Below are 72,089 nucleotides of genomic sequence, written 5' to 3'. Positions count from 1 at the left end.
TACAGCACTCAACATTGCAGCTGCAAGCACAGAAGCAGCTTTAACACACCAGCATTGATTGTTAGTGTGTGAGCTGCCCTCCCACATCATTCTTGAAAGGTCCCCATTAGCCACAGAACAGCATTAGTGCATTCAGAAGGTTGGATCTCACTTCTTGAGTTGTCGGTGGTCAAGTGGCCTCTATCTGAGAGTTCCCTGATAACAGCATTTGATGTTGTTTGGTTAAGTAGAAAGCAAACACTGGTGGGGTCAAAAACATTTGCAGTAATGCCATTAGCCCACTCAGCTGGGTCACAAGTACATGAACTAATAGGGTGATTGCAGTGGAGCTTCAAACAGGTGTTGGCACACCATTATGCAGTGAATAAATGCTTTTTAATTACACCATAATTGAGTAGAGTAAAGCTGTTTTTCATGGTAAACATTTCACCAAGTGGGGGGGTTAAGATAAGATAAGATAGATTGTATTGGTCACACACTGGGGATATTCACTACCATACATCTGGCAAAAAATAGCTGGTTTAAGGTGACATGCTTTGTCAGAAAAGAAAAGGAAATCAAAATGTCTGATTTTCATGAGCAAATTGTGCCATGTGATGTTCGGTTCTCTAAAGGTTGGATGGGAAAATGATAAGAACCTGTTCAGCAATGTTTCCCAAATGGTTTCAGTTTTGTTTGTTAGTGCTGAAATAATTAGTCCATTGACAGAAACCTAAGAAACAATTAATCATTTAAGTAACAAAACTCAGAGTCTAGCCAACATGAGGTGGCAATATGCTCAAAATGACAAAGTACATCTGAGGCTGAGAGAATAACATTAGCTTTGATATATGGTTATAAACCCAAGTTATTGGACACACTGACATTTTGTGTGTCCAGAATTTCATGACAATCCATCCAATAGATATTTCAGTCTAGGCCAAAGTGGTGGTCCATGATGAATCATGATGAACATAATTGACATATTATTTAATTACAAAAATAAACATTTGTTTAGAAATATTTCTGTTTCTAGTGGGTACCCTGGAAGACTCTAAAGTACCTCTGAATACCCCCAGACCCTTAACAGCCACTGCTGCAGTCAATTGTAATGAAACCACAGGGGTTCTTGCAAATGTTTATTCATCCAAATGTCCTGATCAAAACGTTCCTGGGATGCAAGAGCATCAGCTCCCAGCAAGGTTCTCAGGTTCAGACAGGAGGCATCAGCAGACTGAAGGAGCAGTCAACAGCAGAGCAGAGATAGAGCCTGAGATCTGACAGCGGATACAGTTACATGTTGCTTCTGATAGCTCCCAGCATTCCTGAGAAAATGTCTGCCTATACCTCACTTCAGCACTCCAGCCCCCTCTCCCTCCTCTTTCTCAGGTTGACAGGCTGAGCAGCAGACACAGGGGTCCACAGCAGGGTGTGTAAATGTGTTTTGTGTGTATGTGTGTGTGTGTGTGTGTGTGTGTGTGTGTGTGTGTGTGTGTGTATGGGGGCAGTGATGGACAAGCATAGCTCCCAGTATAGCTACAGCCACACAATTCAAACAGAAGGTCAGTCACAGATAGAAAGAATTAGACACCCACTACTGACTGTATTGTAGATGTTTGATTTCATAATAAGATATTTGAAAAAGGTGGTCTATTCTTAGGAGAGGTGGCTTGCCCTGGAACAATGATTTCCATCATGATGGATAAGTACTCACATTGACACCAACACTTAACTGTTCCGACACCACATCATGTAAGAACTCTTTCTGCACGCACACACTCACACACACAAACACACACACGCCAATCCTGAACAGTGACTAATGTGGTTGTAATGCAACAGCCGTTTCTCCCACTCTGACACAGGAGTAATGAGCATGTCACCTCCAGACAGCTATACAAGTGTGTGTTTATCCTGCAGAGCAGCATGGGTAAACAGGTTGAGGATGAGTGGCATCTTTAGAAACAAAACAGGGGTTTTGATAATTTAAATGCTTGAGAATTGACATGATTATAGTACTGATGTTTATTATTATTAATAATAATAATAATATTAATAATAATAACAATAATTCTCAAAGTACTGTTTTCCCAATCATTTTATACATGTCAAGATGCAATAGACACTAATAATAGGACCACCTCACTACATTGACATTGCAATGGGGGGCGTCAGCAAAACAAAAAAATGCAGGTTGTTGCATCAAAACAGATAGTTCTATTCAATTCAATTCAATTCAGTTTTATTTATATAGAGCCAAATCACAACAACAGTTATCTCAGAGAGCTTTTCATATAGAGAACAGGTCTAGACCGTACTCTGTGATCTGTATATGTGATATATATAGATATATATATCTATATATATCACAAACGTGTTAATCATCACTTCCTGTGTCCCCTTTGTAGCGCTACATAGCACTTCCCACTACGAGTATAACTGAACATGGATATGCTGTTCGTGGCAGGACTCTTCTAAAACATGTAAAGTTTGGTACAGATCTGAGCATGTACAGTCAAGGTACAACAACTTCCTGTTTCATGGCAAACCATCGATATTGGAAGCCAAGCCACGGGCACGCCATTCCACGAAAACTCACTGTTTGTACAACTTTTAATTGTCAATGGCTTTAGAGTAGACAGGGAAAATCTGCAGTTGGTCGCACTAATTCTCTAGGAGGAGTACGGAGTGTGTAAATCATCAAAAAATGACCATAAAATTTAAAATGGCCGACTTCTTGTTGGATTTAGGGCATTGCTCCAAGAGGCTTTTTTGTACGTGATACATGTGCCACAGAAATTTCATACATGTAGGTGAAATGTGCGTCAGGAGCTGCTCTGTAGGGGGCGCTAGCGAGTCATTTTGCCACACCCATGTGCAAAACCCATAAAATACGAAATCTTCTGCCACGTCTGAATTATGTGCAAAGTTTGGTGAGTTTTCAAGTATGTTTAGGCCCCCAAAATTGAGGTTACTTTGCAGAAAAAACCTCGCACGGTTCGTGCTCGGGCCCTAATTACAAAGGTAGTGTAAACTTTCCTGAGGAAATTTACTGGAATGGATATCTTGCATTGCCTTTTAAGTGAAAAAAATACAAAATGATTATCCAACTCAATAAAAAGACCAAATAACGTCATATGTATTATCATGGAGAAATCTCCATAATATTGCAAGTTGGTAACATTGACTGGATAATTGTTATCTAGCATTTAATAAATGGTTAACACTACCCGCCAAACCAAGACCATGACACTTGCAAGAACAGATACAAAGTGAATGTTGCCGCTCCATCATTACAGGCACACTGTCTTTAGAGTAGTCTTTAGTAGCTGCCTTTAAAGCCACGGATTTCATGTCTTGACAGTTGTTTAAGCCCCCCAAAAAGTGCAGAACATGGAGAAAAATGCAGGACAGTGGTGAAATCCCCACACACACACACCCATTTTAGCACATTCCGGAAACTGCTGATGAATGACATCCTGTGAGGTACTGTATCTGTCAGGCCAACCCACCCATTGCAAATGCTGACCGCCTCAATACACAAGTGCACCTGAACCGTGAAAGGAAGGTGAAAATTAAGTCTACTTTGGGGTATTAAAAAAAAGCCTGTGGCTTATCTCCCGGCTGGAACGATGCCTTCCCCTATCTGACACACAAGGAGGCAGGGAAGCTGCCTTGAATAGGAAACAACATGGCCCTTTACAAAGACCTGTTAGAAACAATTAGTCCTGAGTGCAGAGGGTTTTGATTTGACCGTCTAATTGTCGGTTCAGGGTTGAGAGAGTGTGTGAGGTGGCTGGGAAGGCCCGGGAGCTGCGAGGGCCCTGAGGGAGAGCTGCTGTCACACAATAGCAGCCTTTATTTCACATTGAGCTTCTACAAAGTGGGCGTGCTCAAAAGATTTAATCCTACATTCAGACCTGACAAGAAAAGTCATTCACATGAAAAGGTGGGTACAACACTGTTTCAGGTGCCTCCCATCTACTTCCCACTGTTACCCCACCATCCAAAGAAAGGGGAAATAGAAAAAACACAATTATTGTATACTATAGTTTTTTTCTAAAGATGAACAAGGTTGAGCAGAAACCTTATCCTTGTCAGGATCGGATCTAGATCCTTCACTGGCACTCCTCTCAATGGGCTTGCTTTTTCACAGAGGCCAAATTGACCAGGATACCATTCCTGACTGCAGTATGTGTGAGTGATGAGTGGTTGACACAGATAACAGTAGGTCATGCATGTAAGGATGGTACTGTGCTACAGGATTACAGGAGCCTCATCCACGGTGGTTTGAGCCTCATACTTTCGCCTCCTAACACGGCTGGGATTTCACCCCCCTTCTGTTTCAAGAAGTCCATCCTCACATACCAAATCCTACTCTTAAATATCACCTGCTTTCTGCTCCTTTAATCACCTCAATGGGCATTCCTTCATGCAGTTTACAGCACTCGGTTGTGCACAGGTAAAAGGATAATATCCTTTCAAAACAAAGGTGAAGCTATCCATACAAGCTGTAACTGCAACCACGTCTTAGGAACACTGGACGAGAAGACGACTTCACTTTACATACATGCATGTAATACAGATGGGGACAAATCAAATGCAGATGCCTCTGTGCACCAGGGCTGAAAGTATGAAATGCTAGCTACTGAAGTGTATTTGAATGGTGAATTATGGTGATGTGATCGCTTAGCTTAGGAAAAAGTACATAATTAGTCATTACGGTTCTTTGAACTGAACAAAGTGATTCAAATTAGCAAAGTGATTTTTGACTTCCACCTCTGCCCTTTTAAAACCCCTGTTTAATACGCAGTTATGCCATAACGAAATGGCACTTTTCATTTCATGAATTTTCCGCATACATCTCAGCCATAAACAGTGACTGTCAGAGCAAGTGAAGGAAAGATTTGTAAATAAGGTTCATGCGGACACATCTCATCTCTATGATCCTATGCAGAGAAGGGTGCCTGCTCGTCAAGCAAGCTGACGGCTTGATTCAATTCCTGTTGTGTAGTAGGTTCAAAATGGAGCAGAGACAAAAAAATGCACGTCATTCTTTGTGTACAAGTAGAAAAGAAACAGCCATCCATTCATCTCCAAACAAGCTCTGTGCACGTTTGCTTACATGCAGCCCGTAGAAGCATGTTTAGCTTGCAGCTTTACAGAGATTTTGGCTGCATGTGGGTATCTCCATCATCATCTAAGCTTATATTTGGTGTCACATCACATCTGTGTGAGCTGGCTTTATTATCTTTGGAACACGTGAAAAACAAGACAAGGAATATCCTGACAATAGAATCATATATTATATTTTCTTTGATCTCATCCCACATAATAGAGCATGTGTGTGTGGACGTCCAGGTCCCATTAAAATGTCTTGTGCTTGCACCACTAAACTGTAAGCATATTTTACTTCTTGAGAAAATGAAGGAAATACATTCAAACAATTATCATACTTTGTTGTCTTGGCAGTCACCAAAATAAATTCCTTCGATGCCTATGAATTGGTGCCATGATTTCAAAACGTTTGGGAACCACTGCTTCAGATACAGTAAACTGGTGCATTTATAACCCTGATAATGGTCTGACTGCTCATGTTTCTTTCCCCATCTGACTTTGTTGTAGTGATGTCATCATGTTTCAGATCTCAGCTATTACTCCAGAGAGTACAGCATTTTTATTATTTATATTACTATATTGGCTAAAACATTATGACCCAAACTGGAATTATCCTTTCATTTGCAGTACCAGGATAAACTCCTTACTAATAACTACCCCTATTAGTTGTCTGTAATTAAATTAATGGCAAATTAACCCTTAATTGTAAAGATAATCTCATCCAGGTTTACACTGTGTTTTCTGGCAGGCCATATGCGCCCCAAGGTGTGCTGTATTCACATTCACCAGAGAAAACCCTAAACTTCTCTACCACCTCAGTCGACAGAGAAGGTCACTTCAAAGCAGGGACTGAGTCACAGGAGCAATAGAAGCATGGGGCCGACAAATGCACCAGTTGTAAAACTTAACAAGGTGTGAATGCCCTCTGTGTGCCCTGGCTCTCCAGTATGCAGGGGTAGCCTGTGGAAGTTCTTAGGTCCTGTGGTACACTGCAAAAAATGGTGATTCTGACTTAATTCTGTCTTTTCAGTCAGAATGGACTACTTTGAAAAAGTCAATAATGCCCAGTGGGCGAGACGGACTGAGTCAAATATACAAAGTCCAATTCACATTTGGTTTCACACAATTTCCATCCATTAAGCCAAGCTTTTGATCTACCTGATGTATGCTCTGATTAAGGTTTAAATGTATTGAAAGCTTGGCTAAATGGATGTAAACTGATCAGATAGAATGCTAAATGGATGTCAATTGATCACATTTAATCATCAATTCACACCTTGAACAACACAATTAACATGTGACCTGAAGTCAATTGTTAGCTTACAGAGGTGAATTTTTTGTTTCAGCTGTTAAGAGTCAATCACATTTCTGTGTTTACCTTCTGATTTGATTTCACATTAAGTGCATTAATGAGAAGTTAATTGCAGCCATGAAAAGCCACTCATTATTGACATGGCTTTAAAAAAACATCGCTGCTGTAGACCACCATTGAGGTGCTATCAAAAAAAGATAATGAGTCAATTCAACATATAGTCAAAGTCAAATCAGTTATTGTATTGCTTGCAACAATACTATTTTGGTTGTACACCTTTTGTTTAAGAGTTAAGGGTCTGATCTCAAACATGGCTAAGAGTTTAAAGCCATGCTAGCAGCTCTGTGAGGCTGTAATGCTCATTGTAAGGCAAACTGTTAGTTTAAAAAAACTGAAATATTGCCCTGATGATGGTGCTAGATGAAAAGTCAGGGGATCACAAAAGTTCACAAGACCATAAATGAGTACACCAAATTGCATGTTAATCCATCTGACAAGTGAGATATTTCACAACTATAAATGCCAATCTCATGATGGTGCTAAAGGAAAAGTCAGAAGGATTCACCCTCAGGGGACCATGAATAGCTGGACAAAGTTGTTGAGACATTTCAGTCTGGGCCAAGGTGGTGTATCAAACTGACTGACACACATTGCCATGAACCATCCTGGTTGAGTCCCACTGTTGTGCATATAGTAACAAAAAGAAGCAAGCTCAACCAATGTTGAAAACAGCATCACATGAAACAAATGTTTTAGTCCCTTCAATAGACACTATAATGCCAAAAGTTTTGGGTTACCTGCCTTTACACGCACATGAAGTTTAATGACATCCTATTCATAATCCGTAGGGTTTAATATGGAGTTGGCCCACCCTTTGCAGCTACAACAGTTTCAAGTCTTCTGGGAAGGCTGTCCACAAGGATTAGGAGTGTGTTCATGGGAATTTTTGACCATTCACCTAGAAGCGCATTTGTGATCAGGCACAGATGTACGACGAGAAGGCCTGGCTCGCAGTCTCCGCTCTAATTCATCCCAAAGGGGTTCTATCGGGTAGGGATCAGGACTTTGTGCAGGCCAGTCAAGTTCTCTACACCAAACTCGCTCACCCATGTCTTTATGGACCTTGCTTTGTGCACTGGTGTGCAGTCATGTTGGAACAGGAAGGGGCCATCCCCAAACTGTTTCCACAAAGTTGGGAGCATGAAATTGTCCAAAATGTCTTGGTATGCTGAAGCATTAACAGTTCCTTTCACTGGAACTTAGGGGCCAAACCTAACCCCTGAAAAACAACCCCACACCATAATCCCCCCTCCACCAAACTTTACACTTGGCACGATGCAGTCAGGCAAGTACCGTTTTCCTGGCAACCGCCAAACTCAGACTCGTCCATCGGATTGCCAGACAGAGAAGTGTGATTCTTCCCTCCAGAGAACACGTCTCCACTGCTCTAGTGTCTAGTAGTGCTTTACACCACTGCATCCAACATTTTGCATTGCACTTGGTGATGTAAGGCTTGGATGCAGCTGCTCAGCCATGGAAACCCATTCCATGAAGCTCTCTACGCACTGTTCTTGAGCTAATCTGAAGGCCACACGACGTTTGGAGGTCTGTAGCTATTGACTCTGCAGAAAGTTCGCGACTTCTGCGCACTGTCCACCTCAGCATGCGCTGACCCTCTGTGATTTTATGTGGCCTACCACTTCTTGGCTGAGTTTCTGTTGTTCCCAATCACTTCCAATTTGTTATAACACCACTAACAGTGGACCGTGGAATATTTGGTAGTGAGGAAATTTCACAAGTGGACTTATTGCACAAGTGGCAACCTGTCACGGTAACACGCTTGAATTCACTGAGCTCCTGAAAGCGGCCCATTCTTTCACAAATGTTCGTAGAAACATTCTGCATGCCTAGGTGCTTGATTTTATACACCTGTATAAAATTGATTGAAGTGATTGGAACACCTGAATTCTGATTCAGAGGATTTTCCTAAAAGCTTTGGCAATATAGTAGTATGTATGTGATTTTAGTTCATGTTTTATAGCCAGACTTAGCAAGATAGCAGCCACTGTAGCTCCAAATTTTAATTGCAGGTTAACAGTTAATGATAAAACATACCGAAACAGTACAAGTAGAGAAGGGTAGTCAGAGAACTGACTCAGTAACATCAGTGATACAAGCAATTTCAATATCTAAAGCATGCAAAATCAGCTAACATTAATCACCATAAGATATAGATCATTCAGGACCATGTATGGCTGTAGCAGCAAACCCTGAGTATACTGACTTGAGCAAGGGGGTGTTTTTCATTTGCAAGAGAAATAATGTGTTATTTATTATTATTTCATAAGTTACATAAAGTACTATTGCAAACCACTGTTTTAACAAAAAATAAATTACATGTTGAGGTGGACTTTTTTTTACAGTGTAGCAGCTCTTGGGGGGAGGAGCGAGTGTTTAGAGAAGAAACATCAGGTGGCTGGTTGGACCACTGGGCCTGGACACTTCTGATTTATCTGTGCATTTCAGAATTATGTTGCCGACCTCTTCACCTCACCACCATTTGTGTCACCCCCCAAGTTCTGTTCAGGCAATCATGCCCACCCCCCAAAACCTACCAACCACAGTGTACAATACTGTCCACTACCAGCTGCAGTGTCATCTACAGTTCGGTACAGGTTTGGTCAAAAATAAATACTAGTTATACTAATATTAGGTTAGGCCTGCTGAGGAAAGGGTATTTAAAGTGGTCATAAAATGCATATTACTAGTATTGCATTGTGCTATATATTAATTTTGGACTTATATGACCTTCAAGATCATGGTCAGAGTTTATTAAGCTTTAAGTTTTATGCCCTATTATATGACTGCACACTACATTTGATCAAATATTTATTGTATGGTGAGTAATAATGTGTCTAATGTATAGGATGTCTAGCATTGGCTTTAAGGTGTCTATTTGTTTCAGCAAAAAGGTCCCTAAAACAGCATATTTACTACAAATGGTGATGACATGCCTTTTGATTACAGTTTTTGTATAATTTTACCGTTTCCATTTGTTTTCTTCTTCCAGCATGTTAAATAAAGGAACAGGTGTGACATTCTGTTACACCTTTATGTGGTTACATTACAGCAAGCCGCAAAAACTGAAATCTGTGAGACCAATTCTGTCCTTTTGAAACTGCCTTACAGAAATTACATTATAGCACCCTCTTGTGGAGGTAAAGAGTTAAGGCCTCAGTTAAGGTCTCAGAAATTAGTGACCACCAATACATTATAAATCTCCACCAAGACTTTTTTTCATATTGGCAAATATTTCATTATTGTTACAATTGCTATTCCTACTACTACTTCTACTTCTTCTTATACTACTACTACTACTAGTAGTGTTACTAGGTCTACTACTACTACTCCTACAACTGCTACTACTTCTGAAGTCAACATTAGAAATAATTTCAACCCTGCCTCTATGAATTTCAGAAACAAATTATTTCAGATCCCACATACAATAACACATGGTGGCTGGATGGTTGAGTGCACCTGTAGCAATGTCTGATTGTTTTTAATACATCCCTCCTTTTTAACTGTTAATGCTTTCCATTCAGCCAGGTTTGAACCCCTTTAGCTGTAAATCTTTTCCTTAAGAAAACTGTGTCTGTGAAAACACAGACATGTAGAAGTGTTCCACATCTTTGATACATTGTGAGTTTGATTCAGCTTTTATAGACACACACACACACACACACACACACACACACACAGACACACATACTATACACACACACACACACACACACACACACACACACACAGACTCACATACTACACACACACACCTTCAACTGACATTTTAGCATTATGCAGACCAACTGCAACTAGTGCTCTCTGTGGTGGATACGCTCTCTTGTGTTTTAACCGAGTAACTGCACTTTCTGAAATACAGCTTAAAACCATTGCAAAACACATTTAAACCTGACTTTGTCACTAACAAGTACATAAAACAATTTCAGCCCACCATTTGTGACCATAACGGCTATTTGTGTCACATTAACTTAAAATCTCTCCCGCTGTCTCTTTTTTGGCTGAGTGCATAGCACGGCTGATTTACAAACAAGAGGTGCAGGCCTCATTAGTCTTGGTACATGTCAAAATGTCCTTGGGCAAGACACTGAAACCCAAAGGAGTGTGAATGTGTATGAATGTGTTCTGATGTGCACTTGACACCTTGCATGGTAAGCACTGCTGTCAGGGTATGAATGTGTGAATGGGGTAAATGTGACATGTAGTATAAAGCGCTTTGAGTGGTTGGAAAGACCATTTACCATAAAGTAAAGCAAAACATGATTTTTCTGTAATTCTATGTCTTTAATAAAATCTAACTTGGTACACAAGTTCGCCATGAAAATGTGCATGACATATTAAAACATGGAACTTTAGTAAAACAGCAGCATACAGCTTATTGACAGCCATATTCCATGGTAAATGGAGTACAGACCCAGCATTCATATTTAACTTTTAAACCCCATTCATACTAATTCCATCCTTTCCCTCATTTCCAACTACTCGTGTATCTGTTCCAACTGTAGTTTACAATAGTTTTTGCATGGCCATCTATGGGAAGTGGTAAATGGACTAATGGTCTTCCAACCAATCAAAGCTTCAGTAAGTTATCAAAGAGACTTCAGCATGTAGGCCTAAGCTGGAGGACCCGGGGATGGAACCACCGACCTTCTGATTAGATTATCTACTCTACTTCCTGATCCACAGACAACGCTTTGGTAATGGCATATATTCATCAAAATCTCAAACGCTATACTTGCTTAAGTAATGATACCTGGTGCACCGGTGCCCCACGGAGAAATGCACAACATATTAAAACATGTCTCCAATAGCCCCACCAAAGAAACTGTATGCCATTACACTTTTGCCCACTTGATGGAGCCCTTACACAAGGGAACTTCTGGTTAGACACCCCAAAACATGATTGCTTCAACTGTTGACCACAGTCTGGTAATGGCATAGGTTAAGGGTTTATAAGAGATAAACTCTTTCCTGACTCACAGTAACCTTTTCTTTGTTTCAGTAGGTTTCTTTAGAATGGGAGGATCTGGGCAAATAGATACAGTTCATGTTTGTGTCGTCGTTTATGAGAGAGAAAGAGATCATCACCACATTTCCCAGGCTCTGGAGTGACCTTGGATGAATACCAACGTTAGTGTGTTGTTCTCTGATAATAATTGCAATGCTTTTTTGATTAAAATTAACACATAATGATTCTACAATAAATGAACACATACTGACTATTGATTAAAAACATTTTAGAACATGAAATAAAATAGCAAGAAAATTATTTCCCACATTCCTGGGTTTTAAAGTCCCATAGTCCTCAACAGAGAGGTTAAAATATGTATTTTAATTTACTCTCAACATATTTTCTAGCTCCTCTTTCAGCCCTTGGCATTTTTTGAGCTTCTCGTGTTCCTTCTTCTTGATGTTGCTGCTTGGGATTGCTACATCTGTCACTGCTGCCTTCTTCTGCTGTTTGTCGATCAACACGATGTCTGGTTGGTTAGCCATCACCAGTTTGTCAGTCTGGATCTTGAAGTCCCACAGGATCTTAGTTCGGTCATTCTCAACTACCTTAGGAGGTGTCTTCCATTTTGACCTTGGGACTTCCAGCCCATACTCATACTACTGATTAGTGCTTCTGTGCTGTCCTTTAGTCCAGCCTTTCCAGCCACTGGTAGGATTTCTTGATATCCCCCATTTCTTCTATTTGTCTGTGGTACATGCTGTGCAGCGGCTTGTCTCTCCATGAAGGGTCTTCTTCCTCCTCCTTGTCCTCACCCTTGGGATTCTGCTGCTTGAGGTATTCACTTAGCCCTTGCTGGATTTGGGGTGAAACCCTCCATGCATTGTGAGGAGCTTTCTTGTCTTGATGTCAGTGGCCTCTATGTCCTCCTGTGGCCTGTTTATTATACCAGTAGGGTATCTGATGACTGGCACAGCGCGTGTGTTAGTGGCTCGGATTTTTTTCTTCCCATTCAGCTGACTTTTCAGGACCTGCATTACTCTGTGTAGGTACTTTGCTATGGCGGACTTCTTTGCTGCCTCCTCATGGTTTCCATTAACCTGCGGGATCCCGAGATATGTGTAGCTGTCCTGAACATGTGCAATGTTCCCCCCGTTCTGATCATTATCCCTCTTTTGATACAATCCGGCCACACTTGCCCAGTCCGTATGACATTCCAGTGTCACTGCTGCACATCTTGGTAGTGTGGATTAGTGAGTCAATTCCTGGCATACAACTTGATGTCATTCACATAGAGGAGGTGACTGATGGTTGTTCCACGTCGGAACAGGTATCTGTAGCCAGTCTTTGTGATGATCTGGCTGTGGGGGTTCAGGCTTAAGCAGAACAGCAGCGGGGATAGTGCATCACCTTGGAATATGCCACACCTGATGGTGACTTGTGCAATTGGCTTTGAGTTGGCTCAGACTTGTTCTCCATATATATATATATTATATATGTAATGTTTTTGGGACTTTTTTTGTCTCTTCTACACTGTGTGTGTCATGCGGCGGCTGTGTGTTACACTTACTCATCCTGTGTACTGTCCCGATCTTCTTCACCTGTTGTTGTTGTGTCTCCTCAAGCCTCCATCTCTCTCTGACTTTTCTTCCTAAATATAAACATATCCCAAAAGTAATTAACCTAATTTTGAAAATATAAATAATAACATACGCAAAACAGATCTAAAAAGCTACAGTGCATCTACAATCGGCTTTTGTTAATTCAACCACAGTGAAATCATATACAGCTTACACTGTACTATTGCAGTAATGGCTGCCATATTTAGAAACAAAAAGTCTAAAATAGTATGATATTGTGGTTATGATGGAGACTGGTTAACCCAATACTAGAACTGAGAATAAACAGCATTTAATTTGTGATATACATACAACATGACAATGGAAACCCTGAAAGATGAAAAACCTGATGATAAAATCTTTACCTCAAGCTTTTTGCCAGAGTTCTGTACTTTTCTCTTTCTGGCCTTTTTTGGAGATTAAACAACAAACTCCTTTCCCATGTGCTATGTTTTTCAAAAATGACTTCTACCTCTTCTTCTTTGCAAATTCTGTGAGACTGTCATTTAAGTTCAGGTGCATTATCGCCACCTACTGCTCCTCAGGATTTCTGTTTAGTTTTATTTGTGTCTTTTTCATAATTCTCCTGACAATAAACAAACTATTTTACTGCTTCTCAAAAATTTTAAATAGATTCCAAATTATGTGACCTGGTGACTCCACACCTGTGCCAATTATGTTAGAATAGTTCTTCTTCTGTTTTAAATTGATAGTTTTATGGAAGCTTCAGCATTCATTTTTAATAGCTTCCATGTCATGTGACCTAGGGACTCAAAACAAATACCTAATTGTATTACTACACGGGACAGTAGTCACCTGCTGCCCCTGTGTTCCTGCTCAACACCCTCTGCTACAATTATTGTTACTAGTCCTATTGTTATTATTGTTGTTATAATCATTAACGTTACAATTATTTCATTAACACTACTATACATATCTATACCATTTTTCATTTAGTCTATAGCAACATCACCTTTACTGTCTGTACCTCTGTGTGTATATTGTGTAGGCTGCCTCCCTTCCCTCTCTCTCTCTTACTCTCTGTCCCTCCCTCCCTCTTCCTCTCTCTCTCTCTCTCTCTCTCTCTTCCTCTCTGTCCCTCCCTCTTCCTCTCTCTCTCTCTCTCTCTCTCCTTCACCCCCAACCGGTCGAGGCAGATGGCCGCCCACCCTGAGCCATGGTTCTGCTCGAGATTTCTGCCTATTAAAAGGAAGTTTTTCCTTGCCTCTGTCGCCTAGTGGTTGCTCTTGGTGGGAATCTGTAAATAACATCATAGAGTACAGTCTAGACCTACTCTTTTATGGAAAGCGCTGTGAGATAACTGTTGTTGTGATTTGGTGCTATATAAATAAAATTTTAAAAAAAAGGCCTCTTCATATCAGATATCATATTGTATTCCTGTAACTAAAATGAAGAGGAGTAAGATATACATGAAATGCAACACAACATTAACAGATAAGAGATGGGACATTTACTCTTAAACATGGACTCCGGGATCCTGAAATCTGAGTATCCTGAACCATAAGGGTAGTGGAAACTGCAGCAGATCACCAGGATGGAGCTGCCAGCCATACAGTGTGTGTGTGTGTGTGTGTGTGTGTGTGTGTGTGTGTGTGTGTGTGTGTGTGTGTGCGTGTGTGTATGTGTTTATATACATACACACACACACACACACACACACACACACACACACACACACACACACACACACACACATAATGTATATATATACTTAGAAATATATATATATATATAAATGTAAAAACATGTTGTTCAGTTTGCTATGGTCACTTTGACAACTTGCCTTCTTCTCAAATGTTCCTTGCTATGTTTGTTACAATATAAAAATGTATGTTGGATTTGGGTAGAAGTGTCCTTGGGCAAGACACTGAACCCCAAATTGCTCCTGATCACTGTTCCATCAGTGTGTGAATGTGTATGAATGTTATTTGTGCTGTGCAGTTGGCACCTTAGCCTCTGCTGTCAGCGTGAAAGTGTGTGAATGGGTGAATGTGATGTAAAGTGTGTCGAGTGGTCGCAAAGACTACAAAGATGCAATACAAATGCAGACCCTATAGCATTTCCCAGGTTCCCAAGTTCTATTCATAAAAGCAAGCATAATTCTCAGCCTCTCTCCAACAACAGTCAAACAATATGCAGAATACTGTACATCGGTACACCTATAGGTGTACAATATAACTGAAATGGATAAACTGTAGGTAGAGAGTTTATGGGCAGGTGTGTGTGTGCGTGCGCGTGTTTATATATATACTTACTTATATATATATATATATATATATATACACACACTGCATGCCAGTTTCCACTACCCTCAGATTTCAGGATCCTGGAGTCCATGTTTAAGAGTAAATGTCCCATCTCTTATCTGTTAATGTTGTGTTGCATTTCATGTATATCTTACTCCTCTTCATTTTAATTACAGGAATACAATATGATATCTGATATGAAGTGTGCCTCCTTTGTCCCATGTAGTAATACAATTAGGTATTTGTTTTGAGTCCCTAGGTCACATGACATGGAACTCTATTAAAAATGAATGCTGAAGCTTCCATAAAACTATCAATTTAAAAGAGAAGAACTATAGTAACACAATTGGCACAGGTGTGGAGTCACCGGGTCACATAATATGGAATCTATTTTAAATAAATAAAATGTGTTTACATAGCAATATTTATAAACAGTTAAACTGTAAATGTTTTATTCATTTATTCAAATGTTCATGTAAAATAAATTAATCACACATTAGCAAACACAATAGGTGTGTTACATGTGACCAATTTGTAAAATGTTTGTATTCATAATTTTCATTAATGTGGGGCATGTTATTGATAAAAACATGTTTTGTTTGTTTGTTTTTTTTGGTCATTCCAACAGTAATTTAGTGATGATGCAAAATTCATCAAGGCTATCAAGCCTTCTTTAGGCTACATTTATAATGCATACAGAGCTCTGTATTTGCACACAGTCACAACACACCACGTAGGTTATCCTGTATTCTAATACATTCATGGTATGTATGTAGGCAACAGTAAAACTCCTGATGATTAATTTCTTAGAAGAAACTTACTTGTCTGCTGACTCGGCCTTTCATGAATGAAGCAGGTATAGGCAGCGTGCGCGTGTGTGCGCGCGGGCCAGAGATTAGAGGAAGCGAGACATTTTACCATGCAAACGATACTTCAAAACCTCAGACCAAACCCATAGCCGACTGTTTGATGCACGCCCTTTATGTATGTGTGTGTTTCCTTACTAGGCATTATGTGCTCAAGCACTTTTACGCAGCGCTGCCAGCTGCACGGAACGTGCAGAACCATTATGGGTCTCCGGTACGCCCTAACCATCCCTGCGGTTGTGCTGCTGATCTTGGCAATAGTCGGGATCCTGCTGGTGGTCCTTCCGACTAAAGAGATTGAGATGCCTCCTGAAAACATGGTAATGAAAATAATTATGTGCCTTATCTCATATTTGGCGCTTCAAAGGGTTTTTGTAAGCACCGGAAATAATTGTATTGTTTTTTTAACTGATTGTTTAATTGAATGTTACTGATATGTTTTATTAATAATATATTCATACATGCCAAGTTTTTTTTAGTATGCTTTTGAGTTTGTCCACTGTATTAGGGACTGAGGGGGGTTATAGGAATGGGGAAGGGTTTTGTCTTTTTTCTTTGGATGAAGGTACCGCAGTCTGACTATCTTGGCGGGCTTGGGAGAGTTTTTTTCATTTTGATAGTTACATAGATAGGGTAGAAAAACACATATCAGGTTTTCAACATGTGCTTCTGCACATTAGAAGTTAATAATTGGAGTCTACAATTTAAAAAGGCATTCCATTTTCATATTTCTATAATATTTTAACATTTTGTGGGGGTTGTGTTGCACTTTGCACTGGGTTCAAAGTAAAAATGTATTACCCCATGGGAGGGCCTTATGAAACATAAGGTTCAGCTACCATTCACTACCCCAATATTTTTTATGTAATCTCTAAGTGATAAGTTAAAACACAACGGATACACCAGCTGTTTGTTACACATTAAATGTCACTACCCACGAATTAAAACATAGTAACTTACAAGAAGCATATTTGCTCAGACCAAATATAAGCATTCCAGTTGTTAATCTTGCTGAAAAATCTCTCAGATTTCCCAAAAAATAAAATGGTTACAGTTTTGAGCCTCATGTCATGAGCCATAAGTCTGCATGTCAGCTAAATGTTAAAAATGAAACATGCAGGTTTTCATGCATTTCCTGACCAGCGGTTGCCAACCTCAAAAGTTAAAAGGTGTTTTGCAGAAGGAAGTGATGCAGAGCACCTCTGAGAAGATACAACACAAAGAAACAAAGAGTGTGATATAAAATAAGTGGTTTGGTGTTTATTTGATATTCTTTCTATTCATGTTCTCTTCCGTTTGTTTTGCTCCCAGACACTACAAAATGTCATATCATTGTATACATTGATCTCATTCTGGCATATCCTGCCATCCCCATCTGCCTACTGAATTATACTTGAAGAGAATGTGATGCTTTGAAGTTGTCCTTGCAAAAGATCACACAAAGAAAGACAAAGTCACCATTGCTGCATGAGTAAGACACTTGAATACATAATACATAATAATATAACTCAAAATGTTACCAAAGAAACACCAAAGAAAATTCTTTGGCAATTCAAAGGAGGTCTTTGCTGTAGCCACATTGTGTCAGTGCCCCAGTTAAAAGTGCAAATTAAACAGAGCAAGCCTAAACAAGCTGGTACACAGAGTGGTTTCAACTGCTAATACAAATACCTTAGTAAATAAAATACACACAGAAAAATAACATTATTCACCATTTTATACAGTGAACCTGTATTATCAGAGGCGCATTGAGGTATTTAATAAGTCATAGTAGTTTAGTATGATCTGACCTGGCAAAGCAATATATTGGGGCAGCCCAGTGGTTCATATTCTGAGCAGCATTACTAAAGTATGTTCTGGCACCATATTGTATGTTTCTGTTTCAGTATGGAATCGTTCTGGATGCAGGCTCATCTCACACCTCCATGTATATCTACAAATGGCCAGCTGACAAGCTAAATGGCACTGGGATTGTTACCCAGCACAGCGAGTGTCATGCAGAAGGTGAGCTCCTGCCAGTGTATATAACCAAATTACAATTACAATTACAATAGAATTTACCTGTTGTGGTATCTAGCAATGTAAATAGTTTGGGTTTAATCTGCCCATATATCCATCTCTGAAAATTAAAGTGGCGAAAGAATTTAGTCATTGAGATAATAAAGGGAAACGCAGACTTGATTTTTACAGCATCACCTTGAGATCAGAGTGCCATTATATATACGTGACTACTGGGTGGTTTGTTCAACCCACTAGCAACATTTTGTGTTTCCAATGTTTAAAGTTTAAGCTGCACAAACACTTTTAAGCTGAGAAAAATAAGAAGAAAGTGTCACAGGATCCAAATAAAATAGGGAACTTTGACTTACTATGACCTGAACACCCCCATTGTCAGCAAGTCTGACTTGGTCACGCGGGGATTTGAACCTTTGAACCAAAAGCTCTCAGAAAAAGTGATTTGAGGTAACGTTACCCTTTAGCGTCTGTGTGAGACGCTTCCGGGCGCTCTGGGGCGTCCTGTACAGACCGGAAGTGCTAGTTAGCTAGCGGTAGCTACGTTCGTGATAAAGACAGCCCCCCGAAGCACCTACCCTTACCATAACTATCAGAAATGTTAGTACCTAAACCTAAGTCACTGACTTAATGCATGTCGACCGGCTAACCCTACAGCTGCGCACATCGCCGGTTGTGATAACAGGTAGGGTTAGCTTCCCTTGTGTTGCTGCAACGCAGCAAACGAGGGCGTTTCATACGGACGCTTAAGGGTACCTTTACCGTAAAATCCTTACGCTTTGTCACGCTGTCTGAAAGCGCCAGTTATGACGCACTGAGATGCGAATGCGTTGGTTGGATCCCCAGAATAGGTGACTTACTGGGGTGAGGAGGGTGTTTCGGCCAGTGTTGGGCACGCCTTCTCACAGGTGACGTCACATGTGCCAGACCTGGATAGTTTTGTCAGTTCAAACTTAAAACACAGACAGTCAAGATGTTAGTGAGAAAATTCTGAAAAAAATCACACAACCATCTGCTGGTTTTGGGTGTGTTGTCACTTATATTGATAGCATTTGATCCAAAACTGAGAAAAAAAGAAAATGTTGTGTATACTGTACTGTTACGGCTGGGGTAACTCAGTAGCTTGGGAGTTTTTGCTGTTGAGCACTCTAACTAGGTAGCCACCGGGCAGGTTTAAAGAACTTGCCACTTTGTTTTTTTGCCTTTCTTATTTTTGGTGGCAATTCTGAGTGGGGGCACGCTTCAGTGGATCGCAGATGGCTACATCTGTGGCCTTCGGTGATGCACTGAGTTCAGCGTTTAAAGTTGCCTCGAGCTCGGCAAGCCACTAAGACTAGCTAGATTAGTTTAGCCATCTTGGTAGGTAGGTAGGTTGGGGTGTCTCTATGCAGCTTGTTGTCCCTAGCACTATGCACAACAGCTTTAGCTATTTGTTTGAGATGACTGCTTTGTTTGGTCACTTCTCTTCCAGCTGTGAAATACTCTTGTTTGAAATAACTTGTGGATCGTGACCCATTGTTTAGTGGTAACTGTACTCCACACTTGGTAGGTCACTCGTCGGTTGCTTCTTGGGTGTAAGTTGGTAACATTTGTGTGTAGTTTACTACAATGTGACCATTTTGTGTTGTGGTTGTTGCAGTCCACCTTCTGGTGTGGTCACACGTGTGTTATTGCGGTTGTGTATTTAGTTACAGAACATTAATTTTAGTTTTTTTGTGCGTTTGGGATGTGCCAACACCACAGACCTTTGGATTTAAAGTGGTGGGGGTACACTCCCAGTTCGTCAGGTTCGGTTGTGTTGCTGGTTTCCTAAATCCTCGAGTAACCAGTGTAGGTGGTTGATGACCACATGGTGCCCATATTGTGTTGCGACAGTTCACTTTTGTTGGGTCGTGGTGTATTGCTGTTTGTGTATGGCAGCTACCTTGTAGTTGGTCTACTTGTGTGGACCCTTTTGGTGTGTGGCTGTTGTGCTCCACTTTTGTGCGGGTCACCAGTGTTACAGGGGTGTAGGTAAATGCAGTAACTTGTGTCTGGTTTTGTGGTCTTTTCACCTCACGATAGTGGCCAATTTGTGGAAGTGGCACCCGCTGATTTGGCTACAAGTGTGGTTGCTGTTCTTAAATCCAGTGCCAACTTAGTTATCCCTTGCATGTGGGATTAGGTATGTTCCACATTTGACCCACGTTCACTTTTTGTCTAGAGTTTGCTGCATATTGAGGCTTGAAGAGTTGCCATGTGGGTGCGCTCAGCAACATTGTATGTGCCTACTTGAGTGCAAACCTGGATTAGTGCACCTGTGAGGTGTTGTGTCGTGGATTTATTTTTGTAAATTTACTTGGGTTTACCTAAACATACAGCCTTGGTAAGTCATACCTCAGTTCGGTCCAGTGCATTCCTAAGAATAACTTGTCACAGTGAACACTTGTGAGCTATATTTGGTCCATGTTGATGTTGTACATGTGATTGTGTGACAACAAAGTTATTCTTTGTTTTAAGGGTGGGGGTGTTACGGCTGTATGTATTTCCCTGTGCTGTGTCCATGTTTTCTGTCTTTCAGTTCTGTTCTGGGAGTGCTCCAGCTAATTACCGAATAAGGTCCACCTGGCCTTTGAAGGCGGGCTTTAAAAGCTGCTGTGCAAGTGTCAGGAGGGGACCCTTCTTGATTTGGTACTGCTAGCCTTGCTGCTTCCCAGCTGGGGCATTTTTGTATTGTGTTTTTGGTGTCCTTAAATTATTGCCTAGTTATGTTAATAAATTCACTTGATTTGGTTGTTTTAAAGGTGTTTATTTGTGTTGAGTTTGGGTCAGTGTTGGGATGTTGTTCGTCCCATGTTGCCACCAAAGGGTGGGACGTAACAGTACAAGTTATAGCAAGATACTGAAAATCACTGCAGACTCACTGTTTGACTGATCTAAATCCATCCAAAGAATGTCTGTGTTGATTTTGGTAGTGTTTGAAGAAAGACTTGTGGAGATATAGATGTTATTTGAATTAGCATATTCTGAAAAATATAGAGTGACTGACTTCTGAATTGGCCATAGGATGCAGTGAGGCAAACGTTAGTCACAAATCAGTGGATGTGCTGAAGCTCTCTAGGACGTATGGATGATTATCTTTGATTTTTTGAAGTTAGGAATCAGAAATGTCTACAAATGTATATTTTTATAATAAGCCACGCCCACTTTGCGCAATCATTACCATATGTTATACATCAACTGAGTAGTGACCCGAGATTGTACAAACCAAATTATGAGGCATAAACTTTTTGCAACTGTAGCGCCCCCTAGTGGAAGAATATCCCAGGACTGCTCAGCGAAGTTTGGGCCGAGCATCTGAGCAGATGCGTCTAGTTTGGTGACAATAGCTTAAGCCAGTTTTGATTTATGTAAAATTGTACGTAAATACACAAAACTAAAAATTTATGAAAACAAACAGATTGACGTCTCAAAACTCTTTTGATAACTTTTGATGAGCGATGTCCATAGATGATCCTGCCAAACTGGTCGATTCGCTAAACCATCTGAGACGAGTTCGCAAAAATAGGTTTTAGAGAAAAGTGATAAAAAGTTGTATAATTTGACATTTTTAGAGCAAAGATGCAGATGAATCCACAGATTAAAATAATGAAAGAAGTTTGACTCTAAATGAAGCAGTTTTCGAGATAATTGCAAAAACGCAAAGTTGATTGTTATAGTGCCACCATGAGGTCTATGAGGGCCCTTTTATTTGCCTGAGTAGTGGGTGGAATTTGCAACCTAGGTGCCAATTTTGGTGAGTTTTTGTCCAGCAGTTTTTGCTGCCCAAACACTTAATAGGAGAAAAAGAAGAAGACGAAGAAGAATCAAAAGAAAACCAATAGGGCTCCAGCAGCTTCGCTGTTTGGATCCCTAATAATTACCTTTTTCAAAAATTACCTTTGGCTGAACTGACCTTTTATCCCCAGACGGGCCCTGTGGTAAAAACACTCTCACTTTCACTTCCACAATGTCTTGTGCAAGGACTTTGTTCCAAAGTAGTTTACTTCTTCGCCAGACAGTGTGTGCCATCTTAGTCACTAAGAGCTGTTCCTCGTCTTGTCTTGGTTTGTTTTTGAGTTTCCTTAGTAACACTAACTAGAGAAAATGCAGTTTTGTGAAAGTCAGGCTGATCTTTTTTTAAGCAGCACTACTTTCTCTTTCTGTCAAGGTGGAGGTATATCCAGCTATGCAGGTGTTCCTGGTGGTGCTGCAAAAAGTCTGGAGGCCTGTCTGGAACAAGCTGCGAAGGATATACCCAAATTCATGCACCAACAAACTCCACTCTATCTGGGTTGTACTGCAGGCATGAGGCTCTTGAAGTCAGTAAAACAGGATATTAAACTAACATTACCACCATTACCATGGTAGGAATGCATTAAAATGTATAATGGAAGGATTTAATATTGTTTCATTCCCCATTTACCTCTCAAAACTCTTTAGCATAGTCAATGCCACAGAGTCCCAGCAGGTACTGAAGGAAGTGAAAAACAAACTGCAGTCTTACCCTTTCGATTTTAAAGAGGCAACCATCCTGAGCGGACAGGAGGAGGGGGCATATGGCTGGGTCACAGTCAACTACTTACTTGAAAACTTTGTCAAGGTAAGCTCTAACTTTGACTTTGAGCCCAGGAGGTGAGCACCTTGTGCACCTTACCACCATCTAGGCACTAACTGAGCACTAAAATGCCATGTCACCGCCAGAGTTTACTTACTGCATACATGAGGAAGTTTATTGGGCAGCATACTCGACAATGTTTGGTTACTGAGGCCATTCTGTGCTTGCACAAAAACATGTGCTCAATCATGCTCAGATTATTTGTTCAAAACTTTCTGCACATTCAGAATCTCTCCCACATATCTGTGTTCTCTGACATTTCCAGAATAAAGTCGTAATATTTTAACAAAATCTACCTGCCCTGTACTCTGCTATGCATTAGCCTGTGTTATTGTTCTGCTGATATGGCAGTATCCCGTTCATTCCACCTAACAAACACAGAACTCAGACACAGATAGAAAGGTTTCTGTGTCGCTGTCAGGTGTGTCATGTTATTCTCTTCCCAATTTGCGGCTATGGACCTGTGTTAACATGTTTGTTTAGCAAATACTAGACAATTACAGACAACATTTATATTTATAATGTTTTCATCAAAATAATTGCCAGGGACAATTCAGTAGTCACTGACAAGCCATGAAGCTATAACCAATGCGCGCTTTCTCTCTTCTCTCATTCTTCTCTCTCTCTTTTCGTGCTCACTCTAAATGCAGGCATAATGTGTAACAGTGGGAGGGTCACGTCACAGGAACTTCAAACTAAATGTAGCAGTAATATTGCAACTAGCCTTCCTTTCTTCAAAGACCTGCAAGACAGGCTGTCATGAAGATTATTGCGTACACACTGAATCCAACAAGTCACAAAATTCTTCATGTCTGCTGATATTTGTTTATCCTAAAATCAGTTTATAGGGACATCACCACAATTGCAGTAAACTGTGATGAATTGAGGGATGCACTTGGCTCTGAATACCACTTTCAAAATGTATTGGGAAAGTGTGCATCAATGTGTGTTAAGTGTATTGTCTGTTGGCATTTTTCCGACATGAAACACACTTTCCTACTTCCTGGCAACATTTTCTGAAAAATAGCTTGCACCCAGAAATGTTAACAAACAAATTAATATGGCTGCCCCTGGTTGTGTGTCGAAGTGTCCCTGGGCAAGATACTGAACCCCGAAATGTATGATGAGTGTGAATGTTAGTTTCCGTTTGAGCACTTAGGCTCAGTGTATGAATGTGTATGACTGGTGGATGTAGTGTAAAAGCGCTTTGAGTGGTCGAAAAGACTAGAAAGGCGCTATACAAGTACGGAGCATTTACATTTAACTTAATTATTATGTTTCCCTTCAAATTTCCACCATAAATTGGAGCAGAAAATGAAAAGTGTTTAATGCTCAAAATCTTTTGGGGGAGGACCCCCTGCTCATATATTTCAGCATCCAATATTTCATCAAAATAGTGCTAAAACGCTTCTTGTCTTGGTCTTGTGTATCTTCACGTCTTGTGACTCAAATGCATCATCACGCCCTTAATCTGAGCCATCCCCACCACTTTTCAAACCAAAGTGATGCCCTTGATAGTAGGTGCTCAGAACCTATGACGCATCAGCAGATCACCAAAGTTATTTGGGCTCATAGTTTGGGAAACATAAATTACTGCACATAACTTTATGCCAATCCATTTGACCTGCTTGTGGTGCTAATTGAAATGTCAATAGATCGTCATTAGGTGTGATCCTCTGGTAAATAACAGGGCTGTTTTACTCTGAACCAAAGGGATAGCCTATGTGACAGACTATGACCAACTGACATTGCCATAGATTCACATTGGTTGCTTGGCTAAAATATTTACTGTTGGAATATTTGTATTGTCCTACATCAGTAAAAAAAAAAAATGGATGTCCTTTCTTGTCATTCAGTGTGGTTTTGTCGGGCGTTGGCTGAATCCAGGCAGAGAGACAATTGGAGCTTTGGATTTAGGCGGAGCTTCCACTCAGATTACTTTTGAGACCTCGGAAGAGGTGGAGGACAAGCAGAACGTGATGGCGCTGGAGCTTTATGGAAAAAACTACAAAATATACACTCAGAGTTTCCTGTGCTATGGCCAAGACCAGTTCCTGAAGAAGCTACTGGCTCATCTTATCATGGTACTGTTAAAAAAGTGGACAGACTAAGTGACTAAGTGACTAAGTAAAGATTCTCTTTCTTCTTGACCACCTGTGAGGTCAGAGGTTAAAATCAGCTAAATAACAGCACTCCTGCACTTCAGAAATTTACTGTCTTGTTGCAGTTCACTTGCCAACCAGAATATTTGAACCAGAGGGCCCTTAGTGAAGGGTGTGCTTTTAACTAAAATCCACAATGTGTGCTTATATATGCCTATATGCACATAGGTAGTATAAATACCACCAGCCAATGTAATTTTAAATGTTTACCTTTCTACTAGTTTATCTGGAATTGTACATAAAAGGGTGTCATATGATGCAACTTCCTTTTATATTTACCAGCAGAATGTTTACTTTTTATCTTTATCGCCTCTTCCAGACTGAAGGTGTGAAACCCGAATTGAACCATCCCTGCTATCCACAACAGTTCAAAACATCTATCAAGCTGGGAGAGGATGTGTTTGACTCTCCATGTACTAAAAAGTACAGACCAGCCCAGTTTGACCCCCAGATGTCTATATCAGTAGTGGGCACAGGAAATTACCAGAACTGCCTATACAACATAAAAAACATGTTCTCCTTTGACAACTGCTCTTACTCCAAGTGCTCCTTTGATGGAGTCTTCCAGCCCAATGTGAGAGGAAGCTTCATGGTGAGGAAGCCTTTTAGAAAGAGACAGCAACTACCCATAGCTGATGGGGCAAAAATTGAAAACAGTGAAGAATAACTTTAACTCATTGACAAAACGTTCATGTTTGTTGCATTCTTTGGCATTTCACTCGTTTTACATGATGAATGTTTTTGCTGGTCTAAATATTGTTAGAGTTGCAATGTCTGCTAATTCTCCATTTCATAGTGTATACCTATTTAACAGGAAATATGACAATTGTTGGTTGACATGCACGTTAAATGCCTACCTGGAATGTGATTACATTTCTTATCATTTGCTTTTGTGTATCTGATGTGTTTTATGTGTCTTTATGTTTTGTCCTGGACTACAAATTATCTCTCAGAGGACATTCAAGTTATATAAGCCTAAGTAAATAATGGAATCATAGCAATGGAAGGGACTTTTTATTTATCTTTTAGGACAGTGCTTCTCTCCAGGCTTGGTGATGTTGCCTGGGAAGAAGCACTGCCCTATAGGCTAAAGTCAGGCAACAAAGGTCTGTGCACAGGAAATGCCACAGATCTCAGGAAAGATTGCAACATGATTGCTGCAACCGTGCTCTGCTGAGCATTTGGAAACCGATATTTATTTCTGGATATTGTTAGCAATGCAAGCAGAATTAGTCTAGGGAAGTCAGTCTGTCAGTCAGTCTGTCCTCCATTTTGGTCCATTCTGAAGTGAAATGTCAACCGCTATTGGATGTAGTTCCATGGCATTTGGTACATACATTCATGGTTTTCTCAGGATGCAATGGAATAATTTTGGTGACCCCTAAACCTTTCGTTTAGCAGCATCATCAGGGCACAGTATTTGTTTGTACTCGTTTGGTTTATGACCAAACGTGCAAATCTAATGATGGTCATCAGCCTCAGCCACATTATACCAGCAAAATATCATGTTTGTATCGTTACTGTGAGCATGTTAGCATGCTGAGGTTAGCATTTAGATCGAAGCATCGCTGTGCCTAGGTATATCCTTTCAGAGCAGCTAGCATGGCTGTAGATCCTTTGTCTTGTTAGGAAGGTCTACTGTAAATCCCCCTGCCCAGAGTTTGGTATACCCTGCAGACACACCACTGTACTCTTCTGTAACTGGCATAGAAATGCAGAAGGCAAATGTCTTAATCTCTTAGTTTTATTTGGGAGGGTTGTACTCTTGTTCCTTTTGAATTTGAATGCACTTGGTAAGTCATTTTGAAGAAATGCCAGATAAAAAGACAAAAATGCAACAAATTGAATGGAAAGCAGAAATCTATCACAAGGGGATCTTACATGTTTAATTCAGCAGTATTTTGCATACAAGTCAGTATTAGCTGTCAGTTGTTTTTCTTATGATTAATTATTTAAATTAATTTCAACCTTAACAGTAAGGTGGTGCTCAGCTTTCAGTTATTGCAATATGTTTTCATGGCTGTTGGTCTGAAAACTAACCTTCCCCAGCTCAGCAACAGTATGTGACTCTCGTTTGACTCAGTGTTCCTTCTTCTCTACAGGCATTCTCTGCCTTCTTCTTCACTCACAGCTACATCAACCGCCTCACTAACATCCCCATCACGTCACCCAGTCGACTAGAAGAGGCAATCCGTCTCATCTGTAACATGACCATCTCTGAGGTACTCTTGAGCACACAGCTCTCTGAGCCTAGCCCCCAATACAGATTTTCATGTTTGTCTAAAATCACCAAATAGGGCAGTAAACCCTCATTCTCACTACTCATGTTATGTCCTCTTGACTATACTTGATTTTTCTACAATCATGGAAGACAAGATCAAAAGGATTAGGGATTTGAATAACAAAATAAAAAATTTAATTCACTGTATTTCCACTACTTTCCACTCACAGATGACTGAAAAGACAAATCAGTCAGAGAAATACATGAAGAATGTCTGCGCCGTCTCCAATTTTGTCCAGGTCATCTTAACAAAGGGCTACGGTTTCAATGAGCATTCCTTTCCTTCCATCTCTTTTCAGAAAAAGGTCAGGAGTAAAGGAAATACATTAAACATTTTTGTTCATTTGCTGGGATTTCAGTCTGTGACTACTGACTCCTATCAGCAGCGCTGTCTGAAATTCCTGAAATCAGGAAGCTTGGCCATGTTGTTCTGTGGTTTCAGTGGGTCCCCTCTTGTGTTTTTGCAGGCAGGAGGAGCATCTGTAGGCTGGGCTTTGGGGTACATGCTGAGTCAGAGCAATATAGTCCAAGCAGAGAGCCTTGGACTGATGAAGGCCCTGCCATCAGGTCCCTGGACTGGCATTCTCTTCCTCTTCATCACCCTCCTCCTCATTGCAGTGGGATATCTAATAATGATCTACAGAACTAGAAATAGAGAAGCCATGGTGTAAGAGCATGGGTGACACACTCCCTAGTCCAATTCATATTTCTCTATTGTACGCATATGTCCGTCAAAACATTTCTGTTTCTTTTGAAAAAAAAATGCAAGAACATTTTAGATTTTGTTGCACTTTATTGTGTGTGTGTGTATGTAAGTGAAATCAACAAATCAGTAAAATGTGTGCACAATTTTCTTTGCAAATCCACAAACTTTCTGCTTGCCTCTTTAGAGGAGTGTGTGTAAAATGAAACTCCAGAATAAATGATTTTTTTGTAAATGTTTCTGATTTATTATGTAATGTTATACCTTAGGGTTTATAGGCTTAGAGGTAGAGTAGGAGACCCAATATTAGGTTTAAGATTGTAATTTAAGTATTTCCATATATGTTATTTTTATATTTGATGTTGCCCTTTTCTTATTTCCATTGGCATTTTCAATTTAATTTTTACGATTTAACCTTTAAGTTTGAGCATTTCCATTTAATTTTTTAATTAAATTTTAACCTTTTTATTTTCACTTTATATTTTCCAACATTTTAAATATAAACATACTTTTAATTTTGCTTTTGCTTTTTTTAAGTTTATGGCCTGATTATTCCCTTGTGGTGTAGTAAAAATAATAATCTATTTAACTGTATCTTTTAATTTTCTATTTGGATTTTAATTATGACCAGAAATATCCCCCATACCATTGGCAGTGTCAACAGGCACAATCACCTACAGATTATTAAGGGATTTGGATATTCTCTTTTGTTCCTCAGTGAAATTACTGATTAGTCACAAGTAAAAGCAATGACTAGACAGTCTCCTAGTGCTTGAAGTCATTTTAACGTCTGTGATCATAATCACGTATAAACACGTCTGTAATTATCATTTATTAACACAAATACTCCTAATGATTAACATATGTAGGGTTCAGGATTTAGCCAAAACAGCAGACCATGCGGCGTACAATTAACCACAAAAAACAAATGATGTCCTTTGTTTCAGAGCACAAATGAAGCACGGGTTGTTTTCGTCATGTGTTTCTGGCGGACTGTTTACAAAGTTGCAACACAGGAAGTTTGCTTTGACAGCGAAAAGCATAATGTGTAAGTGTATTTTGTAGGAAGCGATTTTCTTTTCGGCTACAAATCCACAAGTCAGAAGACTTCACTCAAACAGACATCTTGACATTGATGATTAAACAGCAGCCAAAATGTTCGCGGGGCTGCCTGAGCTCGGGATCTCCAACGGCGAGGACCTGAAAGAAACTCTCACCAACTGCACAGAGCCGCTGAAAGCCATTGATCAGTTTCAGGTAAAGCTAACCTACTATAGAAAGGTTGTATGCTAAACTGCACGTATGTGCTCATGTTAAAAGTCTGCTGTGTGTGCATTTGGCATACCAGCCAATGCCCCCCGGAGTTTCCCAAACGATGTAACGTTAAATGACGCTAAAGTCAGTTTGTAACGCCATCATGCTAGCTAGCTGCCCGTCTCTGTCGCTTGTTATCTCGCTAAACGCGGCACAAATTCAATGAAAGACAACACTAAAATATGGATGCAATGTGCAACACGTTTAGTAGTTGCAGAAATTGGTTATATAGTGTGATTTTGCAAATGCAGCGTTAATAAGTTAACGTTACCAAATACGTAAAGTTAACGATAGCCAGCCCACGAGATTCCACCGACTGGAACGCTTTACGGTCAGATGAGCATCTCGTGAATACTAGTATAGACGGGGAAATTCAGAGGACAACTTACGGGGGTAATGGCCCTACAACTGAATGTTATGCGACCTGTTGCGTGTTGTAAATAAGATATCCACTAATTTTTACTTTGCCTTTCTCCCATCTCCAGCAGGGGTTGTAGCCACAACCCCCTCTCCTTTCTCTTCTTTGCTTATTACTAATGTTTATGGTTAGACCTGGTTAACCAGTGAGACCAAAATAGCAACGGCATGCAAGGATCTCACCTGCAGACCCACATACACCCCTATTTCTCTATGCACACAATGCTTTTTTTCTCTGACAAGTGTCAGATTTGAATTATACATGTATAATAAGTTATTGTTTCCCAGATAAAGAAGTGTTCTACCTGTGTTCTATTCTTATGAATCTGTTTGGTCAGTTATCGCAAATTCACAGTGTGAGCTACCAGCTACAAAAAAAAAAATAGGAATAGCAATGATTGAAGTGTAGTTAGTTTTTCCTACAAGCATTTTGTTTTTGAGACGGTCCTTAATGTCTAGTTTTCAGTTGAAAGTCCAGATATTCAGCTGGAGCTTACCCTAACAGGTGGCATCATGTCTTCAGACAGAACAATCTTAATTCAGCAACTAATATTTAAGTTTTGTTTATGCAGATATACATCTGCATGCAATCAATAAACCTACAGATACTTTATTCCATTCTTAATATGTTTTGTTTTAGCATAGGTTGACTTGTTATTCCATGATATCAATGTGTGTTTCAATGAGCCAGAGAGACTAAACGGAGCAGTTCTTCAATAAAGGGATGCTTAGTTTCACTGGTGTGTTAGCCGTGTGCTACCTGATGTCAGAAATTGCAGATAAGCAAGGGAACATTTTTTCAGCTGGCTCTAAATTGATCAGCTACAGCTGGAACTAATCCCTGATGAGTTTTTGATGCGTTACATGACGACAGATGGAAAATGGCATCCTGCTGCCCACCCTCCAGTCTGCTCTTCCCTTCCTCGACCTCCACGGAACGCCTCGGCTGGAGTTCCACCAGTCTGTCTTTGATGAGCTTCGAGAAAAGCTGATGGAGCGAGTTGCCACCATTGCAGAGGGAAGGACGAGGACAGGTGTGTCATTGGTTGTTTGTGATTATGAGTAATGTTTTCTGAAGGAACCAAATTGAATGCTTTGCTTCTTTTCAATCTACTTACAGATACGGAAAGCTTGAGGAGCTGCTGGAGAAGAGCTTTCCACTTGTCAAAATGCCATCCATTCAGCCAGTGGTAATGCAGGTGCTGAAGCATCTACCCAAGGCAAGTATTTTAGGGATATTTCTTCTCTGTTGAAGACTAAAAATAGTAATTTATCACCAGGGTGTGTGCAGTATTGACCTTTAATCAGCTGGGGTCACAGACATTGTTTATTGTACCATGTTAACATGTACAGTCACAGACGTACAGTGCATTAAAAATATCTCTGACTCACATTTCCACCGTTGTCTTCCTGCAACAACTTTCTCACAATATTTCAGAGCGAGAATTGTCCTTGAAAGAGACTTCAGTTTCCTGTTAAAAACAAGGGGTGTCACCGGGTGTTACTCCTTTCCTCAATGTTGTCAGACACCTGGTATAACAGTCTGAGCTTGTCGGTGGCAAAAAGAAGCACTTTTAGTGGACATAACTTTGACGGGCACAATTGGAAGGAATTGCAAGGAATACGTTGCAGCCAGTTTGTGGCTGCCAGCTGAAGCATCTACTGCAGGATTCCAAAACTTTTTGTACCTATTAGACATTTCGACAACAAAATATGTTATAATAGGTCCCAAGTTTTAAAAAATACCGAAATCATGCTATAAGATGTACATAATGGGGACAAATTAAAGGAATATCTGAATAGCTGTATGGAGAAACATTATGAATAGATACCATAGGGGTCGTGCATGATGCAGTTAAATCTGTCAAGTGAAATGTCAAAGTAGTTGATTTTGGATCAAGTTGTCAGTAAGAAAATATCTAAGTGACATCATCCTATGATGGGAGTGCTCTTTTCCAGAAGGAAAATCTTTTGACAGAATGCTGTTCAGCAGAATCTGTGACAGACTGAAGCTGTCGGTGGCTCGTGGTGGAACCAAACCTTACTAACACATTTGAGTGAAAGAACTCTCCTTAATCTTGATCACGTGTTCCCTCCTGCAGGTACCAGATAAAAAACTGAAGATGGTGATGGCAGACAAGGAGCTGTACAAGGTGTGTGCTGTGGAGGTGAAAAGGCAGATCTGGCAGGACAACCAGGCTCTGTTTGGGGATGAAGTGTCGCCCCTCCTGAAGCAGTACATTGTGGAGAAAGAAGCAGCTCTGTTCAGCAGTGACCTCTCCATCCTGCACAATTTCTTCAGCACTTCTCCCAAAACAAGACGCCAAGGCGAGGTGAGTCCCAGTTAGCAAGTTAGATGTCCAATAAATACTAACCAAAGTCTTTGAGCCATGAATCCCTGTGTGAGGTGATGGGGTTGTTGAGTGTTTCTGTTGTTGTAGGTGGTCCTTAAGCTGACCCAGATGATTGGAAAGAACGTGAAGCTGTACGACATGGTGCTGCAGTTTTTACGAACACTCTTCCTGCGAACACGAAATGTTCACTACTGCACGCTGAGAGCAGAGCTGCTGATGTCTCTTCATGACCTGGACATCAGTGAGATCTGCTCTGTAGACCCCTGCCATAAGGTGAGGACACAGACAGTGATGGTAAATCTGTTTAGCATTTACCACAGTACTACTGAAGAGCCACAGACCTTGTATTTCCTGTGGTTTAACTTTGTGCTACATGTTTCTCTCTCTCTTGTTTTTTTTCGGTTGTGTGCTTTGACAGTTCACTTGGTGTTTAGACGCCTGCATCCGTGAGAAGTTTGTCGATGGCAAGCGAGCCAGAGAGCTGCAAGGTTTTCTGGATGGAGTGAAGAAAGGACAAGAGCAAGTCCTTGGGTAACAGACGTGGGGGACGGTTTAAATTTAGGTAAAGAGCTGTTAATCTCAGATAATTGGGTGAATTAATCTTTGGAGTGTTTCTGTGCGTTCCAGGGACCTGTCCATGATCCTGTGTGACCCGTTTGCTTGTAACACCCTGGTTCTGAGTATCATGAGGAACCTTCAAGAGCTGCTGAGTCAGGACGCGTTACCCAGGGTGAGTACACTGTAGATGAGGACGCAGGTGACATGTCACACAATTGCGCTGAGTGAAATTCGCTTCTTGCTTTAGGCTGTAACCAGTTAAGTGACCCCTGTATGAGCAGTGATGAGTGGTAAATGGAAACCTCATCACAAATCTACAAAGACAATTAAAAACAACATTAAGAGGCCTGAGATTGGTGTCAGTGATGTTCATATAGTTGATATCAGCATAATCAATAATCGGCAATATCAACTGAGTAATAATTATTTTCCTGTTATGAAATGTAAAACAATGTATTGAACGGTAAAGAGAACATAAACACCCATAGATTTTTTTTTTTTAAATGAGGTCCATATGCAATTTGAAATTGAGTTCAGGGTCTAGCCAAAAGCCAAGATATTTAAAAGAATCCACTTTATCCATGAGACCCATCCTCAAAGTTAATATGCAAATGTAAAGTACTAAGACAATCACGCCTTGTTCCGAACAACATATTACTGGACTTCTTTTTATTTATTACTAATTTATTCATGTGAAGACAGTTTTGTATCATATTGAAATCCGCTTGTAAGGAATTCTGTATTAATATATTTGAGTCCGAGGTGTAAATAACTGTATCATCAGCATACAGATGCACTGAGCAATTTTTACAGATTATTGATAAATCATTAATGAAAATAGAAAAAAGGAGGGGTCCCAAAGTGGACCTTGGGGGACTCACTTATCAAGCAGTAAATAATCAGACTGGGAACTGTGGAAAACAACACACTGTTGCCTCCCGTGAAGATTAACATTAAACCAGAGTAGAACATTTTGATGCAAACTAATGGACTAAAGCTTATCAAGCAGCAGGTACTGATCAACCATATCAAAGGCCTTGGAAAGGTCAATAAAGATAGAACCACTATGTTGGTCTTTGTCAAATGCTGAGAATATATCATTAGTGAACTTTAAAAGAGCTATGGTGGTTAAAAAATCAGGTCTAAAACCAGACTGATTAGAGTATAAGATATTGTGATAATTGATTGAAAATTAATTTCTCAAACATTTTGGCAATAGAACAGAAAATAGAAATAGGACGGTAGTTGTTCACATCAAATGGGTCTCCACCTTTAAGCAGAGGAGTAACTCGTGCACATTTCCAAGTTGAGGGAACAGTACAAGTAGAAAAGGACAACTTGAATAAAACGGCAATTAGCACATGAGCAGACCATCAGGACCCGCACTGCTACTTTCTTTTAACTCACAAATGACATGAAAAACATCAACAGGCATGATTGATCTGAAACCGAATGCACCAGTAGAGCAGATCATGCTGGAAGGACTAGCTATATCATTACAATTTAAATTTACAATTTTAGAACTAGTAATTGAAGAAAAATGATGATTGAAAGCACTAGCAATGAGTAAAGGATCTGAAATAATGGCATTGTCAATTTGTATTTGATTTGCATAATTTTTGTTATTTTTATTGAGTACACGGTTCAAATGATTCCAGAATTTTCTGTGATTTTGAAAATCCTGTGAAAAGCTATCTCTATAATAAGTAGATTTTGCATTCCTTACATACAGGGTGTTCGTGGCGTCTTAAAAAGTCTTAAAAGGTAATAAATCAATTTTGCGAAAATTACGGTCATTAAAAAGTATTAAAAAGTCTTAATCACCAACAAGGTATTAAATTTTGTAGATATTTTTGTCAATGTGAAAATCCTTTTTGCCCAAAGAGTTTGTATGCTAAAAGTGTGTGAGAACATATTTATTTATATTGCATAACCAAAATTACTAGACAGGCAGGTCGTAGCGAGTTATTATTTTGTCTAACGTTGGGTGCAGGGCTCTACCGTGCCAGCCTTTCACTGTCATACGCCGCTAAAAATAGATCCGTGTGAACCAGAAAACTGATTTACGAGCACCACCAACCGTAATCTTCCACCACGCTGGACCCTCGATAATAATCGTTCAAAACATGTTTGGACTGAGCTCTGTGGCCGCTTGAACAACCCCGCTACTCAAAAACAAGAGCAAGATGCGTTGCAGGTGAAGGGGTAAGACAGAAGACAACAGGGAAAATATAAGCAGCGCTTGGGTTTGGCTAACATTAGCTGGCTATTTAGCTACATCTGTGCCTTTTTATTGAAACACGTTCAACTTTTCATAAAGCAGATGTGCTCGTCAGTGTCACTTCTCGTGGACAGATCAGTCACAGCCTGAATGGAGCGGGACATAAAAAAAAAAGTTTGATGTGCTACAGCAAACTTTCCATTTTTCTTGCACAAAGTTAATCAATATGAAACAATCCTAAAATGAAACGGCTGGAACTGAAACTAATATTATAATAGTGGTAAGCTATATACTATTATATGAAATTATAATGAATATAGTAACAACATATACTTAACATATTAAGATCAAACTAACAGTTTACTATTATATAGTAACAATATACTTTTAATATAATGTTATAATAATATACTAATACACTGTTTATACTAGCTCGTCCTCCAGGTTGTGGAGCCCCTGTAGTGGACAGATTTAGCCAGAGCCAGGATGCCATTGTGCCAATATGTGCTGCTTCTAGCCTCCTCCTCCTCCTGAGAGCAACATGTTCCCCTCTTTCTATTTACATCTGTTTTACTAATGTTTACACAAATCAGCTTTAGGATGCAGAGAGCAGCTGTTGATCACAAATATCTGTGCTAAACTGCCTACACTACTAACGTTATCCATCACTCAGTTTATTCTCTTCAGCTTTTTTCCTTTCTTGAATTAAGGCGCATTTATACAGTGGTCGATGTAAGTTATCACAAAAAAAGAGTGTTTAGTTTTACAGTCTCAAAATCTATTTATAGTAAATGTAAGTTAAAGGTGCGTTGTGTAGTTTTTAGTGGCTTCTAGCAGTAAGGTTTCAGATTGCAACCAACTGTACACCCTTGCCATATTTATGCCTGAAAATAAGTTACAACTATGTCAGGTATCTTGCAACTGCTTGGCGTTAGCAAGCAACCTCACATTATCTAATTTGAACCAACTAAAACACAAAATCACACTGTGTTTCACGTTTTGCAGTAATGTTGTGCACATAAATGTCGTAGCCTATGGAAGACAATGGATTTTCGCAGGAAATCTGTCCAGTCCTTCACATAGAAAACCGTAGGCCTAAACAGGCTGTTATAGGTAACTGAGAGAGTAGGTGAATGCCTAAATTTTTAGGTGAGGTTATAACCTGGTCACATATAAGCAATAAAATGTTATAAATATGTTTAAATTCCTTTTAAAAACTCTACAATTCCCCTTTTAAAGGTGTGAGGCTGACTTAACCAGTTGCAGCTCAAAAGCGTGGCAGTCTTAAAATATGTTGAAACGGTCTTGAAAAAGGTTTTTAAAAGGTATTGATTTTACTTAAGGATTCCTGTATATACCGACAATCAACTGTAGTTGGTTCCTTAATTAATTGAGTGAGATTTACACTGCCTAATAAGTTTTTTTTTTTTTTCTGCAGAGGAGGAACGATCTAGCCAGTTGCTATTAAAATCACCAAGGATAATCACTTCATTTTGCCTTTCAAGAGAATTAACAGTTGACAATTTATAGAATCAGTCGGGGGAAGAGGGAGGCCTGTAAATATTTCCAATAGTTAAATGTTTATTTTTATGAAAAATAATATTGATAAAAAGGCACTCAAAATTAACTGGCTCTACATTAGGTACGACACATTCCGAAACTAAATTTAAAGCCAAATATATAGCTACCCCACCTCCTCTAGTGGGCCTATCAGCTTCATACAGAACAGAGTTATCGATTTCCTCGTCTGTAATTTTACTATGTAGCCATGTATCAGAAATGGTGATAATGCTAGGTCTATAAAGAGTAACCCATGCTCTAAGAAGATAAATTTTTGAGGTAAGGCTTCTGATATTGAGGTGAATAACCTTTAAACCTTTAGCCAAATTAATGTTTATAATATTTATGATGAGAGGTTATAATACATCAGTAAGCAAAGTTGGTGAGGGTGAGGGGGAAAAAGTGGCAAGAGTAACCAGACAAAGGTGGCGAGAGCAACCAGACAGACAAACCAAGACAAACATAAACAACTAAATAAAAACCAAAAATAACAAACAAGCAGTCCATGTCTGAGCAATATCAAACAAAACTCTACAGCTAAACTGTAGGAAATCAGGCTTGAGAGGTCTCCATACATAAACAATGGATAAGCCCGAACATACAAAATATGTCAAAAAATGACAACCGTAAAAGAATACAAAAATTAAGTGGATATAAGGCAACATACCACTTATAAGATCACTGATGACCAACTGTAAATGTACATATGTAATTTACTTTACGGACCCTCTTGGGCCCACCTACCATAGTCTTTCCATATCTGAGTTAAAAGCACATTTTGACTATTTAATTTATGCAATGGTTAAAAAAAGGGGCAAAATAAATGTACTTGTTCAGTATTCGGCTTCGGCCAAGAATTTTCATTTCGGTGCATCCCTTATTAAAAGACTGTTGTATAACAGCAAGGCTATTCCAATATGTGCAACAGACTGTATTGTCTCACTGGATTGTTTTCATTTCATCTTTTTTCCATCTTTATTAAATGTGGTTACACTATAGAGTTCTTTCACACACACTCCACTGCATCAACATAATGTCAAGCTGTTGTATTTGAGAACAGGACAGTCCAGACCTGATGCTGCTGCTGAGGATGCTCTCACTGGGTCAAGGGGCGTGGGACATGATTGACAGCCAGGTCTTTAAAGAGCCTCGTTTGGTAAGTACAGTATGTCACCTCAGGTGTATCTGTCCATCAGCTCATAAAATCACATCAAGTTCTAAAGTTAGAGGCCAGATGAAGGTTGCATTAAAACCTATTTAAATGAATTGACCTTTCATTTGTCTTCCTGTGTCCTTTCAGGACTTGGAGGTGGTGACCCGCTTCCTGCCTGCCATGATGTCGGTGGTTGTTGATGATCACACCTTCATTGTAGAACAGAAGCTTCCCAGTGAGGAGAAGAGTTCCCAGTCTTACCCCACCGTTCTGCCAGATGCCTTCAACAGGTAGAGCACTGCAGGAGGAGAGTGGGTTACAGAATTTAACATGGCTTCATTAAAAGTTTTTCCATCAATACCTGTGTCTCAGAGTTCCCTTTGCCAGCGCCAGTGTCAGGAGGTGAGAAGAGCATAGGGTCATGTTGGCATATGAACAACACATTCCAGACTTTCCCCTGCTTACTTTTATAGTCAGGGTAGTAAACCGTTCACAGTATAGTTTGAAGGCTTTTACACTTACAGTTGTTTTTATTTCATTTGTTTGGCTTTTGCTGCTATTGTAAACATCTTTGCTTCTTTTTTTATAACAGTTATGCACACAACAAGCAATTTGAGGATACCCCCTTGAGCTCAGGGAACTTGTGATGGGCATCTTTCATTATTTTCTGATATTTTATTGTCAAAACATTTCACTGAAAAATAAACTGTAGCTTAACCCCAATCCCAGGCCATACATTATGGTTTTGTACTTCTTACGGTCATATTGCCCATTTTCTGAAAGTGAAGATGTGAATACTAACCTTGCATCTTTGTTTTGAACATGCCCATAGGCAGATTTTATGAGATACCTCTCTGGATCCTAGCATGACTGTGAGACCGCCCAAAGATAGTGAAATTAGCAGCTTTCAAAAACACATGAAGTGTGTGTTCAGGGCACCTTTGTGATGCGCCTTCTCTGAAATGATGTGAATTATGTCTTTGTTGCTCCCCCTCAGATACCTGCAGGAGAACAGGGTGGCCTGTGAAATGGGTCTTTACTATGTCCTCCACATTGCCAAATTGAGGAACAAGAATGCTTTACAGAGGTTACTACCGGCCCTGGGTGAGTATCACCTCTGCCCTGAATTTTATATAAATATAAATATATAGATAGATATAAGAAGTCCTACCACATCTGAAACTATATTATCTAAACCTCAGCCTTTGTAAAGGTTGTAACCCTAAGCCAAAGTGCAGATTTCTTAATTAATTTGATGCGTAATTGGCAGAGATAGGCACAACTGTACTAAAAAGAAATCTAGTGAAAGACACCCATTTAAAGCAGGACTTGTTAAATAAGAGTTGGACCTCCTGCTATTCCCCCACAGTGGAGACCTACAATGACATGGCCTTCGGGGACATCTTCCTGCACCTGCTGACTGGACACCTCACCCTGCTCTCTGATGAGTTTGGATCAGAAGAGTTTTGTTCAGTTGTATTTGATGGCTTTCTTCTGACTTCTTTTTCAAGGTGGGCTGATTCTAGTAGATCCTACCTACACCCTCACAGCCAGTGTACTCAAACATCTCTGTTTCTGTGTGATTTTCCAGTAAAGAGAACGTCCACAGACACACCCTCCGGATGCTGCTGCATCTACACCACAAAGTGCTGCCATCGTACATGGAAACTTTGCTGAAAACTCTTGAACCTCCGAAACAGGTTGGCTTCATTTCTACACTCAGTTTGTGCTTTGAAGTGGACCTGAGTTGTAATGATGGGTAGAATCAGGAACAGGTCTCCAGGATTCTTATGCAGTATGGAATTTGGTCTGGATAAGTATGGACAAAAAAAAAAGAGAGTATAACAGGAAATGTTTCCAGACTATTGTTCCTATTCTGTTTTCTATATTTTAAAATTGGTGTAGACAGCCAAAGTGTTTCCCACTGTGTGAGAGAGTGTGGGCTGGAGCGCAGTGGCACCACCAGCAATGTTTCATAAGGGTGACCAGATGGGGCCACTGAAAATCTTGGGGTGGTCACACCATAACCAAAAGCCATGAGTGAATTTCAGGAATTCCATCATGCTGTTGTAGTATATAGACTAGTTAAAACTATGTCAATATGAAAGTAAAGCATATTGATGTACTTTGACTTCTGATTTTACAGTTAATATTACTAATTATTTAGTCTTGCATAGCCAAACCCATCTCCACACATCATTTTAGAAAGTCTAGCTGAACCCATGATCATTCTGGTATAGGGGGGAAAAAAAACTCTCTGGCTTGTTTATTTTTTTAAATCAATCACAGTGGTCTTCACAGTGCGTGGCACTAAGCCCAGGATGCAGTGACGGTACCCTTGCAAAAAAGTGTAGTGGGGAACTTGTTTCAGTGGAACATTTAGGTGGGGTGTCAAAAATTGCTAAATTCCCGAACTTTCACTGTCACACACAGGATACACAGAGAGCTGCCAAGCGTTGAGTGTCACCATGCTCCATGAGTTAAAATCATTACTTGCGCATTGATACTAATAATTGTGCGACATATTATTCATTCTACAGCGGTGGTGTGCCAATTCCAGGGGGATAACTGGTCTCTCTGTTATGTGCACACCACACTGCACTTCCGTGAGTTCTGCTTTTTGCGTTCCGTCAACATTGCGTTATCAAATATATAAATTTATTATTTATAAATTAATAATACATTTTTTGACATTTGTTAATCGTCCACGTCCACATCGTTATGCATCTAAGAATCGATTTTTTTCAGCCACCCCTATTAGAGACTAGGTTTGGGCCTATAGACAATTCGTTGCCGATGGCTGACAGACATCAGGTCAACCTACGTTCGAGATGACTGCGGCTGATTATCGCTAACTTAATTCGAGCTGCTGGCGACTGCGCAAAGACAAATGTTGCGAGATCAGGCCAAAGGTAGTTCCAACTTTGAGCAGAAGCCTTGCTTCCTCGAGGTGACGTGGTGAAGTTTTCCAGTGCCAAAAGTTGGACAAAACTTCAAACGGGCATGCCTTATTTTGGGTGGCATCTTCCTTCTGTCCCAGTATGACTTACTACATAAAAACTTGGGCTTTAAAAGACGACCGCCAGTGCCCCCATAGACTAATACCGGTAAAGTTAACATTTTGAGTACCACAACAATTCTGTTTCAATGTGTTTCAGTGTATCTGTATACATGTGTTAGGCAATTCATTGTTCTTCAAATAGAACTAGGCTAGTTGTCCTTTTCCTTAAAAAGACAAATACACAGCTTTAATCTGAATACAGTGATAGTAAGAATCGGAACCTACTCGAGCACCATTTTTCAATGCAGCTTTATTCGACTGTTGCTGTGTCTTTTTGTAAATGTGGGCTATAAAATACATTTTACTAACCCTATTCGGGGCGGCTGTGGCTCAGGAGGTAGAGCGGGTTGGCCGTTAATCGGAAGGTCGGCGGTTCAATCCCTGGCTCCCCCTAGTTGCGTGTCGAAGTGTCCTTGGGCAAGATACTGAACCCCGAATTGCCCCTGGCGGCTATTCCGCCAGTGTATGAGTGAGTGTGAATGTTAGTTTCCGTTTGAGCACTTAGGCTCTGTGTATGAATGTGTGTGACTGGTGAATGCAGATGTGAGTGGTCGAAAAAGACTAGAAAGGCGCTATACAAGTACGGAGCATTTACATTTACATTTACTACACTGCACACTCGTTACTCAGAAGCATATTAGTTCATTTTAATGCATATTTTGATTAAACTGTTTCACAGTGATACTTCTGAAGTCTATGGCCACCATCTTGGATAACTAGCATCAAATTAAAACTTGCTTACTTATGGTTATGTGCCCTCAAGCGTCCCAAACATCAGTTAAAATTCAGCCTATTTAAGGCATCCACACATGGTGTCAAACTGACAACAGACTTAAAATACAGTATCTATCCAGTTAATAATTTCAATAAAAGTTTTACATTGCAGCCTTTAAACAGAGCAAATGTCTGCATGAGATTAAACACTATTTCATATACTGACACTGTGTGTGATGCTGTGCTTTGTGACAGCAGTGCAGCGAGCCGGTAAAGGAACTGTACATGCAACTGACAGAGAAGCTGGATGCCCAGAAGAAGAGCCCTTCACCACCAGATGAAACTCCATCCCTGGATCTGGGGCTGCACCCAGTGACTGTCCCCACCACCACCTCCACCCCAACCACGCCTCTCTGATGCACAGCAGAGAGAGAGAGAGAAATCCAGAGTGCTCTATCAGTGACTGTAAATACAGCCACCATTCGACACATGAATTTACAAAAAGACTGGGCATTTTACATTATTTGATTTTTTTTTTTTTTTTTTTTAAGGGGGGGAGGGTGGTCTTCCAGGTCTGACAGTGTAGTCCAGCTGCCATCAATGTTTTTCTTCAAGAGGGATCATTACTTTTCTAAACTTTGTGCTCTTGCAGTATTGTCCAAATATACAGTTTTGTATTTGTAATTGGGCTATCAATGTGTTATTTGAATTGTAAGTAGTGCAACAAACCTGTAAATAAATGATTATTTAGAAACAAAGTGGTGTTATGGTTTTCCAGGCAAAGTGACAAGATGAGACAAGTGCTTTTAAAGCTAAACCCAGTTTAGATGTCTCAAGAGAGAAATTTGTAGGAACTGATGAGGAAGTCCTTTTGTTTCCCATCTATTTTACTGCAGAAAACAATCTAAGAAGTCATGAGCCGTACAGGATGAATAGCCGACAGAGGGCTGCTTTTGTGTATGGCCACAGAAAAATGTATAATTATGGATATTTACTGATTGGCTGTTTTTGCAGTAGCTAGAGCACACCTGTAGTTTAATACACTCTCATGCCATGCAAAGAACAAAACTTCCATATTAGACTTTCGCCAATTACGTTTTAATCTCCTGCTGCCCTGCTTAAGAACGTGTTTCATATGTAAACCAGGACGTAGACTTGACTGCCTGTTTGGTAGAAAGCGGTGCAAATGAATCTAGAAGGGTAGAAAGGGCTGTCACTAGTACTATTTTCTGCAGTCTGTGTTCATTAAGTGCCATTAAAGTAACCAGGACAATGTGGCCATTAGTAAAATCGCTGGTGCCAATATTAGATGGACAGGCTGGTGCTGCCTAGTGGTGTGAGGTTACAACTCGTTCACTTATATGCAATAAAAAGTGATTTATTGATATGTGATTTCATTAAAAACTACATATAGCCTTTAATGATTAAACAAAAACATAGCCATGTTTGACATAAAGTTTAAACCAATCATGTTCTGCGTATCATTGGATAATCAATAATTAATTTGTAATTCAAAAACATAAATTTATTTCAAAACCAAAAAAGAACAACATTTTTGGTGTCAGGATGAAAAAACAGAAAAAAACAATCAAAAACAGGTTTTGGCAATTCTTGTTATTATACCTTTTTGCATTGAAGAATAAAGAGGTCTGTGTACTTGATATTTATGCATTCGTTGACCCATTTCAACATTCAGCATTTGTGAAGTACTTCCTGTCAATTTGTGGGTCTTGTTACATTTGTCCGATGTGTGGGAAAATCTGTAGAAAAAATCCACAAGTATGAGAGGCAGTTTACTAACTACACTGGCAGGTGGTGACGTTGTCTCACATTATACATCATATACATTATCACTGTACTTGTTTTACATTTATATTTAAATAAATATGTAGATTTGAAATTTGTGTTTGTAGTATACATGAATTACTCCATAAGTTACTGTATGACATTTATTTATGTTTAATATGTTACACCATCCAGTCAGAGTTGTTCAGGAAAGATTGGTGAAGTATATAAAAGCTGAGGTGTTCCTCCTTGAAGAGGTGGAAGGGGGTCTGGCCTGCATTGGGGAGTCAAACCTGCTGAAAAACTGGTTTGAAATAGAATCAATACAAACTGTCAAGCATCAGTTCCTCCCTCGCCTCACCCAAATGTTTATACTGGGCATAAAAGAGAGAGGGGTGAAACTTTGTTCAAGCATGCAGTTTATAATATTGCAGTGTTTTTGTGTTTTACCCAAATCTTGAGTGGTTTACATAACCATACAGCAATGCTAAGCCCCCACTAGTGCCAGGAAACAACAAGGCCCAGGCTGTACCCCAGCAGAGGACTGCAGTGCAGCTTCATGTCTGACCATGGACATAACAATAAAGAGAAGTTCTATTTTGTAAAGTTTAGGAAGCCTCCTCAGCACGTATCAAAGATGAAACATAAATATAGGAGCACACAAAAAAATTAAGGAGCACAGTGAAAAATGTTTAAGTAAGTCAGTTTTTAATAAGGAATTTATTACATAGATATTTATACTGTGTGTGTGTGTGTGTGTGCACTCCTTCTCCTTGTGTGCAATTATGATGTGAAAACCAGTGGAGGACTATAGAAGTTTCTGGACACTAGGCATGGGACTTAAAACATGGACACAGCTTTTTAAAACACTGATCACTCACTGTGATTAGCGCTTTGTGGAATGTGGGACTTGTATTTTTGAATCAGGGACACATACAAGATACACCAGTACCACCCACACAACCCACGCCACACTTGACAGAACGTTCTTTGACTTTCACGATGTGGAGTTTTTCAGAGTTGGGGGACGTTGTTTGGCAGACCTTCAGGGAACATTCAGGATGTTGTGAGAACATTTAGGGGACCATTACCATAGGAAGTTCCCTTTAGGTCTCTAGGATGTCATTTTTTTTTCCTATTTAGGTCCTTCCATCACGTTTACTTAACGTTTTCAGAACCTTTAGCAACATTACAGGAACCTTTGGGGGACTAAACTATTATATTATTTTTTGGTTCTTGCATCACCTTTGTGGAATGTTAGCACAAATTTCAATAACATTAAAGGAACTTTTGTAGAACCTCTTATTGAACATTATGTCAAATGTTGCTGTGGGAGATGATAGCAAAATCTGACTTGATTGACATTTTAATAAAATCATTGCTGGACTTGATATCTCCAAAGCACATTGGAAGTAACCATATCTCAGTTCTTTTATTATTCAAATAAGTCTCATCAAGGTTGTTATGTAACCCTAATTATCAATCAATATGTCTAATTAACACATAGCTGCTGGTGTCCCTAGTGTTTCCTACGCGCCTGTCAATCCCTCTATAAACCTCAGCTGATTTAAACCCCCGCCTCATCACTCCAGTTTTCGCCAGATTATCCATTCACGTTGTGGTAACTACTCACTAAGGTGAAATTCTTTGACTGTTTTTCCTGTCAGTTCAAACGTTTTATCCCAGGGGATACCTGCTTGTAGAAGCTCAGCCTACCTGCCTGTTTGAAGTTTTGGATCTCGCTCGTCTGCCTGCCCACTTTCTGCCATTGCCCTACTGGAGTTTTCAGCACACCATCTGTTCTTTGACACAATAAAACCCCTGTTTGTTTGCCTCACCCTGTGTCTGCTCCAGTATCTTTTGTAAAAGCTTAACACTGTCAAATTAGAAAGGTTTTGAATGCCCCAGTAGTTGTCAGTGGTAGATGTTATTACTGTTTGTGTGCAGTGCACTTCTTTCACTGTGACTTACATATTTTACACACTAATTCTTGATCTTGCAGGTTTTTTTCTGTCACTTTGATAATATTCACATACATACAAGTAGCCTATGTGCTACTATTTTACCACTCTTAGCACAAAAACACAACAGATCATCAAAAACGACATTTTTTAAGGGCTCAGATAAGGGGCATGATGATACACTCGGGTCACGAGATGTGATGATGCACAAGAACAAGACAAGAAGATTTTTAACACTATTTTGAAGAAATACTGGAGCATTACAGTGGAAATGTCTTTATTTATATAAAGGAAAACAGATAACTAACAGATTATAATGTAGTAACTTTTTTTAGCTTAAGTTACCTTTTTGGATAATGCAGGTTTGTTTCTTTTATGTTTAAAATGTATTGCATGTTTTGTTATTGTGCAAATAAACCTTTCTCAAAGCAGTTTCTTTTGTTAGATAACAAGGCAGTGGAATGGATCCTCAGAGAGATGGAAAAGGCCCCCGTCAGAGAGGACAGGCTCAGAGTTATATTTGAAAATAACTGTAAGTGAAGATCAGGTCCACTGTGCCTTGATCATGGGCAAAGCGAGAGTTGTGCCTACAAAAATAGTCACCATACCAAGACAAGAGTAAAATGCAGCAGTGATCTTTGCTGCAATATGCTAAAGGAGTAGCTAGATATCAGGGTTTATGGAGAGTATTTTGGACAGATTCACAAGTAGTCTTAGGTGTAATCAATAATGAAGCTCAAAGGTTTATTTGTTATAAACTGGATCCAGAGAATTCAGGAGACCGCTGACCCAAAACAGTGGTACTATATCAACACGGGGTGATTTGCTGCTTTCTCTCCCTCTTGCTGCTCCCTCCATCTTCCCTACATACAGCCTATCGTATTTCACACTGAGCAAGAGGCGGGGTGAAGTCTGGATAGTTCACCAATCTATCAGACATTCACATGTAAACTCATCCACTCCTCCACTCCTCCACTCCTCCTCTCCTCGAAGAAAGGTCCCAGATTGTTTGAGCACAGGAACTTGGTGTGAGGCAACAATCCTAACCACTGGACTACTGAGCCACCTAAATGCACTCATATATCATAGTGTAGGCATCATAAGGTGTATTTTAAAATTGTTATTACTGTGGGTGAATCAGTCCTAAGACAAAAAAAACACAGTGAGCTACAATGAGCTTTTGTTTCCATTTTACAAATACCCTCAATCAATTTCACCCATACCACCAGTGCAAGAGAATGAAAGAAAGAACTCTTAAAGCTTGTTAGATTATACAGTTATAATTCATTAAGAATTTTGACATACAATAATAAATGTAATTAAATGATATTTTTGTTGGCAACATTCATACCTCAGCATTTGAAAAAGACACATCACAATAAACAGTTTTTACTGCAATGTCATCATAAACACACATCAGAGAATAAAGTTTGAAAAAAGCTACTCAAGTGAGTTATGTGAAGGGGCGGGGATGGTAAGTTGTAAATGTGAGTGTTGTTGGCTCCTAGATTTGGAGGTGGAGATGGCAGCAACATCACCAGGATGTGAATGAGGAAATAATAATCTGCATATTTGAATTTCAAATCGAGTTAAAAATACTCAGATGGCAGACAGTAACACTCCAAAGTTATCGAGGTCTGCTTTATGAAATCTTGTTTACAAACTCAAGAGTAGTTAGGCAAGGGAAAAATATGAAGCTCATGTGGGTCCCACCACATTCAGGTATCCTGGGAAACAAGAGAGCAGATAAATTGGCAAAATAACAAACAGCTGAATTGTTGAAACCAATATGAAATGATCAAAATCAGAGGGGGATGGCATAGTGTATAGAAAGGACTTTAAAGGACTGGGCTGGAAAGACGGCTGTTAAATGGATTGATACTGAAGGAGAATGAAACCTGAAGGTGGCAGCATGCCGCATCCTGAATGCCAAGTGCCGTAAAACCCTAAAAGAAGCAGAAGAAAAGAAGAGTGCACAGGTGTGGTGCGCTCTGTGCATCGGGGAAAACATGGGGAAACTTCAAGAGTTTGTGATCACGTTTGACAAAAACAAAGTGATGTACAGTCCTGGCGACCCTATTACTGGAACTGTGACAATCAAATTGGTCCAGCCGCTGCAGTGTAAAGGTAAGACTGCTAATTCTGCGGTTATTACAGTTTTTACATTTACTCACCTGGTGGAAGACGTCGCCGTCGCTAAACAAGGAAGTAATGGATTTTAAGATTAGGCTACATGGATGTAAATTAGGCCTCTCGCTCTATATTACTGTAGAAATAGCCTCTTAAATTTGAAAATCGCTTTAATGTTGGTATAGTAGTCTGTGGAGTCTACTCTAATGTTTTTTAAATGGACTTTTTATGGCACTGAGAGTAATTCCCGACAGCACCGCAACAGCATAATGTTCCTGTAATATTCCTACACATTGATTCTGGGTTTCCATGAGAGATCTAATGGGACCTAATCGGACACCTGGGTATCATAATCCCAGACTGAGACAGGGCCCTAAACCGGAACTTGACGGACGTGACTTGACATTCACATGACTGACAGAATGCTAGGAGGTCTGATTTATTACATTTAGGGTGCATTGTTTTATCTTCAGTAGCCTCAATGACTAGTAGCCTAACTGAATTTCAACAGTTACATTTTTAAATATTGGACACAGTCTGAATTTTTGAAAGCTACTGTACAAAGTGCAATTTCAAAAACCACAACTTGAAATTACCGACTATAAATTGCAAAGAGAGGAATTCAGCTGTTCGGTTGTTTATAAGATACAAATCCTTACGGCCTTTCTTTGCTTCCATACTTGTCAAATATGAGGATTGTTAGCTGCAGCTCTAAGTTGATTGACTCCAATGGGAAAATAGGTAATACTTACTACCTTTTAACTAGTAGCCTATAAACACAAACTTAAATTAAAGGAGGCCAAACTGGAAAAGGGAACTTGAAGGGCAACTTGTGAAGGGCATTTCCATTTCAATTCAACTCAATTTTATTTATATAGCGCCAAATCACAACAACAGTTATCTCACAGCGCTTTTCATAAAACAGCAGGTCTAGACCGTATCCTATGATGATATTTACAGAAGCCCAACAATTCCCACCAAGAGCAAGCACTAGGCGACAGAGGCAAGGAAAAGAGAGAGGAGGGAGGCAGCCTACACAATATACACACAGAGATACAGACAGTAAAGGTGATGTTGCTATAGACTGAACGAATAATGGTACAGATATTTATAGTACTGTTTATGATAATAATCGTAATGTTAATGATTATAATAACAATAAAAATAACAATAGGACTAGTAACAATAGTTGTTGCATAGCAGAGGGTGTCGAGCAGGAACACGGGGGCAGCAGGTGACCCGCAGCCACAGATCCAGACTCCACAGCTCCAGAGCCAAAAAACCTGCAGGAAGTGATAGGAGAGAGGAGAGAGACGAGAAAGCACAAGACTACCGGAAAGGGGAGAAGTTGTGTTAGTAACATGCAATAATGGGATGAGGTTGCATACAGAGGGAGAGAAAGTAGAGGAGAGAGGAGCTCAGTGCATCATGGGAAATCCCCCAGCAGTCTAGGCCTATAGCAGCATATATAAGGGATGGTTCAGGACTCACCTGAGCCAGCCCTAACTATAAGCTTTATCAAAGAGGAAAGTCTTAAGCCTACTCTTAAATGTGGAGATGGTGTCTGCCTCCTGAACCCAAACTGGAACCTGGTTCCACAGGAGAGGAGCTTGATAGCTGAACGCTCTGGCTCCTAGTCTACTTTTGGAGACTCTAGGAACCACAAGTAACCCTGCATTCTGGGAGCGCAGTGCTCTGGTGGGGTAGTAAGGTACTATGAGCTCTTTAAGATAAGATGGTGCCTGACCATTAAGAGCTTTCTAGGTAAGAAGAATGATTTTAAATTCTATTCTAGATTTTACTGGAAGCCAATGCAGAGAAGCTAAGACAGGAGAAATGTGAGCTCTTTTCCTGGTTCCCGTCAGAACACATGCTGCAGCATTCTGGATCAGCTGAAGAGTCTTAACTTTTTCAAGCAGCCTGATAATAGTGACAAATTCCCAAATGACAGACAACACATTTGAATGAAAAGTGAATGAAAGTGTCAGGAAAAGGGAAACATGCTCAAATGACAAATTCACCCTTTCCCACATTTTGCACTTCTAAACAATTGTTTCTGTTACAGTGTCAAAATATCACTAAAATCCCAACAAGTAAATGTCACCTTACCAAAGGAGTAACAAAGAAATTACTGTTTTTTAAGATGTAGACTTTTTCCTTTAGATCATTCTTAAGTGATAGTTCTGTCGTTATAGAAAGACTAACCATTTATCAAATTTGTCTGTCGACTTGCTGAGAGCAGGTTTGATGTATTTGGGAGTCGCTTTTTAAAGGCTTGTAGGCCTTCCAGTCTGTTTACATTCCTCTTCAGGTAGAGCTGGTCAGACTGTCAGCTTCACAGTACCAACTCCCAGCCAACAAACTCTCTCACCATGCAATGTATTATGAAGTGGGTTGGGCCCTGAGATAAGTTACGTATTACTGGGCAAATACTGTATTTACAATGCATTAAAAATCAAATGTGTTTCAGTCATCGCAGCTCACCTGGGATAAGTTGGATATGATGAGATTTCAAGAGGACTGTTTCAGAAGTGTACAATATAAATAATTAAGAAAAAAATGTTTTTGCTTTCATTGTTTTTAGACTAAAATAGACAAATATATCATGGACTAAGACTAATGACAACTTGCATGTGGACATACACTGTTGTTGGTCTGGGACACTTTTTCTGGTTTGTGTCCATGATTTCTAATGAAGAGAAATTGTTGTGCTACAACATACAGTTATGTTTTAGACAACAGTGGGCTTCCAAATTTGTAGCAACAATTTGTGTTTGTCCCTCACCTGTTTTCACACGACAGTGTCCCCATGCACAAAGCCAGCTGCATAAAGAAAGAGTTTCAGATTGGTGTGAACACTTGACTGGCCTGCACAGAGCCCTGACCTCAACCCGATCCAACACGTTTGGGATGAACTGGAACACTGACTGTGAACAAGACTTTATTATCCAACATCAGTATTGGACCTCACTGACACTATTTTTTCAAGCTCTTTCCCAAATCCTCAACTCTCACAGTTACAATGCCAAGCTGACACTTAAGGTAGTCATACATTTTTATTGATCCATGTACATTTACCAAGAACACAAATGATTTTAAGTATTATATGCTCCTGTTTAGGTTGAGACACATTTTGGTTGCTTAGTTCCTGAAAGGTTGATGATGACCCTCTTTATGTAAGACTATATAACACTTACAAACCCATAATCTCCTAAAGAGTGAAATTTAAGAAAATCAATTGGTTCTAACCATGGTGTGCATTGTGGTGGACCATTATTCCAATGTTTATAGGAAAATGTAGACAAAAATATCTAAATGTGTAGTGGATCAAAGCAGGTAATGGCAATACATTCTGGTCTTCTTAAGAAGACTGACAGGTGAGTCATGCAGAGTCATGATCACAATGCAGTGTTTTGTTCCTGTAATAAGGTCAAAAAACAACATTGTTCCACCTTGTTTGCAATGATGATGATTCACCCACAGAAGTTTAATGTTCATCCAAAAGTTAGGAATGTTCCTGCAGCAAGTCACCTGATATTTAATTAAAAGAAAAAATAATAAATCTCTTACTTTTACAACCTTGTCTGCTGAGTTGGGCTTTAGTTGTGCGTACTTCACTAACTACCCACGGCCAATTTGAACATAGAAGGTCTGCTGGGTTACAGGCTCACTGGATAACTTTGAATGTGTAGTAAAGTTCAGTATTTTCGTCAGTCACAGAGCTGTGATAGGTTTCATATTACTAGTGGGCATTTCCGCTTCCTCTTCTCTTTTTCAGGGCTTTAGTATAACATACTTGTGCTTTTTTGGTTCTGCCCATAAAGGAAATTAAATTAATGACTCTGCTTAATGACATTATTTGCTTATGAGAAGTGTTTCATGCTGCAAACTTCCAATTCACTGTCTGTATATTCTTATCTGCAGCCATCAAAGTGAACTGCAATGGTTTCTGTGGTATTACCAGTAAGGTAAATGACACGGCATGGACGGTGGAGGAACAGTACTTCAACAGCACCATCTCTGTTGCAGATAAAGGTATGCTGCAGAACAACTGATCCAAAGAGTTTGATCTATCTGTATTGTTATGAGGTAGGCCCAGTTATGGTTAGGCTGATGGCTTATAGTCATCAACCACTGAGCCCTCTACTGGCATGTAAAATCTCATTACTGAAGTGTAATAGAAGCTTTCTAGTGAAAAATATTTTTATAATCATATGATCTGCTTAATGAGGTAGACTTAAAGACTTTATTTTGCTCCAGGGCCAAAGTCGATGCTGACTTTACTTATGCACTGCCCTATTCCTTAAAGGAGCCACACTACTCTTATAACAATAAGCTAGTAAGGAGAGACCAAGGCATATCTGCCTGGTGGGAAACAGCAAGGCAATTGTTGCTAGAAAAAGTCAGTGTTTCCACTGACTGACTGTTTTCTTTGCTCTCTATGTCCCATACAGGAACCCTCAAGCAGGGAGAACACACTTTTCCATTCAAGTTTCTCATACCAGGTAGGAATGTTTTTGTGTGTTTTGCCCTTGCATTTCACAGCAGACATGCACTGACATGATATTTACCCTAATTTTCCTATGGTTCAACAGCAGTAAGGATGGGACTGTTATCCCGTCATTCACTGGGGCTTATGAGTGTTGTGTGAAACATTGCACTGTATTTGGATGAACCAGTGCAGCTTATTGTTCAAATGTAGTACATTGAATGTCACAATTTCAGATTAATATTTACATTTCTACACTTTTAAGCTCAATAATTTTATACTGACAATGACCATGTGTAATGTGCAAGGAGTCGCTCATGTTAAAGAACCCACAGAAAATTATCACCAACTCTGCAATTCCCTTCAGCTCTATGGAACTTTTTTGCCTCTTTTAGCACATTGCTTTGGTTTTAGCAACCACAACTTTACTGTTTTCTGTCACTCTCACCACTCTTGTTACCAGCAGCAGGCAGCTGTTTTAATGTATCTATTCTTCTAGGATTACTTGCAGAAAGTCTAATAGGGGGCTAATGATCACCAATCCAAAATGTAGGTTTAAACACAATCATTAACTGAAACGGCTGTGTAGGAGGAATAAAACTGGGTGAGGAACAGCCAAACTCATCTATCAATATGAGGTTTACTGTCAAAAGTCATACACCATGGCAAGACTGAGCACAGCACTGTGTGCCATTAAAAAAATAATAATCACAAAATAACAGTACTGGAATATTTTGAAAATAGCCCCTTTTTTAACATAGTGCTTTTAATGTCCTTGAAATTTAACCACATAACTCTGTCTTATATTTTGACCAAAGTTTTTTTCATCAAGTCATTATAATTAAATTGCTCAGAAATCACTCATTGGTCAGTGCTGCAAATGATCAAGAACTACTAGGCTAAAAATAAGGCTTACCTAGTCTGCCAGTTACTTGTTGGAAATAAATTCAATTACATGGGGTGGATCAAATCAGCACTATGCAAAAACATTACCCTTATGGATAGCCACAATTATTGAAAAGATATTTGTATTTCTGTATGTATATTAGATTAGATTAGATGAACTTTATTGTCTCCTTGGAGAAATTTTTCTTGGCAGATAATACATACACATACAAACCAATCGTCAGCCCAGAAAGTAGGTGCTGACGTACTGGCAAAGCGAATACAGCAGTAAATCCAAGAGAAGAGAAGCAAGTAGACCATACATGTATAAAAATCCATGTTAAAAATAAGTAAGGTAATATATAAATGCACCTTTCTGTAATAAGTAAATAAGATAAGTAAGCTAAAATATGAAAAATTGCACTCCTCCAAGATCACCTGGAGTTACAATAAAATAATATAAAACCAAACTGTGCGTAATCGTAAGATCTAATAAAACCTGCTCCGTGCCATGACTGAGGGATTTGCATATTGAGTAAAGAAATGGAGGTGGGGAGGAAAGAGAGTTTAAAACATTTACCTCTGCATCTGCAAGCACTAAATTATCTTCCTGAAGGCAACAACTCATAATCAGAAAATAGCACATGTGAAGGATCATCTAAGATTTTGTTAGCCTGTCTAATGACAGCATACTCAACCATGTACTGAAGTGACTGCTGTAGATCCTTCATGCCTATCACTTTCATGGCACTTTTGTCATGTTCATGAGTCTTGATTTAGACTGTACAGTAAGGGAGCCAGACCAGGCAGCTATACCATATCTTACAATACTTTACATCAGTACTATGTATCTGTATAATTGTGTGTGTATATTCTGTATATATGTGTATGTATGCATGTAAAGTTGGATCACCAGAAAAAACATTTTGTCATATGGTAATGAGATTATTTATTTGTGATGTCAAAATAATGTCCTTAAAAGGATATTACCCTACACAGTAACCCTGGCTACTTTAAGTTTCTACGCACAATTTCAGAATTGTATACTTGTTTTATTTTGGTAAGCATTTTTTGGCATGGTCAAGATTCTTGGAAAACAATACACCTTGTCCCTCACTTTCTGTCTACACATTGTTTCCATGGTTCATTGTAATTGACTCTCAAGCATGGAAAAAAACAGCCTGCTCTTGTGTTTTTAGCTTTTTTCCCAGGTAGAGTCTTCTCCCTACTGTGAACTTCACAGAAACTGAAAAGCAACCCAACCGGCATTTTTACTTGCAGGTGTATCAGGACACACTCTGGAGTCTTGTTTTCATTTTACATTAAAAGGTGGAAATATAACTTGTCTTTTGTCAGAGTAACATTTACTCAAGAAGATATGCAGAAATATTAGCTTTCTAAACATTATTTATTATTTTTAAATACTGTAACATTTATTTCAAGCAAAAAGATCAGGTGTGAATTGGCATATTATTCCTAGTACTAGGGTATGAATTTGATGTTATTTTATTAAATCACAATCTATTTTTGAATCCCCTATTGAATCTAGTGCTTGTCAATGTTAAACATTTGTAACAATTGTTAACCTAATCAAAAATCCAAAGGTTTAATTGAGATCTGTGTTTTCTGTTGGCAGAGAAGGCACAAGCCTTATTTCACTTGTTAGGTTTTTAAAGGTTATGCAATAGGAATGTTTTTGTTGAATGTTTTTAGAGCATTGTTATATCACATGTAACATGGTCAAACTGTTCAATGACCCAGTTATAACAACCTATCAGTCTGTATTGGCTATTGTGTTGTAAAAAAAATACATATTTGGCTTCTTCCCACAGACTCTGCTCCAACATCTTTTGAAGGCAACTATGGTAGGATCATTTACAGAGTGAGGGCTTTTATTGACACACCACGATTTGCCAAGGACTACAATACAGAGAAAGCTTTCTACCTGCTAAGCCTTCTAAACCTGAATGAAGTGCCAGACATATGGGTGAGACATGCTTAGATGTGTGTGTATATGGTCAGTCATTAACTGCTTAAACAAAACATGAGGCTGATGTTGGTCTTCAGAGTTCATATACCTACTTACATATATACATACATGCGTACCTACTAACATTGTTTCAGTTTATTTAATGCCTACTTTGACAAAATGTCAGATATGTGGTTTTAGGGGTAGTTTTGTGTTTGAACTACACTATATTGCCAAAAGTTGTAGGACACCCGTCCAAATCATCTAATTCAGGTGTTCCAATCACTTCTACAAACATTTGTGAAAGAATGGGTCGCTCACAGGAGCTCAGTGAATTCAAGCGTGGTACCGTGATAGGTTGCCACCTGTGCAATAAGTCCATTTGTGAAATTTCCTCACTACTAAATATTCCACGGGCCACTGTTAAGAACAACAGAAACTCAGCCACGAAGAGGTAGGCCACATAACATCACAGAGCGGGGTCAGCCCATGCTGAGGCGCACAGTGCGGAGAAGTTGCCTACTTTCTGCAGAGTCAATAGCTACAGTCCTCCAAACGTCGTGTGGCTTTTGGATTGGCAGTTTGGGTATGGCCCCTTCCTGTTTCAACATGACTATAGTATAGTGCGTATTGTCAGATACATTTGGTGAGTACAGATTTAGGTTTTGGTCAACGATATTAAACAAACAAAAAACAAAAAATCTGCTTGACTACAGCTGTGACTGTTTACAAAAAAAAGTGCGTAAACTTTTCAAGTAAAGGCGTGGATGTGCAGTCAGTCTTTACAGCTTGAGCACTTGGTGTGGAAGTTAGTATGCATAGTTGTGCATAGGCACAAAGGTACAAGCCCGGCAACCTCCAGAGGTAGGGCAAAGTCAGTGTTTTGTAAATCCCAAGTTAGTGTCAAGTCCCGGGTCAACTCTAAAGTCAAGACACAAAATCCAAAGTTTTAATTGAGATCTGTACTATTTGTTGGCAGAGAAGACAGAATCACTATTTTATTTGTCCAGTTTATAAGGGTTGAGGAAGAATTTTTTTTTTGTGATTGTAGAGCATTATTATCTTACATACTGTGAGCAGTTATTCTCAAACAAGTGCTAGAGTGCTAGAGGCCATGGCGATGCCATCCAGGGTAACTATATCTTCAGATAATGTGTCCCAGAGGTTTTTGGGGCCAAGTACAATAACTTCACTTTAACACCAGAAAATTGCAGGTCATCCAGGTTTTATGTGTTAAGGGATGGTTGAAGTTTAGCTAACTGATTGGTTTCATCTAGTTTCATCAATATAATTAGGTATCGTCTGCATAACAGTGAACGTTTGTTGAGTATTTCCTGATTAGAGATGTCACAAGAACTGATACTTCGGTACCAAGTCGATACCAAAATTCTGAAAACATGTCGATACTCGTTTTCAATCCAACACGTGCAGCGACAGCTCCGCCTTGACACGTCAAGATGAAAAGAGTCGTGTGAAGTTAGTTTTGCGGCTGTTACCTACAGTAGCTCCATGTCAAAGCCGCAATTTCTTCCAGTTTTGTGATATGTTGGAGAGCTAATTCAGGATGACCTTTCACAGTTTTGATGACCTGAAAATCACGAAAGCTAATTGCAGTTTGCAGCCCTGAGTCTGTCCAACGCCCCTGTCACTACAGTGGCGTTGTTTATGGCATAGATGGTGAAATCATTTAAGTTAGTTGGTGAAGATCAATGGGAGAAAAGCAGTCTTAATATTTTGGGTTTTACAGCTGTTTCTAAGGTTCCTATGTTTGATGATATATTTGTATCAGTTGTGGGCAGAGGATGACGTATCTTGTCTCTAATAATTAGAATTTTATCATTTAAGAAGCTCATGAAGTCATTACTACTGAGGGCTATAGGACAACATGGCTCAATAGAGCTGTAAATCTATGTCAGACTGGCTACAGTAATCATCAGTAAAAAAGAATCATGAGTGTGTACAGTTGAGTCTGCTTAGTGGAACGGTTTAATGTCCCAATGTGATGTGCTGGTGAGCACTGTTGAACACTCCTGCTTCCACAATAGTTCACCAAGAAATTGCTCCAGCCCGTAACTCCCCCTAAAATCACAAATGTTTAACTTTTCTATTTGTGTACTTTTTAAACAAATAATATATGCGTTTGTTGGTGAGCTAATTAATTTTGGACCAGTCTTTATGCTAAGCTATGCTAACCACGTCTTGACTCCAGCTCTGTAATTACGCCACAGACATGAGACTATCTTGTCATCTAACTTGTAATCTAACTAGAGAAAGAAAACAAATAAGCCCGTTTGAATGTTGAACAATTCATTTAACAAACATGTATCAATGTCAGTCTTGATAAATCCATGATGGTATAACACTGCCTATGCAGGGAACCTGTTCATCTGCAGTGACCCAGCAGTTCACCTACATGCTGGTGAAAACTGGTACAGTGGTCCTGAAGGCTCAGACTGACATGAAAGGTTACACACCAGGCCAGATCATCCAGGTGACAGCTAACATCCACAATGAGTCTGGGAAGACTACAGGCAACATGGCAGCCAGCCTGATGCAGGTAAACATTTTTTTTTACAGCCCTGATCAAACATTGGAGGAGCAGGTTATGTTCAGGCTTACGCACCAACATATACTATATCTAAGGACCAAACCTTAGTATTCAATTAGATCTCTCATTATAGGCTACATAGAGCAATACAATATTTTTACACTCATTTATTATGTATAGACACTCTTTCTGCCACATTTTAAACAATTTATCAAATGCCCCACCATAGACACCAAAATGCTGAATAAGCGATGCATACAGCTCCACTGCCCTGCCCCTCTTTGCAGATCAGAACCCAACTTGGTATTTCTCACATCCACTTACATATCCATTGTTCAGCATTAAGATGTGTCCACACGGATAGTGAGGAGGTGGAGACTGTGCAGGGGTGTTTTAAGGCCACAGACTGGGAGGTACTCTGTGCGCCCCATGGAGACGGCATCAACGCCATGACGGACTGCAAAACAGACTACATAAACTTCTGCATTGATAACATCATACCCATCAGAAGAGTGCAATGGTTTCCCAGTAATGCTCCCTGAATAGGAATAAAATGGCCTTCAGGGATGGGGACAGAAATTTATTCAGGAGTGTAAAGAGGAAGCTGAAAGTGAGGCTCAGAATGCAAGAGTCATACAGAGGGAAACTGGAGAGCATACTCAAGCAAGACAATGTGAGAGGTTCTAGGTACAATTAATTGTCTTATTATTTCCCTATTATGCTACTCACAAAGCAAACGTTATATATAAAAATTATGTACAGAAATCAACTATTTTGCATGGTGCAGTGCGGAGGATGAATTTAAGAGTCTCACAGTCTGGGAGAAGAAGCTGCTCTTTAGTCTGGTGGTGTGACAGCAGATACTTCTGTATCTCTTCTCAGAAGGCAGCACGGTGAACAGGCTGTAGCTGGGCTGGGAACTTTCTTTTAGAATCCTTTGGGCTCTGCAGGCACCTCACCTCACCAATATCACTGATGTTCGGTGGATAGATACCAATGATCTTCTGAGCAGTTTTAATCACCTGCTACAGAGCCCTCCTGTACTGGGCCATGCACATCCCATGTCAGTTTGTGATGCATTCAGTCAGGATGCTTTCTATTGCTCCTCAGCAATAGCTAAACTTGACAAGAATTTTACCCGCCTTAAGTTGCCTTTAAAAAAAAAAAAAAAGGTTGTTTCTGAGCTTTCTTCACCAGCATGGATATGTGAGATGACCATGTCAGGTTCTCTGTGATGCTGATTCTCAGGAACCTGAAACTGTTCACCTGCTCCACCTTAGCTCCACAGATGTTGATGTGACAGGAATGTTTGTCTTTATCTCCTTTTTTCTAAATTCCATGCTTACCTCATTGGTTTTGCTGATGCTGAGCAGTAGGTTGTTCTCTGTGCACCACTCTGCAGATGGTCGTTTTCCCCCTATATAAAGTGTCATTGTTGTTTGAAATCTGGCCGATGATGGACGTGCCATCTGCATACTTCATAACAGAGTTCTCTCCATGTCGCATGATGAAGTCGTGTGTGTACAGCGTGAACGGGAGGGGGCTGAGCACACAGCCCTGGGGGGCTCCGGCGTTGAGCACTAGAGTGGAGGAGATGTGTCCGCCAATCCCAACTGTCTGGGGTCTGTTTGTGAGGAAGTCCAATATCCAGTTACAGTATTTAAACCTAGAGTGCTGAGTTTGCTGATCAGTTTCATGGGGGATATTGTGTTGAATGCTGAGCTGAAATCTACAAACAGCATTCTGATGTAGGTGTTGTTTAGTTGGAGAGATAGGTGAAGAGTCAGTCAGTGTTGTTTAAGACGCCCTGCCTTGTTCCAGTACCAAAGAAGTCCTTTCCATCTGTCCTCAACTATTATAGACTGGTGACATTAACATCCCACATAATGAATGTGAGACTGATCTTGGCTAATCTCAGACCTCCGCCTAACACCTTGCCTGAGGTGGGCTTTGAGGATGCCATCATCCGCCTGCTCACACTGTGAGGATCATGTTCTCTGATTTCTCCAGCACCTTTAACACAGTCCAGCCTATACTTCTACAGGAGAAGCTCCAAAAGATGCAGGTAGATACCCTCCACAGCCTCCTGAATTGTTGGACAGACTACAGTTTGTGTGACTGAGGGGGGCGTGTGTCTGAAGAGAGGTTTAGCGGCACAGGAGCACCACAGGGGACTTTAAACTATACACCTCAGACTTAGTCCTGTCACAGGGGGTTGTTGTGTCAGAGTTGGAGAGGAGACTGAGTACTGGTAGTTGGTCAATCACTTTGTGTTGTGATGTGGGAATAACCACCTCATCTTAAATTCAGCCAAGACAAAGGAGACTGTTGTGGACCATTTACATCTGGGGAGAAGAGATGGAGGTGGTGAAGGGCTACTCAACTCTGTGTTCATGTCGACAATGGACCAGTGTCTGCTTGAGGAAGCTTAGGTCCTTTAATTTGTGCTGCAAGATGTTGCACATTTTTTCTGTTGTTGCAAGTACAGTTTTCTTTGCAGCTATCTGTTGGTGCAGCAGCATCAAAGCCAATTACACTAAGAAGCTGAACAATCAGATTAAGAGGGCTGGCTCTGTGCTGGGGACTGCCTGGATATTATCATTACACTTCACATTTTCTGCACAAACTACTGGTTGGACAACCAAGTCTCTTCAGTTAGAAACTCCTTCAGCTCTGCAGTAATAAGGACCGCTACAGGAAGTCATTCCTGCCCACTTGCAATGACTGCCCTCAGAGCAGGGAGAGGACGATTATTTTTTCTGAATGAACAATGCGCATTCTACTGTCATTTGCACAAATATAGTTGGAGAGATATCTTTTTTTTAATTCTTTTTGTTGATATTGATCAACTTAATGCTTGTTGGAAAAAAAAAGCTACATTGCAATTTCCCTTTAGGGTTGAATAAAGTGTCTGTCTCTCTGTATCTCTGTTATGGTCTGGTCTGGGGCCCATTTCAGAAAGCCAGTTTAGTGAAAGTTCTGAATTTGTTTAGCCTAAGGTGAGGGGAAATTCTGGGTTACAGAGACCGAGATCAGGCGCCTGTACCACGCCTGTATCTGGCTTCACTAACCCTAACAATTACTATCGGGATAAGCGGTACCACGAAGCTGGTTATCACCTCGGTAAGTCAACCCAGGGTTTCCCAATCCAGACATGAGCGCGTTCACATAAGAGGCGGTGTTAGCAGCAGATGACCAATCACAGACATGAACAAGTCTACTGTCAGCAGAGCATCATATTTTACAAACGAAGAGCAAACTGTAACGCTACAGAAATACAACATGGTCTGTAGCATGGCTGTAGCTGACGCATGCAGGGAGACAGAAAATCGTCGACAGTATGAATGCCTAAATGAACAGGCGTAGCCTATTCTATAATGGGCTAATGCGTTGATTTGATGCGTTCTTATGAGCTTTATGAAAATATTAGCCTTAGTCTTTCAGCTTGGCTGTGTGTCAGCGTTTCCACATTAAAAGACTTGGGCACTGAATTAGTGGTCGTTCCACCCCAGTTTAAAGAACTTCTTGTCACTTCAAAAATTACATTATACAACGTGTTCCAAACATTGTTCTAAATTAACTTCAAAAAGCAATGAAATGAAAAATCCATTCATGCCATAAAATGTGTTCAAATAGTGGTTGAAAGACTGAATCTCAACATTTAGGCTACTGAAAACTCACGTCATTACCTGTTCCCACATCGCCAAAGGTGGGGTGGTATATGACCAGTGTCTGTGATGTAACCTAAATTAAATAGGCCTAGCCTACGTTCAGATTAAAATTTATATCAATATCAAACTGCTCATAATATTCATCCTCACATAAGAAAAATTAAACCCATTTATTTTAACGGTTGTGACAGACTGTGTGAAATGGACTGGGAGCAAATAAAAAAATATGGCCAAAACATTAAGTACAAATGTAGAAACACTTTCAGAAATAAGGCACCAGAAACTGGTTGATTCCATGTTTATTGATAAAAGGCACAGTAATAAATTGTATTTTGTATTTTTTTTATATGGACTGCCTTTGTTTATGAATCTCCATGCCCGGTGTGTTTTCAGAGAGTGACCTATGAGACGAAGAGGCCCACCCATGATGTGAGGACGATAGTAGATGTGGAGGGTGGTGTGGTGAAGGCTGGCAAGGAGGTGGAGTGGAAGGAGCAGATCATTGTTCCTCCTCTTCCACAGTCCTCCCTCGCTGGCTGTGATCTCATAAAGATTGAATATTACATCAAAGTAAGATATGCTTTGTTATGTTTTGATTATTAGACAAACAATAGGCCATTTGAAGATAACAACTAGTGAGGGACAGCTATCATTATAACCTCTTTCAGTCATGCACCTCTTTCTGTAAATGTGATGGAAAGTTTACATAGTGGTCAGAGTCACGAAAAAAAATCACAACACAGATTTGACTAGGTTGGACCTACCTCCAACAGTCTGAACTGAATGTAATCACAAAAATGTTAAGGCTGCAGCAGCAAATAATTATATATACAGAGACAGATTTAATGCACTTCTTTTTAAAAGTACAGTATTTAATTTTTCTCTTAATTGTCATATCTTATGGACAAAGTAAAAATAACATGACTTTAATAAATCATGAAACAATTTGAATTGGTCAATTTGAAGTTGTTGAGGAGATGCTTATCATGTCAAATGTCAGTTTAGTCTATAACAAATTACTTTTTTTTTTTCCCCCCCATTGCATCACGGGGGGAAAAAGGTTAAAAATATAATCTTAAATAACATCTTACGACCACAGTAACAATCTGGCCGGTAGTCTCCCTTCCTGTATCTTCTATATTTCAGTCGTGCCAATTTAACATCTTAATCTTAGCCATATTTATCAAATCAATACAATATTTGCTAGATGAAGTAATAATGGAGTAATTGTTTGTTGCAAGATGCATTATTAATTCATGATTGTATGAGAAACTTAATGAAACTGAGCCAGGGTAAATTCTTGTTGAATGTTGGTAAAGTGCAGTCCAGATTGGCTGATCAGACACATACTGTATTTTTATTCATAATGAGTTTTGGATTCTAAAGAATACGGTAAAGCAATTGAAAGAAGCAAAGACAAAATTAGGTAGTCGGTATAAATTCTGTATTGCTCGTCAAAATGTAACATTTTCCTTTCCTTTTGATTTATCAGGTCAATCTAAAGTCTCCAGATGTCATGTTGACATTACCCATCCACATTGGGAACGTCTCACTAGACAAAAAACTGCAACCTTCGAAAAAAGCTACTCCTCCTCCCGCTGAACATACACCAGCCTCTGCACCTGACACCTCCACAACTGACACCTCTGCCCTTAACCCCAAACTGCCCCCTCACCCCAACCCCAAACCCGCTCCCCGTCCCACTCCTCGCTCCAGGTTGTCCATCAATAATTCCCCCAGTGCTCCTCCAGCTGAGGACCACCAGGGAGCAGAGGGTGGGACTCCAATGAACGATGGCTTCACAAATAAACGTCAGTCTCAGCTGGTGTCACCCAATGCTTTCAGCTATGCCCCCGGCTTATTTTTCTCCCAGAACCAGCAGCACCATGGTCCAGGGTCTGTACCCAGTGGGCCTATGTTCAGTGAGTCCACAGTGGCCACAGCACCTTACCCCCTTGAGGGTGCTAGCTCAATGCCAATACCACTCATCCTGCCTCCAGACTACGGCACCTCGGCATATCCACAAGGTCAGTTAGCACATAGGCTCTAGTCATGCAGACTGGATCTGGATGTACATAGAGGAGAAGGCTATAATTTAGGACTGATTTGAACACTTATTCATCATCTTCAAGGCACAGGGTTTCCTCAGTAGGCTCTACCAAACTGCAACAAACTCCAGACCACAATTGTAACAAGGATAACCTGCTTTGGAGCACCTTCAGTTCAGATGTTAAGATCAGAAAATATACAGTCCCCTCCAAAAGTATTGGAACGGTAAGGCAAATTCCTTTGTTTTTGTTGTTCACTGAAGACATTTGGGTTTAAGATCAAAAGATGAGTATGAGACAAGAGTTCAGAATTTCAGCTCTCATTTCCTGGTATTCACATCTAGATGTGTTAAACAACTTAGGACATAGGACATATCACTGTTTGTATTAGACCACAGCATTCTTAGGTGAGCAAAAGTAATGGAACAAATAATCTTAAAGTAAATAACATTTAATATTTGGTGGCATAACCCTTGCTTGCAATAACTGCCTCAAGCCTGCGACCCATCAACATCACCAAACTGTTGCATTCTTCATTTGTGATGCTATTCCAGGCTTTTACCGCAGCTTCTTTCAGTTCTTGTTTGTTTCAGGGTATTTCTCCCTTCAGTCTCTTAAGGAGGTGAAATGCAGCTCTATTGGGTTAAGGTCAGGTGACTGACTTGGCTGGTCTAAAACCTTCCACTTTTTTCCCCTGATGAAGTCCTTTGTTTTGTTGGCAGTGTGCTTTGGCTCATTGTCCTGCTGCATGATAAACTTCCTCCCCATTAGTTTCAATGCATTTCTCCGGAAATGTTTCTGTACACTTCTGAATTCATTCTGCTGCTACCATCATCAGTTACATCATCAATAAATATTAATGAGCCTGTTCCTGAAGCAGCCATGCACGCCCAAACCATGACATTACCTCCAGCATGCTTCACAGATGAGCTTGTATGCTTCGGATCATAAGCAGTTCCTTTCTTTCTCCACACTTTGGTAGAGATTAATCTTGGACTTAGAACTTTTGCGCCTCATCTCTGTACTACTTTGCAAATTTCAATCTGGCCTTCCAATTCTTCCTGCTGATTAGTGGTTTGCATCTTGTGGTGCGGCCTCTATATTTCTGCTCTCTGAGTCTTCTTCCAACAGTGGATTGTGATACCTTCACCCTGCACTGTGGAGGTCGTTGCTGATGTCACTTACTGATGTTTTGGGGGTTTTCTTCACAGCTCTCACCATATTTCTGTCATCAACTACTGTTGTTTTCCTTGGCCGAACTGTTCGACGTCTGTTGCTCAGTACACCAGTAGTTCCTTTCTTTTTCAGGCCATTCCAAATTGTTGTGCATGCTATGCCCACTATTTAATGTTTGGACAATCAACCTAAAAGGCAACACCTGGGCAACAAGAAACATGTTCCAATAGTTTTGCTCACTTGAAAAAGACAAAGAAACGGTGGTATGTCCTGAGTTGTTTAACACCTCTAGATGTGAATACCAGGAAATGAGAGCTGAAATTCTGAACTCCTCTCATACTCATCTTTTGATCTTAAATCCAAATGTTATCAGTGAACAACAAAAACAAAGTAATTTGCCTTACCGTTCCAATACTTTTGGAAGCCTAAATACTAATTTAATGTGAGTGTGTGGCGGGGAAATCCCCCATCAAACCTACTGAGTACTCCAGTTATTTAGGATGAGATTCTCATGAGACTCATGAGAATGGTCAAAACCTTTGTCCCTAGAATGGGCCAAGTTCCAAAAACACCATTTCCTACCTTTCCCATAATATAACTTGATAGTCTCATGTTAGACCCTCCTTCCATTCCAACAGGATCCTGGCATGGATAAAAGCAGCCCACAACTTAAAATAAGGTGACATGCAATATTTTGTTAAGATGGGCTTTATCAGGCATTCATTTCTTTTCTTAAATTTTTCTTTTGACAGACTATCTGTACTATTTCCCTCTGCAAATCCTTACTTTACTTTAACGGTGTGCAGGGGTTTAATTTTCACTGTGGATGGGGGGACATGTCCCCATCACTGTCCAGTCACCATAGTCCAGATAAAATATGTTGATACTTGTCTGAGCTGCCTATCATGAGTTCAAAGTAAGCTTAAAGAGCAGCAGGGAGTGAGTGCTTTTCTGATTTTTGGATTCATTTTGCTTTGGGTATTTTTGCATGTGCACGTGAAGTCGCAGGATACACACACAGATGTACATACACATATGTCTGTGTTAGGGGTCACATGTGCGCACACATGTATCTGCATGGCTGAGATGTACTAATCACACAGATGCACATACATACGCAGAGGTCTTTTGGTTAACACGACAATGTGCGTCTTGTCCTCTGTGACACTTCCCACCACCCATAGAGTGTTTGTCTCTCTGCCTGTCTCTGTCTCTCTCTAAGCCTGGAATACAAGTTGTCACTCACCAGGCTATGGTTTTCTAGTGCTGTTGCTGATGACATCAAACAGTAACCTCCAGAATGTTTGGGTTTTGCCTTTTTTAAATTTGTCTCTGTTTTAGATAATCAAACAGGTGACATTTGGTTAAAGTGTACACTCTCCAATTTGGAAGGGTATTTTTACACATTCTGTTTTTTGTCATGTTAAAATTACGGCACTTTTTATACATAGCCCCCAAGTTCAAGACACCATAATATTTGGGAGATAGCAGTGGTATGTATCTTCAATTTTTGAGAAACTCCTTTTTGGCTTTAGCTGTATGTTTAGGGTCATTGCTGGAGGATGCAGCACCGCCCAGGGCAGGAATTTCACTGGGGCCATGAAGGCCAAAGCCAAAGTACACTTTGAGGCAGGACACAAAATGCACTGCCACTGCAGTTGGTTTGCGGCTGCTAGCTTAAGCCATTTTCAGCACAGATCAAAAAACAGAATATGTGAAAATAAGACACAGGTTTAAAATGATCAAAATCACCCTTATGATAAAAATCATAATTTTGGTCATTCACACATTCATACACTGGCAGTGGAGGAATGTTCCCACACTTTCCTGAGCTGATAAGATGTTTCTATACACCCCAGAAGCCACTGTGCTACTGCCATCAACAGTCACATTGTTAATGAAGATAAAGAATGATACAGATTGATCTCGGTCTCGTTTGTCCACAGGACCTTTTCCCCAGATCTCTGCATTCTCTTTTATGTGCTTTAGCACATTGTATTCTGGCCATCCTGTTTTTGTGTCTAACTAGAGGGTTGCATCTTGCAGTGTAGGTTCAGTATTTCACTTTATGGAGTAAAAACACTGCCTCCTGAAGAGTGTTTCTGTTGCACAAGTGTATGGGGAGTTAGTTTTATATGGTGAGAATTCTGTCCAAACTGTTGATTTAATAAAGCCTAAGTTTTGGCCAAAATCTCTTACTGTTTACTTCTTGTTTCTCAGCCAGAAAAGCGTTTCCTCGACTTTCATTGGCACAACTCTATAGTGCTGTAATTTGTACATGGTAATACTGAAATTTCTAAAAAGGCCTTAAATTAAATTACACATCTAAAACTGTGGAGTATAGAGGCAGCTTTTAAATAAATGTGTTTCTGTCCTAAACATTATGGAGGGCACTGTGTGTGGAAAGTGATATGTAACTGTGTACTTGTGTACTAACCAGCTTTTCTGATGGTGACTGTCTGTTACAGAAGCTCCTCCATCTTATAATGAGAGCTGCAACACATGAAGCGGATGAAGAACCAGCAACCTCCCACCAGGATGACGATCACTTCACTCTAATATAAAAAAAAATCTTAAACTATAACTGCAATTTGTGTACCATGTTGGTGCGTTTTCAAAAGAAATATTACTTGGACAAAATGACAAGATACAGAGGAAACTTAATCGAACATACTATGGTAAGGTTATTTTAGGCCACTAAAAAGATTTTGTGTAAGTTTCAAGCTTTTTTAAATGTAAGAGAATCCGCATTTTGAATTGAAATGAAAGTGAATTGATTTAATACTCTCCTGCCAAAGTGAACAAGTACCTTCACTAACCTAACGGAGGTTATTCTCTCCTGTAAACCAGCCAAACCAAATCTTTTTGAAATCAGTTTTTGGTATACTTTTTGCACTTTGAATGAAAGGAAAGAGAAGGGGGGTATGCAGAATTTGAGGATACTTTTGATTTGCTGTTCTTTGTACAGTAAGTCATGTTGTACAGGAGTCATGTTTGTAGTTGTAGGTTATTTAGGTGGCATCTGTGATGTCATGTTTGAAAGTTTTATGTATGAAAACCTGTGCAAAACACACTGATTTAGTATTTAGTTTAATATCTTTATTGTTTCAAAAGTGAAATAAAGTAATTTTTTAAAGAAAACTGGTAAAGTCATGTTTAATCTTCTGGCATATTTTTCATTCATTTTGAGTTTTAATATTTAAACTGGACTAAATGGTTTGTTGGGGAAGTTTTTTTAATTTGCCTTTGATCAGCAGTTTCAATTTTATGATGACAATGAACAATCCAGATTTTGCTGTTGTAAGTTATCTACATAGAGCATTGTTTGATACAAGGCATGCCTCTGATGATTTCTGCCATGTTTGATAGTTTGTTACTTTTTACTTTTACTTTACTTTTACTTTTGTCCTTCGAATGGTGTTGTAATGACTGTATACTTTCTCAGAGAAATTGTGTTGTGCAGTATATTCACCTTCCCCTGCTCAATGTGTGTTCTGAGTTCATAAATCCTGATTGCTTTTTTATAGTTGCACAATAATGCAACATCACTGTGATTTGAGGTTTTCTGTGGTCCTTCTTGATGAAGTTCACACCATTTATCTTAATCATAGTTTTTTTTGCATACATTTTGATGTTTTCTTGAAGTTAAATCCATCAATCATATAGAAAGACAACGTTAGATTTATTTATTGAGTGTTTTCCAACTGTTTTCTGGATTCCAATAAATCTGTTAAAAACCACTTGCGTCCACCAGTTTCATATTCTGACTCTGGTAAATGGAAGGTTGTTTCTGTTCTCATTTCAAAAATACTTAATTCTGCTTTCTGATGTTGAAGTAGACACTTAACGTAGAGACATATGACTAATTTGTAATGTACTATACACATTAGGAGCATTGTCCATGTTAATGTTACTGGTTGGCAATAATGTATTTAGAATTAAGCCAACCACAACATGGTCAGTTTGTGATGTACAAAGAGTTCTTTATAGAGTCATCTTACATTTAGAAGACAGATATTTCAGATCTTTTACCAAAAAGCTCATGAAATATAATACATTGTTAAAGATTAAGTCGTTCCCAACCTTTTTGGCTTAAGACCCTCACAAAGAAAAGCAGCGTCAACTTGACTCCTAGTCACATTTCAGATGAGCTGTTAGCAGTTCCACCAAAGAGACATTTCCATCTAAACTTAAGAACTTGATAGATGGATGGCTTACTTTATATAATTGTTTGAGGCCCTCAAAGGTCAAAAAGCAAATCTTATTTTCTTTTCCACTCCAATAATCCTTCCACAACCTTTATCCTTTGGAGGGGCCATATGCTGTAGTTAAAAACAGTAAAATGTTGCTTACACATTAATCCTTCAGTTTTAACAATCTGTCAATCTTACTGCAGAATGCGTACTTTTAAGTACATTTGACTGATACTAATTTTACTTGAATTATGGACTTTTAGTTTCAGTAATTTTACATTAACATATTGGTACTTTCACTTAGGTAAAGGATCTGAATACATCTTCCACCACTGTAAGGTATCAAGGTTAATTTATTTGTAATTTTACAACACAGGTTGTCAATGTACCTTTCATGCTACACACACAATGTGAACAAAATAAAACTAAAACTATACACAGTTACATAATATACGTATGTCACTTTCCAGACGGCAGTCAGGTTTAAGTTTGTAGATGGTGTGGGAACTGTCTTTTAACATCCTTTGGGCTCTGCATAGGCACATCACTTCACTGATATCACTGACGCTCAGGAGATGGGTACCAGTGATCCTCTGAGCAGTTTTAATCACCCTTCGCAGAGCCTTCCAGTCCTGGGCCGTGCACATCCCATGCCACTTACTGATGTTTCCACTCAGGATACTTTCTATTGCTCCTCTAAAAATCCGTCCAATGATGGTGGTGTCATCCGCAAACTTCACAGCAGAGTTCTCTTCATGTACAGCATGAACAGGAGGGGGCTCCAGTGTTAAGCACTAGAGTGGAGGAGGTGTGTCTGCCAATCCAAACAGTCTGGGGTTTCATGGCGGAGATCAGGGATATATCCAAAGCTTACAATTGAAGTGGTACACACAGTGTAAGGAAAATTGTTAATTTATAACTTTCCTTATGGATCCATCGTCACATCAAAGTGAGGGGATGTAGGCCTACACTGCACAGATGTGGAATGCCACTTACTGGCCAAATCAGAGCACTGCTGCCACATGCTTACTGAACTGTTTGACTTATTTTATTGATATATAGAGTCATTTATAGAAATATAGATTTAATGAATCTCATTCAATGTTTAAAACATTATAAATTGACTGGTTGTCTTTCTAAAATCTTATGTTAGAGGTAAAAATTTATTAAATTTTTTTTCTTAGATATATATCTTAGGTCAAGTCCCCTTTCAAATTACAGGGGGGGGTTCTGTTGTCCTTTTCCCTATATTTTTTATTATTTCTTAATTGAATTGAAATACCATTGTTTGATTTTGTCTATGTATCTGTCATGTATATGTTCTTAGTTGTATTATGAACTAACGAAATGATAAGTCATGCCTGTTTAAACTTTAGTTTACAGTGTAGAAAGTTTTTTAAGAAAGAAATACTTACAAATGTGAAAAAATGATCTAAAGCTTTGTATTTCACATGGCGTTCTCCCAAAGTTTCTGTATTTTATATTTCCAAATCATATTGAAGACTCTTGATTCTTTTATTTTTTCATATACAGTACTCTGCAAATGTTTGAGGCGGGTGTGGAAACATGCTGTAAAGTAAGAATACTTTCAAAAATAGACATGTTAATAGATTATATTTCTCAATGAACAAAATCAATCAATTTTTCTCCGAACACTTGCACAAAGTCAGGCATCTTGTAGGCATATTGTCACGTGTATGATTAAACAATCATAGCAAACAGGTGCTAATGATCATAAATTCAATATGTATATTGAAACACAATCATTAAGTGAAATGGAAAAAGCTGTGCAGGAGGAATACAACTGGGAGAGGAACAGCTAAACTCAGTACACAAGGTGAGGTTGCTAAAGACAGTTTACTGTCAAAAGTCATACGAGCAAGACACAAGGTAGGTATACTGTATCAGCAAGGTCTCTTCCAGGCAGACAGAAAGGGGTTTCCAGATGTGCTGTCCAAGCTCTTTTGAAGAAGCACAAAGAAACTCACTGCAGCAAATTAAAGACACACCATGCTTACTTCCCTTCACAATCAGAAGATGTCCAGCAGTAAATGCTCCGTACTTGTATAGTGCCTTTCTAGTCTTTTCGACCAGTCAAAGCGCTTTTACACTACATCTGCATTCACCAGTCACACACATTCATACACTGAGCCTAAGTGCTCAAACGGAAACTAACATTCACACTCATTCATACACTGGCAGAACAGCCGCCAGGGACAATTCGGGGTTCAGTATCTTGCCCAAGGACACTTCGCCACGCAACCAGGAGGAGCCAGGGATTGAACTACCGGCCTTCCGATTAACAGCCAACCTCCTACCTCCTGAGCCACAGCCACCCAGCAGTGCCATCAGCTCAGAGCTGCAGAAATTAGTGGGACCCTGGCACACCATCCATTGTCTGGAGAAGTCTGGGTCAGAAGTGGCCTTCATGGAAGACTTGCGGCCAAACCTCTGACATGGAAACAAGGCCACACGACTCAACTATGCTTAGAAACACGAGAACTGGGGTGCAGAAAAATGGCAGCAAGTGCTCTAGACTGGATGAGTGAAAATGTAAAATATTTGGCTGCAGCAGAAGGCAGTCTGTTTGCAGAAGGGCAAGAGAGCAGCACAAGAATGAGTGTCTGGTGGAGGTTCCTTGCAAATTTGGGAAAATATTATTGGTCTCCTCACTGCTGAGAACTACAGGCAGATACTTTATTCATTATGCACTCCAAATGTGTATACCCAGCCAGGACCCATTTTTCCAAATACCTGTAAGTCAGACATTTTGTGCAACACCTCATACCCAAGTGCCTAGACCTAGATTTGAATTTTTTTTCATTTGTGCCCTTAGCAAGGATACACTCCTCCTCTATATTCATGAGGCGTGCATTTAGTTAATCTGAGTTGGTGTCTGATGGGTCCATGATGGCCAGTTCGTTCTGTTACAGTTAGTCAAACAAGAAAACAGGAAAACAAGGGATTTCAACCCAGACATCAAGGGAAAACACCAACACATTCTCATCTCAATGTGTCGTAACTGACACTTTCAGACAGCGTGACAAAGCGTAAGGATGTTTCGCTAAAGGTACCCTTCAGCGTCCGTATGAAATAGACGCTAGAGACGCTTCTGGAAGCGTCCCATAGAGACGCACCTGGTGCTATGCTTTGTCACTTTCTCAAATTGTCAGTACATGACGTCCTGAGATGAGAATGGGCTCAAAACACATAAAGACAGACACATGAGGAAGGAAGTAAAATAGGAAATAACTATATCCCACAACTATAGGTAGGTAAGTAGGTAGATTTATTTTGTCACAATATAAGAGGTTATATAGTGAAATTGGGCTTGAAACTCCCCTCTGCTACCTAGCAGACAATATACATTAATATAGAAGCAATTATAAAAATGGTAAACATTGGTGATATGGTAATGATATAACAGTCTACTTCCATTGCTGGGAAGTTGGTCATCACAGCATCTGCCAAGTGAGAAGAAATTTCATGAAATTCAAATCAACAAATGTAAATTTAAAGCACTAAATCACCATACAATAATTGAAGAAACCTCTGCCTTTCTTTCTGTCTTTCGATTTTATCGACAACTGTTCATCCGCTGAGAACACAAGGATGTGTAGTGTCAATTATGAAGCTGGATGAGCAGTTCTTGAGAAAGTAGCAAAAGCACTGGGTGCAGTGCTAACCTCTAACAGGCACATTTTGAACAGGCACTGCACTAGTTTTAGGAAATACAGAAACAGATGCAACTTGAATACACATTGTCTGTGAAATGTGCATGAATACTGTGCTAGCACAGGTAGCATTTTGAGCTATCCACTCTATGGCTTACTCTACACTGATAATCCTTTAATGGTAAGGTTCCTGCACATAATAACAAATAACGTAGATACAGCA

The 72,089-nt window shown here is 39.7% G+C and overlaps 2 protein-coding genes and 1 pseudogene across 4 annotated transcripts; all 3 read left to right on the top strand.

Moving 5' to 3' along the window:
• Nucleotides 1-16,287: 16,287 nt before the first annotated feature.
• LOC119891639 (ectonucleoside triphosphate diphosphohydrolase 2-like) lies at nucleotides 16,288-28,220 on the top strand. Of its 2 annotated transcripts, none has more exons than XM_038703407.1 (9): nucleotides 16,288-16,510; nucleotides 18,077-18,194; nucleotides 22,393-22,543; nucleotides 22,665-22,824; nucleotides 24,696-24,923; nucleotides 25,321-25,593; nucleotides 27,104-27,223; nucleotides 27,453-27,587; nucleotides 27,754-27,917. In XM_038703407.1, exons 1-9 carry the CDS (start codon nucleotides 16,307-16,309, stop codon nucleotides 27,766-27,768), a joined length of 1,404 nt encoding a protein of 467 aa, XP_038559335.1. In that variant the 5' UTR covers nucleotides 16,288-16,306; the 3' UTR covers nucleotides 27,769-27,917. The 2 variants fall into 2 exon arrangements, with proteins under 2 accessions (XP_038559335.1, XP_038559334.1); XM_038703406.1 differs by having other exon boundaries at nucleotides 16,289-16,510; nucleotides 27,750-28,220.
• A 764-nt stretch (nucleotides 28,221-28,984) lies between these two features.
• LOC119891638 lies at nucleotides 28,985-42,095 on the top strand (annotated as a pseudogene).
• A 4,939-nt stretch (nucleotides 42,096-47,034) lies between these two features.
• arrdc1a (arrestin domain containing 1a) lies at nucleotides 47,035-67,140 on the top strand. Of its 2 annotated transcripts, XM_038704171.1 has the most exons (9): nucleotides 47,035-47,210; nucleotides 51,138-51,248; nucleotides 51,668-51,718; nucleotides 54,420-54,574; nucleotides 56,931-57,113; nucleotides 61,169-61,345; nucleotides 62,268-62,802; nucleotides 64,638-64,678; nucleotides 66,468-67,140. In XM_038704171.1, the coding sequence occupies exons 1-8, from the start codon at nucleotides 47,093-47,095 to the stop codon at nucleotides 64,652-64,654; spliced, it is 1,347 nt and encodes a 448-aa protein (XP_038560099.1). In that variant the 5' UTR covers nucleotides 47,035-47,092; the 3' UTR covers nucleotides 64,655-64,678; nucleotides 66,468-67,140. The 2 variants fall into 2 exon arrangements, with proteins under 2 accessions (XP_038560099.1, XP_038560098.1); XM_038704170.1 differs by lacking the exon at nucleotides 64,638-64,678 and having other exon boundaries at nucleotides 47,036-47,210.
• Nucleotides 67,141-72,089: the final 4,949 nt, after the last annotated feature.

Source organism: Micropterus salmoides, unplaced genomic scaffold (assembly GCF_014851395.1).
Source record: "Micropterus salmoides isolate LMB-PRFRI ecotype aquatic unplaced genomic scaffold, ASM1485139v1 Ms_hic_scaffold_7, whole genome shotgun sequence".
NCBI lineage: Eukaryota > Metazoa > Chordata > Actinopteri > Centrarchiformes > Centrarchidae > Micropterus > Micropterus salmoides.
Note: the sequence above shows the minus strand (reverse complement) of the source record. Positions and strands in the feature narration are given on the sequence as shown.

What these genes read in the sequence shown, in the direction of transcription:
- LOC119891639 (XM_038703406.1), top strand. Translation starts at nt 16,307, where the DNA reads ATGTATGTGTGTGTTTCCTTACTAGGCATTATGTGCTCAAGCACTTTT. An exon ending in ATGTGAGAGGAAGCTTCATG is followed by an intron (nt 25,594 to 27,103) that starts GTGAGGAAGCCT and finishes TCTTCTCTACAG; the next exon opens with GCATTCTCTGCCTTCTTCTT. An exon ending in GTAACATGACCATCTCTGAG is followed by an intron (nt 27,224 to 27,452) that starts GTACTCTTGAGC and finishes TTCCACTCACAG; the next exon opens with ATGACTGAAAAGACAAATCA.
- arrdc1a (XM_038704170.1), top strand. Translation starts at nt 47,093, where the DNA reads ATGGGGAAACTTCAAGAGTTTGTGATCACGTTTGACAAAAACAAAGTG. An exon ending in ATTCAAGTTTCTCATACCAG is followed by an intron (nt 51,719 to 54,419) that starts GTAGGAATGTTT and finishes TTCTTCCCACAG; the next exon opens with ACTCTGCTCCAACATCTTTT. An exon ending in ATGAAGTGCCAGACATATGG is followed by an intron (nt 54,575 to 56,930) that starts GTGAGACATGCT and finishes CTGCCTATGCAG; the next exon opens with GGAACCTGTTCATCTGCAGT.